This window comes from Papaver somniferum, chromosome 9 (genome assembly GCF_003573695.1).
Source record: "Papaver somniferum cultivar HN1 chromosome 9, ASM357369v1, whole genome shotgun sequence".
Classification (NCBI taxonomy): Eukaryota; Viridiplantae; Streptophyta; class Magnoliopsida; order Ranunculales; family Papaveraceae; genus Papaver; species Papaver somniferum.
In genome coordinates this window covers 27,526,517-27,598,605 of record NC_039366.1, presented here as the reverse complement: position 1 = coordinate 27,598,605, position 72,089 = coordinate 27,526,517, and the positions used below count along the sequence as shown (strand labels likewise).

Below are 72,089 nucleotides of genomic sequence, written 5' to 3'. Positions count from 1 at the left end.
TAGGTTGAGAATGTAAGCCTTTTCTTCCTTGAATTACCATTATACCAACATTTGTGTATATCACGAGAGGAAATAATATTTGTCATTGCATCCTCAGAGCTGGCCATGGCTACTCGTTTAAGACGTGTAATACAAAATGGTGCATACATATAGATCCAAGACTTCTTGGAATTCTCTAGTCATGTCGAAATACAAATGTTTGATCATTCTTCCACATGTTGGCCTTAAGTTGACATGGGGGTTGCCGGATTTGATTGATTAGTTGATTTTCCAACGGAATATTTTTCATCTAGCATTGAATTTTATTAATTGTGTACAACAACGTTTGCAGATTGTTGGGTCCATTTGTCACCTACCTGTCTTAAAGAGGAACATATCCATAACACAAATCTGATCCATACTTGGCTTTTCGGACAATTTCTTTTGGATTTGGTATGCTCACGCAATTACAGTCATCTACTAGATCCGTAAAATGGTTGAAGGAAAAGTTATTAGGGTGCAAATATGCAATGGTGATGGGGACGAGATGACTATTAGGACATCAAAAGGGCAACAACTGTTTTAAATTTTTCCTAAGAATTGTGTTTTCAAGATTACTCAATTTCTATCATCAAAAATTGTATGAGACGGAACTCAATAGGAGTTTTCTTAATTTCGGATCATTCTTGTTCTTGTCAGTTGTCATTTTCAAATAACCAATAACTTGCTTGTTTATTGCAAAAAAAAACACAACTTTGTTGTACTAATAGTAATAGGGTGACTATGATTGACATTGGTAATTATATTTTAATTTATGTACGTGTATGTATATGATTTATAATGATAAACTATAATTTCTCTTTTGGTTCATGTAAACTAACAGGAAGGTAATTAATTGAGATTTCAAATGGTTTCCGGAGAGATTCCAAATCTATTGTTAGTCCATTGAGAATTTTGGAGAGTCTCCTAATGTCTCTTGTTATTGGTTATAGACTTTTTTTTAAGTCATTTAAATTCTCTGGAACTCCATGTTATTGGATTAGGATTTCGTAAGAGTCACTGCAACAGCCCTATTATTCGAAGGAGAATTAAAAGTCATTGATTAAAAATTTCAGAGATTTGGGGAGACTTTTTTTTATGAAAATAGGCATGGTAGAAATCTCTCGTCAAGAGGTGATATTTTGGGAGACTTGGAAATTTAGGAAATATTTGTTTTTGAGAGTAGGACCAAATTTTTTTCTCTTTTTTTTGTTTTGTTTTAGGTGATGACCAATGGACGAGCCATTTGCGCAGTAATACAACCGACCTCATCTGAATATATTGGACATCTCCTACCTCTTATTCTTTTCCCTCGTGTATACCGACCGAGCTTTCTCTTTGCCACTTCAAAGGATATCTTCTCTGATGAAACAACAAAAAGATGCTAACCAATGATCACATAATATAGCAAATAAAAAGACGTGGGATGACTGAGAACTTAGCCATGGGACAATAGTGAGATTTATTCGGATAATGAAAAATATTTTAATAGGTGTTCCTTGTACTTTTATTAACATTGTAACGTGCATAATAAAATAAAAAGTCGGTAGATGTTTTAAATTTTTAGTTATATATTATACATTTCTTGTCTTCATCGAGTTTTTGTCTCTCCATGTCATAAAGACTCTCTAAAATTTTCTTTGAGAATCATTAGAAATCTCCATATTTTCAGAGAATTTCCGAGAATTACTCAAATTAAAAGTCTATGAAAGTTTATAGAAATTTCATTTGACTTCCCCCTTATAAATAGTTGGATTACGATAAAAGTGTCATTTAAATTATATAGTCGGATTACAATAAAAGTATAAGTATAGATAAAATGGCATCCAACCTTCTCTTCGTAATATTTAAATTTGAATTTATTTGAAGGAAGACTAACTTCAGAAAGCCTCTTAGACCACTTTTTCAAATGTCTTATGAAATACAAGAAGGACAGGAAATAGTATTTTACCATCTTGATATATTTTTTTTATTTGATGGGATGCTTGATAAGTGGTAAAAAAAAAAGAAATGCTAAAAGGAAAAGGAAAAAAAAATAACAAAATAAACTAGCTTTTGTTTATAAAGAAAGAAAAAGTAAAGCAGTTACGGACTTGGGGAGATATCCAATTGTTTTTTGGATATTATACTGAAGAACATACTTAGCAATAGCATGCGCCGAACAATTGGAATTTATCTTAATGTAGTTGAAGGTTGCTGAAGAAAAGATTGATACATAACTTGATTGCTTTAAAAAGCATTGTGATTCTCCAATTGGTTCTGTAAGAGCCGGAAGAAAGAGCTTTAATTATATATTGGCAATCCCTTTAATAGTAACCACTAGGAATTGCATCTAGAGCTAGTTTAGTTGCAAGTAAAAATCACAGCCACAACTGCACAGAAAACCCTTTCATCTTTAACTGTAGCATCATCAACATTATCTATGATTATGGTCCTTGGGGGATGAGACCATTTAGGAGTAACGTGAGAAGGTAGTTGAGTTATAGAAGAACCAATAAACACAACATCATCTTCGATATCCATGTACTCCCTCTGTACCACATATATTGGTGGAGGATCAATTTTCTTAGATTAAGAAACTTTTATTGATTTTATACATTTATATGTTTTTTCCTGTTTTACCCTTAATTATATTCCCAATGTTAGAGACATATACTCAATTGTGATGATTCCCAAGCAAATAAATAAGGGTTAATATAAATACAAAATCGTTTTGAAATTTGGACTCCGCCTATATAGTGATACAAGGAAAAATGGAAGGGAGTAATAAAAAGTGTTCAACCAATAAAGACCAGCACAGAGGGTATCCTGAATAAGAGAGGACTTATTATCACACATCATTATGTACCTAATCTTCCAAAACTTCCCATAGTAGACTAGCACCTAGAAAACAAAGTTGTAATCATCATCCCTAGCCAATAACCAACTCTAAATGCAATTTTAATGGTAATATCAGAATTCTAAACTCTCCAACTGAGTGGAAAAGCAAATAGCACAGCCTTAGACATTGGACACTAAAGAAAAATGTGATCAATGGATTCCACTTCCAAATAATAGAACTGACATTCCATAGGAACACCCTTAACAAAATATGCTCAACTTGGATAAATCGCCAATCCCAAATAAAGTAACCTCCAAAGATATGTGCGAATTTTTGGAGATACATTTTTCTTTTTTCAGTATATCCACCTTGGGAAAAGAAGTATCATCAAAGGTATAATTTTTTCCCAGAATAAGCAGAAACCGATTTTAATAGGAGTTAGTAGTAGATGCATTATGATCCATAAAGGTCCAAATTAATTTATCAGTTGTTGAGTTCTTGTAAATAGGAATCTTGAGGATGTGTCCGGCTTCAAAAGGAGAGAATACTTAAAGAATAACTTGATCATTCCATCTGCATGCATCATGAATAATCTAGTCACTGACTTTATTAACCCCTATAGGAATCTGAGCTGGAGTAATTCTCTTAAACCCTGACAGACTATATATCCAATACTCCGTTAATGTGTTAATTATGTTAATAGAACCAATTAATAGATCGCAAGTTAATTGATCGCTATCGTATGCGTCAAAAACAATATTACTTTCTCACTGCTCAAAATGTATAATATAACAAGGGCAAGAAAGGATCATTCCCATATAGAGGTCTTGGGTTGTCAATATGTTTTCAGTTTCCTTTATAAAATAATGGGGGGATTTTATGATTTGTATGTAACTAAACTAATATAAAAGCAAAACAAGAAAGCAAGGCATGCAAATCAATAAAGTGAGAATATTGGATAAATGTTTCATCTTCAATTTTAAACAAGTATTGAATGTATGATTAACATTCATATTTTATCTCGCTATCATCAAGAGCCCTAGAGTATCAAGAGAGATAGTTACTTCGTTAATTTCCTAAAATCATCACACTTCCATGTAAAACGATGCAAGTATGAATACTACCCAAAGAATAACCCGACGCCTTGCGCTAATCAAGTTCAATTCCGGAAAGTGCATTAAGATTGATGAAATAGGCTAATCAGTGCAATTGAAATACATTGCGCAAACAATTCACACATACGTCAATTTCTATATATGAATCGTTAATATGTTATGACATGTGTCACCTATCATTGGAGGGTACATGGGGTACGTGGTGCTTATGCAACTTCTTTGGACACAACTCTTTTAACTACTCGATAAAAAATAGTCGTGATTGCAGTCAAAAAGAAAAGCAAGAAAGAGTGAGAAAAGTCATCAAAAATCAACTTTGATTGAACTGTAATTTGTTTCTTGTCCATTCAAGTAATAAAAATGTTATAAGAATGATTAGAGTTTATAACTTAACCAGGAACTCAAGTGGTTGCTTGACCTGTTCTGTCTGTGTTTCTCTCTTTATTTCTTTTTTTCCCATTGGATCCTCTCTTTATTTATCAAACAAGAATTCATGGATTCAGAAGAAATGTTTGATTACTATTTTAATATGATCTGTATAGAATTCAAGAAGATGAAAGGATTGTTGCTCAAATCCAACAACAAGTAAAAGAAGAAGAAGCGTGTTTACTTTGTGAGCCAATTTATATCAATCTGTATTATCTTCACTCATTTGCTATATTGTAGTTCATCTTGTTGTTATTTTTTGTTCTTACTCAATGTTTGTTTCTCTGGATACATATATACTCTGGTGTACATAAGTCTATTTATATTTAGATGTAGTGGTCTTTTTACCACTAATTAATGAGGACAACACCAGGGTTAGGAGCTCTTTGGTTTTCAACAATGGTTCTCAATCTCTGTAAAAAAACGAAGAGTGCAGCTTCATCAAGTAATACCATAATCAATAATATATTACGACTAGTACAGTTTAAAAAAATGAAAGAAAGAAAAAAAAAAAAAAAATAGACAAGAAAAATTCATTGTATCATATTTTGGTTTGTTTAGTTCATTATTAGTTTTGTATTCTTTCAATAAAGCCAGTGAAAGAAGAAATATCCATAATGAAGTTTCAAGCAACAAGGAATTAGAGGAAAGAATCATATTGTCAAGATTCTACGAAGTTCAAGAGTTATCATCAAGAGTTGAAGACCTAAGACGAAAACGAGGATGAAGACAAGGATTGAAGATCGAAGACGTTTCTATGGACACAATGAGAGTGGTGGTAACTGCACGTTGAACGGATAAGATGGTAAGTAAGCATATTCTCATCCTTGTTAAGTGGTTCATTTCCTTTCTTAGAGATTCGTCATAAAAAAAATAAGTTTTCAAAATTATAAAAGATGTGGTTTTCAAAACATTTCGGAGGGTTTTTTCCTTCCAACCATTCAATGTGTCGCAGGATTTCTCTGTTCTTTCCTACCTGGACAAATGTGTGACCCATAAAAAATTTGTTTATTACTGAGAGCAATTTCATAAAACCCTTTATGGTGAGGCAGAGTCGAGATTTTCGATCACTCTCGAACCTGAATTTCATCCATAGTGCATGGTTATTTCTCTCTCAATTTTTAAGATTGAGATTGTGTTCTTTGATATGTTTAACTTCTTATGACTAGTGTGCAGAATCTTTATGTCTTCTTAGCGCGTTGGATGCTATCATTTCAGAGAACTTGTAAGTTGGAAAAGTATGTTTTATGGGTATACCTCTTGTAAACTCTCACGAGACTAAAACTAGTCAACTAGGGACACCTAGGGGTTCAAAGGCTTGTTACACTCGCTACGTGTAATTGTAACCTCGACGAAAGGGAGTTTTATTTATTTTTGTTTAATTAGATTTGCTCGAGAACAAGCAAATTCTAAGTGTGGGGGAATTTTATAGGTGTCATAAATACCTTGATATTTATCTATTGTTTATGCTTTCTGTGCGAGTTTTCTCGTAAACTATGTATCATATGTTTGCTTTTGAGCTTAATAGGTGCAATAGATTCATATGGCGAAAAAGAAGAGAAATAAGAGGTAAATGCTTTACTTGGAGGCATCCGGCGTTGATGGAGGCGAATATAGCAAGCACACAAGTCTTAAATCACTAAGGGGATGCCATTTCTGGTAGCTCTAATCTATAACAGCGGGTGCCTAAGTCCTGGTGCCTTATAACCTAATAGTCTAGGACGAGTTCAGATTCAGAATAAAAAAATTTGTCTCAGACGCGACTAGCCCACTCTGCTGCAGCCAAGAGCTATACTCGCCAGCAAGCTCAAGTTCACAGATTCGAGTTCAAGAAGGAGGAATAGATGGTGGATGCTAGTGATAACAATGGGTTCGTGTCTGTGTAGGAATGATGAGTACTCGAGATTTGGTGAGTTACTGTTGAAACTAAATCTAGGGTTTGATGTTAAATATGGAATTGGGAAGTTGGTTTTGCTTGAGAAACAAATTTAATTACGACATAAGAAGGAATAAATGGTATGGATCTGTGGATGCCATGGATTTGCAAAAATAAAAGGAGGATATCGATGTGTGACTCAAGGAAAAAGAAGATGCAGAAACTGAGCTCATGGAATGAACGGCGGTTGTGTTGATTAGAAGATCGAAATGGAGGGTATTGCAGTTGAACTGAAGTGATGTGATTTGTAGCTGCATTTGCAAGCAGGTTATCCGGAAATTCAAGCTACAAAATGAGCTTAGCCGTATCCGTTGTTCCAATATGTTCCTTCCATAATAAGTACCTGAAACAAGAGTTCTCAAAACTATGTTAAGAACCAGAAAATAAGAAGAAAAAAAACAAAAACAAAACTAACAACAAAAATAAAAATCCAAAAACAAAAACAAAAACAAATAACAACCCGCTGCCTCCCTGGCAGCGGCGCCAAAATTTGATCGATGTCGTATGCGTTAAAAATAATATTACTTTCTCACTACTTCAAAATATATAATATAGCAAGGGCAAGAAAGGATCGTTCCCACATATAGGTCTTGGGTTGTCAATATGTTTCAGTTTCCTATATAAACCAATGGGGGAATTTTCTGATTTCTATGTAACTAAACTAATATAAATGCAAAATAAGAAACCAAGGCACGCAAATCAATAAGGTGAGAATATTGGATAAAGGTTTCATCTTCAATTGTAAACAAGTATTGGATGTATGATTAGAAATCATATTCAATCTCGCTATCATCAAGAGCCCTAGAGTATCAAGAGAGCAAGTTACCCCGTTAATTTCCTAAAACCATCACACTTCCATGTAAAACGATGCAAGTATGAATACTACCCAAAGAATAACCCGACGCCTTGCGCTAATCAAGTTCAATTACCCAAAGTGCATTAAGATTGGTGAAATAGGCTATTCAATGCAATTGAAATACATTGCACAAACAATTCGGACAAAGGTCAATCTCTACATATGATTACAAGAAAGTATCACTACAATCCGTAATCATATCATGCTACTTGTATTCAAGATTATCGCTCGATAATAAACTCTAAATTAATTAGCTATAGATATAGATGTGAGTACAATTAATTTTGGACTTAACTAAATAAGCATTCAATCATATTGCAACACATCAATGATGCAATTGTTACACGCAGTAGAAATCAAACGATAACATTAAGAGAAAACTAATTCATAAAATCAATAACTTGGTTGCAAAATTCAACTACATCTTTAACCAATAATAAAAACTTAGCTACCTTTGTTTCTGGAAATCATCATCATAATCAACAAAGAAGAAAACTATCATGTGAAACTGATAAGTGCATAGTTCATATGATTTTAGTGTCCATTCCATACTTGTTTTAGCTATTATTCTTACATATTTTCGTATTATTACTTTTGTTTTCTCTTATTTGTCTCAACTAGTTGAATCATCCAAAAAGGAGCTATAAAGTGCTGAAAAGAGCTAGGAAGAGAAGTATTCCAAGAATCCAAGCGCCCAAGTCCAAGAGAAGTGGAAGAAATGCGACGAAAAGGAGCAAAACGCTCAAAATATACCAAGCTTAACTCATTCAAAATAAGTATTTATCATCATCATCTTGAAGAAAATTGAAATATAGAAAGAATGCAAAAAGAATGAGGTTTTCGGATGAAGAAGTTGTGGCCAAAACAATTTTTATTGAATACCGAAGACAGTGAAGTCCGCGAACTGGGTTTGCGAACTGAGTTCGCAGACTTAATTCCGAAAACTTCTGCTAGATTTTGAAGTTTGCGGACTGGGTACGCGGACGTATCAAATGGGAAACGTGTATTCACACCTTGGAAGGCCTAAGGACACGTTTGGGAACGTTAATTCGTTATTTTGGGTCGAGTTCTTGAACCGAACCCAATACGTGAACGCCAAGCAATGTAAAACATATAAAAGGTATTAGGTTATGTGAAATAATATCATATCATTATGTCACGAAATTGTTAGGGTTTGGAGAGAAGAAACATCACACGGAACGATTATCAATCGTAACGTTATCTCTTTACTTTTCTCATATGTATATCATGGATGTTTCTACATCCATGAGTAGATAAACACCTATTGATTGAAGATGAATTCTAAGATGTAAACAAGATTTGAGTTATTATATTAATCTACTTTGAAGTTCTCCATATGATTATCGTTTGTTTATACTAATTAATATTTATGATTGATTGATAGATTGTTTAGGTGGTCAACTAAATTGATTTGTTGATTCAATCTATTGCTAGTATTGAGTTAGGAGATAAGTAATGGTCGAATAACTTGTACACAAGTAGAGAACACAAAACCTTGCAGAGGGATTCTGTGGAGCGATTGTGTGTATAAACAACACTAAAAAGTGGACCTTGATCTAAGAGTCTAACTATTAGGATCAACCTATAAATTCACAAAATATCAAGCATTCGATTGGATTACACCTTGAGTGATCTACTACTTGGTGGTTCGTTGAATAGAATCTGGTAGGTGAGAACTTCCCTATCTAGTGATATAAGGAGTTTAGGGGATAGCATTGATCTAGCTGTTATTCTACGGTTGGTGATAATCTATGATTAACGACGACTAGGAAATTATAATAACTCATTGACGCTTTATATACGAAGAAGGATTCCTCAATCATATCTCTCTTTATTGATTACAATACAATTTTTTTTGCTTTGATTATTTATTTTGTTCACAATCTAAAACAAAACCCCCCTTATGACACTTTGACAACTAAAATTCACTGTTTTTCGTGGGAATGATCCTTACTTCCATTATATTACCATTTAATTGTGTGAAAATAAGATTATTAATTTGTTGAGCCTACGACAGCCATCAAATTTTGGCGTCGCTGCCGGGGAGCAGTCGGTAGCTTTAGTTGTTATTTTTATTAGTTTTAATCTTGTTTTTAGAATTTCTTTTTAGTTTTTAATTTCGTTTTTCTGGATTTTTATTTTCAGGTACTTAATCTCTGGCACCTAAAGACTGGGAATACCAGAGGTGCGGAATCCAAACTCGTAGGGGAACGGTGTTACAAGCACATCCACAGTTGCAAGAAGAACCTTCTACTTCAACAATGGTAGGAAGTACAAATAATCCACCACCTCCACCTGCGGAGAGGAAGTTAGGAGAGTTGACATCTCCATGCTTAGATTCGCAACTACTGTGCATTACAATCACTAACCCAGTGGAGCTGAAGTTGAGCTTACTTCATCATCTGCCAAAGTTCAAGGGACTTCCAGGTGAAGATCAGAATCGTCATCTTCGAAAATTTCAACAGAATATGACAAGTCTTAGGCAAAGTACCGAAGACAATGATACGGCATTACTGCAAGCCTTCCAATTCTCTTTAATAGATTCAGCGGAACAATGGTTGTATTACCTTCCTCCAGGGAGTGTTACAACATGGGCCAAGATGAAAAAGCTATTTTTAGAGAAGTATTTTCCTGTTTTTAAGGCAGCATCCGTTCATAAAGAGATTAATGGTGTTCTCCAGATTACTGGGGAGTCTCTCTATGAATACTGGGATAGGTACAAAAAGTTAGTGGCAAGTTGTCCCCATCACAACATATCTCCAACACTCATCATTCAATACTTCTATGAATGATTACTTCCAGAGCAACGAAATTTGATTGATTTAGCCGTTGGTGGTTCACTTACTGAGAAGACAATCTTGCAGGCGACTAGTTTGATCGAGAGTATGGCTTCGAATACTCAATAATTTTACACCAGACATGACTCAAATGTCAGGAGAGTGAGCGAGATTGGAGATTCAAATACAGAGCATCGCTTGAGTACTATTGAAACGACAATTCATCGTATAGCCTCTGTAGTTGCTCCACCATACGAAGACGAGGCCGAGGTAAATGCTATATTTTCTAATCATAGGCAAAGGTATGACCCCTACTCGAATACTTATAACCCTGGTTGGAAAAATCATCCTAATTTTAGCTATGCTAACAAGCAAGCTACAACTCCCAATCCATATGTGAGGCAAAGTGGTTTTCAACAACAACAACCTCAGAATGAGGAATCCAAGTTTGAAGCACTCATATCCATAATCAAACAGGGTCAGCAGAAAACTGATCAGTTCATACAAGATACCAAACAGAATCAGCTAAAAACTGATAATGCTATTAAAGATTTGGAAAGTCAAATGGGGCATTTGGCTACAACAATGAGTAAGTTGGAAGCACAAGCATCAACAAAGTTACCATATCAACCGTTCGTGAATCCAAGAGAGCATGTTAATGCGGTTACGTTAAGGAGTGGAAGACAAACTGAAGAGCCACATCAATAAAAAGAGGTTAGTAACGACATCGAAAAGGAAGTAGAAGAGGAAACCGTCCCAAAGGAAAAACCAACCTCAAACGGACAACCTAAGGACACGGTTCCCACTTTTACCATACCACCTCCTTTTCCTAGTCGTTTTCCCAAATCCAAGAAAGAATCTCAAGACAAGGAGATCATGGATATTTTTAGCAAGATACACATCAACATTCCATTTATTGAGGCCATCAAAACCGTACCCAGATATGCTAAGGTTTTGAAGGATTTGTGTACAAGGAAGGATAGGTTTATTGCTTATCTGATTACTCAAGTGGACGAAAGTGCTACAACTATGTTGCTAAATAAGATGCCTACAAAGTGTGAAGATCCTGGCGGTTTTACGGTACCAGTTACCATTGGTAACCGACGATTTGAGTGTGCTTTGCTTGATTTGGGAGCATCCATAAGTGTTATGTCAACCGATGTTTATGATTCTTTGAATCTCGGACCTTTAAAAGAGGCAAAGATCACTATTCAATTGGCTAACAAGTCCAATATATATCCTAAGGGAGTCGTGGAGGACGTGTTAGTTAAAGTGAATCAGTTGATCTTTCTGGTTGATTTCTACATTGTGGATATGCACAATGGAGATAATTTCTCATCTACTTCGTTACTTCTTGGGAGACCGTTCATGAAGACTGCAAAGACGAAGATTGATGTTGATAGTAGTGCACTCACTATGGAATTTGTTAAGGAGATCATACGGTTCAATATTTTTGAAACCATGCGCTATCCTAGTGATGTTCACTCAGCCTTATCCATTGATGTTACTGATTCATTAGCACAAAAAATGTTTGATTTGAATGTTGAAGATGAACTTGGAGTTGTGATACGGAATAGCATTGATTTGGACGTTCATGGACATCCGAACATGGACATTGAGATATCCAAAGAATTGGTGGAGATGTGTGGTGCTTTAACAGCATTACAAGAAGCAAAAACAGGTAATATTTCTTATATTTCGTTACCCATAACTAATGAGGTTCATTTACATTCTATCGTGCAGGCACCGAAACTTGAATTGAAGCCGCTTCCAGACCACCTAAAGTACGCATACTTGGGTGATAAAGAAGAACTTCCGGTGATTATTGCAAAGAACCTCACACCAATACAAGAAGAACATCTACTTAGGGTTCTGAAAGAGCACAAAACGGCTATTGGTTGGACAATTGCTGACATCAAGGGCATTAGTCCATCCATGTGCATGCATAGAATCCTAATGAAAGATGATTTTAAGCCCGTACGTGATTCTCAGCATAGGCTTAACCCCCCATGATGGAGGTCATGAAGAAAGAAATTCTCAAATTACTAAGTGTGGGGGTGATTTACCCAATTTCTGACAGCAAATGGGTTAGCCCGGTTCAAGTGGTGCCTAAGAAATAAAGTGTCATTGTTGTTAGAAATCAAGATGGTGAACTTGTTCCTACAAGAGTTCAAACAGGATGGAGAGTATGCATAGACTACAGAAAGCTTAATACAGCAACCCGAAAGGATCACTTTCCTTTGCCTTTCATTTATCAGATGTTAGAGAGGTTAGCTGGATACTCACATTATTGCTTTTTAGACGGTTATTCGGGCTACAATCAGATTGTTATTGCGCCGGAGCATCAGGAGAAGACTACTTTTACTTGTCTTTTTGGTACGTTTGCCTATAAACGAATGTTGTTTGGTCTTTGCAATGCACCTGCAACTTTTCAGAGGTGTATGGTCAGTATATTTTCTGACTATGTGGAGCGCATTATTGAGGTATTTATGGATGATTTTAGTGTTTATGGTAATTCATTTGATTTTTGTTTACAAAATCTTGAACTTGTGCTTAAAAGATGCATAGACACTAATCTTGTTCTTAAGTGGGAGAAATGTCACTTTATGGTAAACCATGGCATAGTGCTTGGTCACATTGTGTCCTATCGAAGGCTTGAAGTTGACAAAGCAAAGATGGACTTAATAATAAACTTACAATATCCCAATTCGGTGAGGCAAATTCGTTCTTTTCTTGGTCATGCAGGTTTTTACAGGCGGTTTATCAAGGATTTCTCCAAAATCTCAATGTCGATGTGCAGATTATTGCAAAAAGAGGTTATTTTTGACTCCAACAAGGAGTGCAAGGATGCCTTTGATAAATTGAAAGAATTGTTGACAATTGAACCAATTATCAAGTCACCAGATTGGAGTTTACCATTTGAATTAATGTGTGATGCAAGTGACTATGCAGTTGGAGCCCTTTTGGGTCAAAGAGTAGACAAGTTGTCTCATATGATTTATTATGCATCTAGGACCCTAAACGATGCACAAATCAACTATTCTACCACCGAGAAAGAATTTTTGGCTATAGTGTTTGCACTTGAAAAATTTAGATCCTATTTGGTTGGTTCAAAAGTGTTTGTGTATTCCGATCACGCAACACTTAGGTACCTACTAAAGAAGAAAGAAGCTAAGCCAAGACTTATACGGTGGATACTGCTACTGCAAGAATTTGATTATGAAATCAAGGATAAAAGAGGTGTTGAAAATACTGTCGGATCATCTCAGCAGACTTGTTGTTTCCTAAGAAGAACTTCCTTTACAAGATCGTTTTCCAGACGAACAACTTTTCTCAATTGAAGATTCAACACCTTGGTACGCGTATATAGTGAACTACTTGGTTACAAGACAAGTACCTAGTACAGTGTCTAATTTTAAAAAGCTTAAGCTTAAGAAAATAGCCAAGCAGTATGTGTGGGATGAGCCCTACTTGTGGAAATACGGTTCTGATCAAATCATCCGCAGGTGCGTACCTAATTCTGAATGTCAATCTATTCTTACTTTTTGTCATACTTATGCATGTGGCGGTCACTTTGGTTCTAAACGTACCGCTTTCAAAGTACTTGAAAGTGGATTTTATTGGCCTACCTTATTTGAGGATGCATATATTTTTTGCAAATCTTGTGATAGATGTCAAAGAACGGGAAATCTAGGTGCTCGAAATCAAATGCCACTCACACCAATTCTTGTTGTTGAAGTATCTGATGTGTGGGGAATTGATTTTATGGGTCCTTTTGTCAATTCTAATGGAAAATTTTATATACTTCTTGTTGTGGATTATGTTTCGAAATGGGTGAAAGCTAAAGCCACCCCTACTAATGATTCTCAAGTTGTTTGTGAGTTTTTGAAGGAATATATTTTCTCTAGACATGATACACCAAGAGTGGTTATCAGTGACGGAGGTTCGCATTTTCAGAAATCCTTCCATGCTCTACTCAAGAAGTACAACATAACACACAAGGTTGGTACGTCATACCACCCACAGACTAGTGGGCAAGCCGAAATCTCAAACCGTGAGATTAAATCCATTCTTGAGAAAACTGTAAACACTACACGGAAATATTGGAGTTATAGGCTTAACGATACATTATGGGCATACAGAACGGCGTACAAAACACTGATTGGTATGTCTCCATATCGGTTGGTTTATGGAAAAGCTTGTCATCTTCCGGTTGAACTTGAACATACGGCATATTGGGCGATAAAGATGTGCAACATGGATTATGACAATGCGGGGAAACAAAGGAAGTTAAAACTCAATGAGGTAGAGGAGATACGTAATGATGCGTACGAGAGTTCTCGTATATACAAGGAAAAGACGAAACTTTTCCATGACAAGATGATTTCTCGAAAGAATTTTTTTGTGGGGCAAAAAGTTCTTTTATTTTATTCTCGTCTTAAATTATTTCCTGGTAAGCTAAGGTCCAGATGGATTGGACCATATGTTGTTACTAATGTTTATTCTCATGGAGCAGTTGAAATTTCTAGTCTTAGAGATTGAACGAATTTAAAGGTGAACGACCATAGATTGAAGCCATATTATGAAAGCATTGCTTATGTGGATATGGATGTGCAAGAATTTCATGATTATCTCCCTCTGGAGGAGTAATTGACGGAATGCCAAGTCGGGCTGAGGACATTAAACTAAGCGCTAAATGGGAGGCAACCCATCGGTTTTGTATCTCTATCCCTTTTGTTTTTAATTTTCTTAGTTTTTCATATCATATCTTGCATTCCCATCTTAGATTTTACAAGTCCTATATCTATAATGAAAGTTTTGACGAATTCTCGTCAGAAAATTCTGACTGCGCACTTGTTACGAAAATAGCTCTCGAGACTTCATACGGAGTCCGATTTGAGTGGTTGACCCCAACTTTTAAAGAGGACAGAAATACCTTTCTTTTCAAAAAAGAAAATCTGAATTCAGAGTCTTTTAAATTGGAGATATAGGCCTGGACAATTGAGTTTCGGTATTTTTACAGAACTTTTTCAGATTGCATGTCAGTCAGTTCGGGGCCCATAAAAGTCAGACCATTTATCAAAACACTGTGCCCTTTTGACACATGATAGAAAATACGAAGGCAAACAACTTTTGTTTAGGATGTTTTTCCTAGTTCCCTACCCATTTGTACAGTTTTTGAGTTTTTCGGGGATGTTATGTCAGAAATCAAAATTTTCGGTTTTGAATATTGAGGACAATGTTGAGTTTAAGTGTGAGGGAGTAGTTAAGCATGTTTGGTTTTCATATAAAATAAAAAAATAATAATACTTTTTGATTTCTTGCATTCTTGAGACTTCATCTTTTGGAGTTAATTATGAGCTAATTAGGATGACGCTCTTAACCTTTAAGGTTGAAACAGTTCTTCCAGCTATAGATTAAGTTCCATTTATTTCAATCCTTAATTATATACGTTCATAATTGAGTGCGAAACTAAGTTATGGTATTCGTTTGAAAGAGTCATCCTCGAAATTAATCATTACTGAATCACTTTCTTTTTATTTTTGCAGTTATATGTTTCTCTAAAGTGATTTGGTGGGATCCTGATATTGCCATGAATGTTGTAGCAAGGTAATCATTGGTTGAGTTTATATAAAAGCCCCATAAGGAAATTTTCTTACACTCGTAAAGAGTAAAGAGTAAGCCGGAAAAAAAATAGAAAAAGAAAAGAAAATAAATAAATAAATAAATAAATAAGGCTCCTCTTCATTTATCGACACTAATAAATGATAGGTCCGGAATTGCGGATTAATCATAGTCGATGAAAAAAAACCATATCATCATTATATAGAAAGTCAAAAAGACTATTGATGAGGTTCTTGACACTTGGATAGCAGTATGTGTGAAACGTTGTCCCAGTCTCCGTCGCCTAAGCAAGCATGGAGCACAAGTGATTATGATTTTTGATGTGGTTGTAGTAAATAGGATTCGTTTCAGACTTGTGAAGGAATGGAATTTTTATATTTAATAAAAATATATATACAAAAATATTAACAATGGTGAGAGGAACTAGGACTAATGATTTGGCCAATCTTCATAAAATAGGGCTCAATGAATTATTCTCGACAATAATCGCTCAAAACATAAGTTATATGGACTCTTATTTTGACAAAGTAGATTCTCAAAAAATTGATTGTAAATGTTAAGCATGGAACATCAAATCACCTAAGCTAAGCATGACCCATCTAATCAAATAACACCCAATTTAATCAAATCATATTTCAATTAATTTTTAATGCAAAAGTCTTAAAAAGAATTAATTAAATTACCCATGTATGAAGCTCGGCCTCCTCCGTCATCCCAGTGTTGGGGTTTAACTCATCATAGTAAAAATGCTCTCAAAATAATTATTTATGGCTCAAAAATGGTCCACAGTGATGAAATAAAGAGAAAATGATGAAAATCGGGTGTTTGCAACATTTATAATTGTTACAAACACCGTTACAAAGAACGATAAAAGAATACTGTTGTTGTCTGCGTAGCTGACTACGACCCACAGAACTGGTCGTTGTCACTGTTGAAGAACGACGGTTTTTGGCTTCTGTTCTTCGTGTTCTTCATCTTCATCAATGGCAGCAGCAGCAACAGAGAAAAATGGTGGATTCTTCCTCTGCAACGCTCTCCTCTCAACTCCCAACTCTCGACCTCCAACTCTCCACACCCTTATAGGATACACTAGAACTCTATTTATACTCCACAGCTCCAGAAAAATCCTTGTAATAACTCCATATATTATTTGTTTACTTCGCTGCATGTGGACGAGATTTTATTTCCATTCTTTTCTTTCTTCTCTTTTCACACGTCTCTGCAGTTGTAAATATATTTCCAAAACAACAGTATACATGAATCCCTGGAGAATATCTTCTTTTAAATCTTACGTATCTTCCAAATATCACAAAATATTCTGTAACTTTTTATTCCCTGTTTTATAGAACAACCATTGTGAGAAGATTTGGTTCCTTGTTTTCCTTCCAAAACACATCCTCTCGACCTATCAGTTGGATGTCAACATAATGACAACATGATACTTACGAAAATCACCCAAATATTTCTCCCAATTCTCATGCAGTTGTGAACAAAAAATTCCCGCCAGTTTTCAAAATTCAAAAGGTAGGGGATGACCTACCCTAATCCATTCCTGGGGTCCCTTTAGCAATTCGGGATGAAATAGTAATTTTTGGGGCTGAAACAGTAATTTTCTGGGGTTCCTCCGGTGCATTTCTGGGGTGCCTTTAGTACTTTATCCTGAGGTGTAAAACACTACTTTTTCGAGCCCATTTCGCCGCAAAAGCTTATTTCTCTAAAAACATCTACAAGAACACAAAATAACACAATAAGTATTTGATCGAGTCTAACAATACAGAAAATTGAGAACAAAATAGACACATAAATGTATCTATCAAATACCCCCAAACTTATTATTTTCTAGTCCTCGAGCAAATTTATTCTAGAAAGGAAAATCATTTGAACCCCTAGGTGGCCCTAGTGGCGGAGTGTTGTCTCCGGAGGGTTTACCAGAGGTGTACCCACAAAACCTTTACTCCAGACCCTAGCTTATTTATGCAGAACCTTGGAAGGCACTAAAGAATCTCCTTGGTTGGCATACTTATTGACTATAAGAGGAAGTACCCTGATGCGAAATTCTGATTGTTGTACACGAGTTTGCACTCAAGCATACTAAAATTCATATATAAGTGACAGAGCTCTACTCAGATAGTCGCACTATGGACATCAATATCCGGAGTCAAAACTAATCACATGGATAGATCAAGAAGATGGATATAGAAAAACATAGATGGTTTTGATGTTTACTAAGTGAACGGCGTTTCCCATATCTGTCTGAAGGTCACTGCCAGAATGAACCTATCCTAATGTACTGAGATACCGGTCTGACTCATATCAACACAACTGGCATATACAAGGGAACCAGTGGTCAATAACTTAAATCTAGATCAACAAACTGGCAAATACAAGGGAACCAGCATTTGACTACACAGAACAATAACCATTTTTTTTAACTTAACGGCATGAATAGATCTTTTTGATCCAAGCGCATGCTTCTTGTCAGCAGATTACACGATAGTTCCCACGGGTCCTGCATTCCACGCTTGCTTAGGCGACGAAAACAGGGAGAACACACGCATATTGCTATCCAAGTGTTAATACTTATTCCGATTGGTCTAACTGGTCCGGTCTCTTTTTTTTTTTTTTAGTAACTCAGTCACTCTAATTCACCCTAGCAGTGGTAACAACTTGAATCGTGTGCCCCACCTAATCACTTAGAGAAACATAGTTTAAAATGAAAAAATAAAATGAAAAAAAGAAATGAAAAGGACTCAACGAGATATGGTGCAACTATCATGTTATTTCTAACACCTGAGCTCTGTGTTTTTATGAATAGACTCTATAGATGTTTCCATCTAATCAGATTGGTTCCTCAACTCCTACAACCAAGATGCTTCCATCCACTTAGATTAGTTAGTGCCATCCTGAATACGCATAAATTTCTAGGCTCTGGAGTTTATTAATTGCAACTAAAAAGTTTCTCCCATACCCCCAAACTTAAATCTAACATTGTCCTCAATGTTCTAAAGATGAAACTAAAAGCATGAACAAGGAGAAACTGTTACCATTTGAAGCGAAAGAGTTAAGGAAAGATATTATCGTGTTGCATGAGCATGGGATACCTCCCAAGAAGTGCTAAGTTTAAAGTCTTCAGCCAGACTTAGGAAAGGGTTAGTCAACTCGAACCATAAAGTAACAGTCGAAATAATTGTGGGTCTTCAAAAATAAATAGAGCTGACCAAAGGAAACTGCAATGAACCAAGAAAGTGAACAAGACTACCATGCCCTTACTTAGTTTCCTGATTAAGAAATTTATATTTAATTGTGGTTCAGGTTCAGGTTCTAAGGAAGGGTCTAAATAAAATATTTTCATTGGTTGTGTTTCTTCATAGGTGGGATCCGAATCATTAGGTCCTAGAGTCTGGAAAAACTCAAATATGATCTTAGAAGCGCACAATAATAACCTAAATAACTGAGGATCCTCTAAGTCAATAAGATTTGACTTACAAAATTGACCACAATGAGAGTAGTGGTCACTCTTAAGAAAATGTGTCGATTCTATCAACCTAAAGTACTTAAGCTTAGTCTCAGAGCTTAATAAGTGACACATTTGAAATTTATACGTTCCCACAATTGGAAGAAAACTATTTGGTGGGAAAAAAAATTCAATCTTGGTATTATTGCCTGGGCAAACCACATCAACCAGAGGATGGGTTTCTAATGACTGAACTTCTTCCTGGACATCATTAGGTTCGGGAAAACGAGTATGAAGGTAATCTTGTAAAATGGTCGAGGCAGAGATATCAAGTCCAAAATGAGGGATCTTTGAAAGAGCTAAAGGTATGGCACAAGGAGAATGATAATTACCCCCAAACTTAGATTTTTGGGTATCTCTAGATAGACTAGCTACAATTTCCTTAATTTCTAGATCATTGGAATCCTGAAAATAGTCAATTGCTCCTTCGAGGTTATACTCAAGCGACGCATCCTTACTCATATTTAATATCTCTACGAGTTCATTTTCTTCGTCTAAGACTATTGTTTCTAAGTCGCTAGACTCTAAAATAGCATTTTCAGAATAAACCCGTTCCTCTAAACCACTATCGGCTTCGTAATCAAAAGGAAAAACTACATCGTCTAAAACGGTGGTATCCCTAATCAAATACTCGTCCTTTTGAATAGGTGAATAATCATAAAAATTATTTGGATTTGAACTAGAAATAATATAATCATTATAAAGCTCAATTGGATTAATAGATTCCTGATCACTATGCCTACATATTACTATCCTCATCATCATAATAGTACAAAAATGATTGAACCTTATCTAAATAAGTAGTGTCTTTTATTCTAGCCTCGTCCTCTAAATTAGGCAAATATTCACTATTGATATCAAGGGTAGAATTTGAAACCCTATTTTGGAAATTTAGATTATTTCGAGCCGCATTAGACAACTGTTCATTTTCTGCCTCTAGACGTGCCTGAATTTCACTGAGCATAACACTTATACGTTTACCACTCTCGTTTATCATCTCAGAATATCGTGTACACTCTTCTTTTGAAATATTCATTGCAACTAAACGTTTATACGTCCTTTCAATCCGTTGTTGGGTCTCTTCTAGAGATGGAACAGGTTCAGAAATATCATAATCAGGACTAGTTTCCAAAAACGAGTAACCAGTACTACAGTGTTCCTGATTTTCTTGCTCGTAAGACCAATTCGCGTGTGGATAGTAATTGGGCTCACCATGGTATGAACCATAACCTTGAAAAGGTTGTCGTTCCCAACTACTATTCCCAACATGGTCATAAAAATGATGATGTCCATATTCAAATTCAGATCGATACTCATTGTATTGGCTTCTATCATACCAGTTCGACATTCTTAATTGCAAGGGAATTCTACACAATCACAAACAAGGCTGACTCGACCAAATCAAACCTATAAAATCTAGCAAACAACAAGCATGATGGCTCCACTTAGATTTTTTCTAGACCAGCTTCTAATCCTTCGAAAGGGAATCCGTTACAATTTAAGCAAACCCCTCTGGAATCAATCCGAGTCAAAGTAAGTTGAATTGAGGCGAGGGAAGCTCAGTGGAGCTTTGATACCCAAGTCCTCACCGCTATCACAAGGCGGTGCAGTCACGCATTCAACTCACAGAAACCATCATGAACTTCGAAGTGTGCTTAAGAAAGTAACCAATATCCTTCGAAATTTTTTCCTAATAAGCGCGTTACCCTATCGGTCTCGTTCTAGTCAAGTTTTAAGCTTGGGTTCTGTTAGGTTTCATTTTCCTAAGGCGGGAAAGAAGGGAGCGGTGATGAAATCCGAACCCTTATCTTGTATTGGCCAGGCCTTGCCCTTTACTAGGAATTTAAAAACAGTCCAAATCCGTCCTCAATCAATGAATCACCTTAAGGAATACAGTAACTCGCTTACTGGAGATTCGCGAGTGTTTCGATGGACTTACCTCCCGTACCAGACGGGGGATGAACCGTTGAAGTCGGCTCGGGCCACGACTCCTATGTCATGTACGAACCCGAGGGGCCGAGACGATATTGTAATCGTCGTCCTTCCCTGCAAACAGTTTATATTTAATTTAATTTTATTTTTTTTATATATATAACCCTTCCGTAGGGTTTAAAATTAAAATAAATTGTCCAAAGTCCAGTCCAATGAAAAGAAATACAAAAAATAATAATAATAATTATAAAAAATAAATAAAATGGAAAGTCTCTTAAAAAAAATAAAAAATAAAAATAAATCTCTCTCTTTTTTTTTCTCTCTTTTTTCTTTATTTTTTTGCTTTGTCTTTTTTCCTTCTCTTTTAGCTTTAAGCTTTGATTCCAAGGTCTTTAGTATCCAACTTCAAACCTGTAATACAAAGACACAACCAAAGAGACGTAAAAAGAACAAATGGAATAATAAAAAATAATAAAAACCTAAAAATTCTACCTAAGCACAAATCCGCGTCGGCGGCGCCGAAATGATTATGATTTTTGATGTGGTTGTAGTAAATAGGATTCGTTTCAGACTTGTGAAGGAAATGGAATTTTTAGATTTAATAAAAATATATGTACAAAAATATTAACAATGGTGAGAGGAACTGGGACTAATGATTCGGCCAATCTTCATAAAATAGGGCTCAATGAATTATTCTCGACAATAATCGCTCAAAACATAAGTTATATGGACTCTTATTTTGCCAAAGTAGATTCTCAAAAAATTGATTGTAAATGTTAAGCATGGAACATCAAATCACCTAAGCTAAGCAGGACCCATCTAATCAAATAACACCCAATTTAATCAAATCATATTTCAATTAATTTTTAATGCATAAGTCTTAAAAAGAATTAATTAAATTACCCATGTATGAAGCTCGGCCTCCTCCGTCGTCCCAGTGTTGGGGTTTAACTCATCATAGTAAAAATGCTCTCAAAATAATTATTTATGGCTCAAAAATGGTTCACAGTGATGAAATAAAGAGAAAATGATGAAAATCGGGTGTTTGCAACGTTTATAATTGTTGCAAACACCGTTATAAAGAACGATAAAAGAATACTGCTGTTGTCTGCGTAGCTGACTACGACCCACAGAACTGGTCGTTGTCACTGTTGAAGAAAGACGGTTTTTGGATGTCTGTTCTTCGTGTTCTTCATCTTCATCAATGGCAGCAGCAGCAACAACAGAGAAAAATGGTGGATTCTTCCTCTGCATCGCTCTCCTCTCTACTCCCAACTCTCGACCTCCAACTCTCCACACCCTTATAGGATACATCAGAACTCTATTTATACTCCACAGCTCCATAAAAATCCTTGTAATAACTCCATATATTATTTGTTTACTTCGCTGCATGTGGACGAGATTTTATTTCCATTCTTTTCTTTCTTCTCTTTTCACACGTCTCTGCAGTTGTAAATATATTTCCAAAACAACAGTATACATGAATCCCTGGAGAATATCTTCTTTTAAATCTTACGTATCTTCCAAATATCACAAAATATTCTGTAACTTTTTATTCCATGTTTTATAGAACAACCATTGTGAGAAGATTTGGTTCCTTGTTTTCCTTCCAAAACACGTCCTGTCGACCTATCAGTTGGATGCCAACATAATGACAACATGATACTCACGAAAATCACCCAAATATTTCTCCCAATTCTCATGCAGTTGTGAACAAAAAATTCTCGCCAGTTTTCAAAATTCAAAAGGTAGGGGATGACCTACCCTAATCCATTCCTGGGGTCCCTTTAGCAATTCGGGCTGAAATAGTAATTTTTGGGGCTGAAACAGTAATTTTTCTGGGGTTCCTCCGATGCATTTCTGGGGTGCCTTTAGTACTTTATCCTGAGGTGTAAAACACTACTTTTTCGAGCCCATTTCGCCGCAAGAGCTTATTTCTCTAAAAACATCTACAAGAACACAAAATAACACAATAAGTATTTGATCGAGTCTAACAATACAGAAAATTGAGAACAAAATAGACACATAAATGCGTCTATCAACAGGATCCAAGGCAACTATCACATACTTGCTGAAAAGGAACATGCGCTTAGAATATCTAATCATGATGTCGAGTTAAATGGGTGCTTCTCTCAACTAGTGCGCTATAAATATATATCCTTTGACGACATTCATACAAGTATTGTGGGTAACATCTTTCACTTAAGTCAACATTTGCACACTTCACTTTTCTATTTTCATTTTCTTATCTATCCATGTGATTTCAGTATGCGAGTGTTGTGATAAACGTTGCAACAAGTACGATGACTATCTTAGTAGAGTTTTGCAAGCAGGTTGAATGTCACACGCAAGTAATTGCTTATGTGTGATGATTGGAATGTATGTGGGATGTTTGTAGATAAAGAGCATATGCAAGCTAATTATTTGGCTTTCTACTTTGTGTCTATCCTTAGTGGTTCTTCCAAGGAGAGAAATTGGAGTAGGTTTTGTGGGTATACCTCTTGTAAGCCCTCACGAGACTATAATTCGTCCACTAGGGACACCTAGGGGTTTAAAGGCCTGTTATTCATGCTAAGAGTAACTGTATCCTCACAACATGGAGTTGTTGTATTTAGGATTAGTTTTATTTAGTTTGCTCGAGGACTAGCAAAAGCTAAGTGTGGGGGAATTTGATAAGTGCATAATTCATATGATTTTAGTGTCCATTCCATACTTGTTTTAGCTATTATTTTTGCATATTTTCATATTATTACTTTTGTTTTCTCTTATTTGTCTCAATTAGGTGAATCATCCAAAAAGGAGCTATAAAGTGCTGAAAAGAGATATGAAGAGAAGTATTCCAAGAATCCAAGCGCCCAAGTCCAAGAGAAGTGGAAGAAGTGCGATGAAAAGGAGCAAAACGCTCAAAATCAAGACTCAGGACAAATACCAAGCTTAACTCATTCAAATTAAGGATTTCTCATCATCATCTTGAAGAGAATTGAAAGATAGAAAGAATTCAAAAAGAATGAGGTCATTCCGAGTTCAGATGAAGAAGTGGTGGCCAAAACAGTTTTTATTGAATACCGAAGAAAATGAAGTCCGCGAACTGGGTTTGCGAACTGAGTTCGCAGACTTAATTCCGAAAACTTCTGCTGGATTTTGAAGTTTGCGGACTGGGTACGCGGACTTATCAAACGGGAAACGTGTATTCACACCTTGGAAGGCCTAAGGGCACGTTTGGGAACGTTAATTCGTTATTTTGGGTCGGGTTCTTGAACCGAACCCAATACGTGAACGCCAAGCAATGTAAAACATATAAAAAGGTATTAGGTTATGTGAAATAACATCATATCATTAGGTCACGAAATTGTTGGGGTTTGGAGAGAAGAAACATCACACGGAGCGATTATCAATCGTAACGTTATCTCTTTACTTTTCTCATATGTATATCATGGATGTTTCTACATCCATGAGTAGCTAAACACCTATTGATTGAGGATGAATTCTAAGTTGTAAACAAGATTTGAGTTATTATATTAATCTACTTGAAGTTCTTCATATGATTATCGTTTGTATATATTAATTAATATTTATGATTGATTGATAGATTGTTTAGGTGGCCAACTAAATTGATTTGTTGATTCAATCTATTGCTAGTATTGAGTTAGGAGATAAGTGATCGTCGAATAACTTGTACACAAGTAGATAACACAAAACCTTGCAGAGGGATTCTGTGGAGTTATTCTGTGTATAAACAGCACTAAAAAGTGGACCTTGATCTAAGAGTATAACTATTAGTATCAACCTATAAATTCACAAAAGATAAAGCATTCGATTGGACTACACCTTGAGTGATCTACTACTTGGTGGTTCGTTGAATAGAATCTGGTAGGCGAGAACTTCCGTATCCAGTGATATAAGGAGTTTAGGGGATAACACTGATCTAGCTGTTATTCTACGGTTGGTGATAATCTATGATTAACGACGAGTAGGCAATTATAATAACTCATTGACGGTTTATATACGAAGAAGGATTCCTCGATCATATCTCTTTTTATTGATTACAATACAATTTTATTTACTTTGATTATTTATTTTGTTCACAATCTAAAACAAAACCCCCCTTGTGACACTTTGACAACTAAAACTCACTGCTCTTCGTGGGAACGATCCTTACTTCCATTATATTACCAGTTAATTGTGTGGAAATAAGATTATTAATTTTTTGAGCCTACGACAGCTATCAGAAACCCTAGAAAGCAAGTATAAGTCTCCCTAATGAAGATGTATTGAGCAGGAGGTCCATAGATATACAACAAGTCTCATCTAGGAAAATTTAACTTACTTCCAATTCAATAGTGAATTAAATTTTTGTTGGAGGAAACCACTGTGATGTCAAGCTTATCCTTCCTTAGAACTTATAATCCTCCGCTAAAACCAATCAAATGAACATAGTGATAGTTCTTAAAATCAAGAGAATTACATACACACAGGCTTTTCCTTTCATTCAATCTAGTTTCAAATTAAAAAAAAAATTGCAGGGTTGAAAGCTCTGATGAATGAAGTAAGGGTTTGAACTGTCGCACCATTCCCGAGTCTATATCAGTTTCCCGAAAAGACTAGCGTTTATCTTGCATCTGATTAGGGTTAGCTACGATAACCCATTCAGTTGGTCTATACATTTTCTCGAATATTTCACTTAGTCGAGTTAGACTTGAATCTTGCATCTTCAAACTAAAATCCTCATCATTGGCAGAATTAACATTTTCCAAGACGTTAGAAAGGATAAGAAACTGCTTCTGAAAAGGAGAGGGTAGCAACTACACCATCAACTTTTTCGTTTGACAACATGTATGAAAAAACATAATACAATCACAAGTAGGTCAACAAACACCCCCGAACAAGATTATATATAAAGTTTTTTTCTTTTTCTTCCAGAATTAATATGTATAGACCAAAGGGTCCATGAACCTGATTGTGTATAAGAGTTCTTGGACGATCTCAAAAATCAATATCCAAGATCAATCTTGTCATATCCAAATTTTAACAAGTATAAAACTTGCAATCTATCTTTCAAGATATGAGTTCAACAAGAACGGGTCTTGTTTTTATCTCAATTAATAAGAACTTAAACTATATAGAATGATTGTTTACTATTTTCTTATTCCTATTATAAAGACAAAATAATATAATGAAGAAAAAGAAAAACACAAGACCCTAGAAGTTTTGTTAACGAGGAAAACAACAACTGCAGGAAAAACCTTGGGTCCTCATCCAACTTTGAAACATCATATTGTATTAAACTTGTACAAGCGCTAGCCTACTATCGGACTTCAGAATGGAATGTACTTGAGACTGAATTAACCCTTCAAGAAACTCAGCTGCAGTTGTGTTCCTAAGCCACTTGAACCTCTCATGATTGTGCGCACTAGATTCCCTTAGCTGACGTCCTTTACAACCTAAGATTTGCTTCAACCTCAGTGAATACTTTCGATACCAATTTGTGTCTAACATATTTGATTTCCTTTTTGATATGTTTTAATCTAGGTTTGGAAATTTTATTGTAATTGACAAAGTACAACAAACCTCACGAATCTGGAACACTTACACTCAGTTAGATGAGAAGCCTGGATTACTAACCATCTCTCAAGAACAACCCAAACAAATCAAAGAAGAGTTTAAATATCTATATATCTTGAGGAATCAAAAAGTTTAAGACAAAAAGATTTGTGATTTTTATCTATATCGTTCCTGATATGAAATTACAAAAACCTTAAAGATCAATAAGAATGAGATCCGGATACACGAACTATCAGGTAAAGGATAGTCTGACCGGGCTTCACGAATCCCTAAGTTCAAAGTCGTAACCTAATTATATTTCTCAGAGAAAACCTAGGTTATAGAATATGACTCTAGCTTAGCGACTAGGACACAAGCATGCCAGGGATGAAGAAATCTTATTGCAAGAGTCTCTCTATTTATAGATTTTCAAGGCTCTAGATAGCTTCGAATTCAAGCTAAGATAGCTTGAGATCCAAGCAAACACTTTCTCAGTTTAGATAAAATTCCTATTAGGAATTTATGTAAGCATGTGAGAATCCTTCCTTAAAATTACACATAAGGATATGCATTCTGGTCCAGGGTTTTGGAACTTCCCACAAGGATGATTCATAGCGGCTAAGTAGCATTTGAACTCACAAGAACATAGCGGTGTTCAGTAACACTCAAGACTAATCAATGATCCACAAACACAAAGTGATTTGGTGAATAAAGTTGTCGTAGAATTTTCTATAAGAGTATTTAGCAAAGTCGAACACACATGTATGTTTGTGAGATTTTTCTAATACTAAACTGGGTAAGTTTGCAAACCTCGGAAAGTTCACGAAACTGAATAAAAGGGTTCGTAAACCTTAGCAGTTCGTGAACAACAAAACCGAAGAGTTTGCAAACCTAATCAGTTCTTGACTGATAGACCCGAGGGGTTTGAAAACTTTGGAAATTCACAAAGTCAATAGATGGTGGTTTACAAACCTATCTAATCCCTGAACTCAGTAGAAAAGGATACGCAAACTGGGTTCGCAAACCTCCATAGTTCTTAGAATTCAGACTGGCTTTTAGTAACACAAACAAGTGTCTACCTTGTGCCTATTAGTTTTCGTAGCTCTCATAATTGGTTTGAAACTTTCTTAATTAATAGCCATAGACGGTGTGCACAGTTGCCTGAGCAATTTCCAGATGATCAACTTGAAACACAAAAAAAAAAGTGAATAATAAACTGTTCTAACTGAGATTGCTAAGGATTTATGAACATTCATTGCTTGAGTCATATTTCGAGAGCTTAACCAATACAAGCTTGTAATCGAAATTTCTTCTTTGGAATATTAAATCTACTAAAATCATACGACATAGTTTCATAAGATCGAATGGTAAATAAATTGAGTCATATTTCGAGAGTTTAACTAAGACAAGCTTGAAATCGAAATTTCTTCTTTGGAATATTAAATTTTCTAAAATCATACGACATAGTCTCATAAGATCAAATGGTAAATGACATGAGTGAATATGATAGCAAAATCTTCACATATCGTTTTGTTGATGAAGTTCTCACAAATATCTTCTTTTGTTCTTCAGTCTTCGATCTTCGAGGGTTATTTAGTGATGTCTAATACTCAACTACCATACTCTATCCTACTCCGAGACTTGAGTTTAGTAGACTAGAAATCAAGATTTAGTCTTGTACATCTAATACTGACAACAAGCTTGAGATATTAAAACTTGCAAGTTCCACCGAGCGAGGCTCTAACACCTTCATTAGATGACCAAAATGAAATACTAGTAGCATACTCTGGGGAGCTTGTCATAATTTAGTTTACCCGGGAAGATATTTTTCGGATGAAGAGTGATTTTTATCTCTTTAGGAACATGTTTGGAAAAACAAGCTTAATACGGATTCGAGCATTTTGGGAGAGCTTTTATATGTAATCCATGAACTTGAATATTGAATTAAAATATTGGAACATATATATATTTAGAGGATAGTTTTCCAGGATCGAACTGTTCTATATATTGGAAGCAAATCAATATTGATATTCAAATGAGAACCTTTAGAGAAGATGAGTCACAATTCAAAATGGATCACATACATAGCCATGCTAGGATTGCAGATGGTGAATAAACCAGAAGGTTTTTAACTCTTTTTTAAAAAACCATAGAGAATACTAAAACCATATTATCTGTTGTTGAAAGTTTTAATAGTGAAATGATACTTTAGGTCTTCTACATCATCGCTGAAATCTTTTGGGATATCGACTAATAAGGTTTCTTCTTCGTATAGGAGATTGATATTTTGTTAATCAAATTTTCAAATTGTGAGGGGTTTGAAAAAGAAGAAGGGCCTTTTATGGGAATAAATCAGTATAATGTTGAAAAAATTCAAAGAAGCCAAATCTTAAAAAATAAGAAAAAAGCAAAGCAAATCATAAATATAAAATAGACTTAGAGTTCATACTGACATAAAATATCATTGCGAAATGAAGAAAGAATCGTTTGAAAATGAAGGAAGAATTATCTTATGATGAAGAGAAAATCTTCATAAATGACGAAGAGAGAAACCATATGAATGCAATGAATATTCACTCAGTTCTGGCAATCATCACGAGGACTTCCTAAGAGGTCACCCATCTTAGTGCTACTCACGCCACTGATACATTATCATGCGTGACAAAACGACATAAACTGTATGTGAATGCATTTAAATGTTCAAAATATATCCAAATTTAACATCCATAAAAGTGCCAGAAGCTTCTTTAATTTCCAACAACAACGCATTTATGCTCCACGTAACATCCCTGGAATCATCTAGAACCACTTTAGTTACATTTGCAGCATCATCTTCTACAATAAGATGTAACATATTCAGACGATGATCAAATAATGACTAATTAAACAGCTTTGTTTCTGCCATGAGAGGAGAAGTAGCATCAAAGGTAATGATGCCACATCCAACATCTTTCCCTAAATAATCTTGAGCAATAGCCCCTGCAACGTCTATGTTTAGAATGAAAATTACATCAACGTTGATCTTTCTATATGGATAGTCTAGAGTCATTGTCGCAGACTTAAACCTGAATAGCTTGTAGAATTGACAGCACTGGCTTCAGGATTATATGCATGAAAATCTAGTCTTACTTTTTTTCTTTCTGAATTTGTCCCATTAAAAAAAGCATTTGAGAATATCTTTAACAAATTCTATAATATGCATAATTTAACCCAATTTCGCACCCGGACCAGCCGACTCGCAAGCTCAATTTTACTTAATTTAACCTAATTTCACCGATTTTTACACATTTTGCATCTAGATAACTTACCCACCCATCCTGCAAAACCTGGCTCCGCCCCTGGTAGCCAAGATCGTTTTTACAACTCCATAAAAATTGACAACATCGTCAAACTTTGGCTTTATTATTACTAACTTGGCTTGGATATCCGAAAAAAGTCATCACTATATTTTCATAATTGTAGAAGTCCTTCTCCCATGGGTAGGAGTAGGACTGGCAAGGAGGACCCCTTGACGCTTGAGGGCACTTTGATGAAATAGACTATGAAAACAGGTACAGTGAGGTAGGTCGCCTCAACGGGGCAAGGCAAATCATACGTGCCTATCCAATTTTAAGAAGATATTATAAAAATTTATTACATCACATCAACGTTATTAGTATTGTATTTGGTATATCTAATCCAATATACTAATCCCACCAACATCATCAAATACAAATAAACAAACAGAACATTAATCTCCAAAGTAATCCTCAAGTAAACTCCATACGAACCAATTAATTTTGCTTCCAATTTCCAGAAGACAATTCCCAATTCCAATAGTATCTTCTTTGTTATCTCCGTCATTGTCCTTACAACTTCCCAAGTGTCCCTCCATCCTACGTGGCTCCGCTTCAGCTACTCTCGCCTCATTATCCAAAAATAAATAACTAAATAAAAAGATAAAAACATTTTTATTTTATTTTTACAAGATTCGAGAAAATCCTCTTTTGGTCCTTCATCATCTTCTTCTTCTTCTTCTTCTTCTGTTTTCTGCTTCTCACCCCCCATTTTATCCAAACTCACACAAGCCCCAACAATTTTATCATATCATACCCTTACTTATTCTCACCTGATTGATTGGGAAATGGAGGAGTGGAAAAAGAGGAAATCCAATTCATTCTGAGGTTAATTCTGTCACTTACTACTCTCCAAGTACCAACTTAATTTGTTTATTTTAATCAAAATGATATAATTTTGATTGATTAGGGTTCGTGAATGGATACATTGGATATCAATTGTCGATGTTGATTACAGATTTTATATATTTGTTTTGTTAATCTGGTTGATTGTGTTATAGTAATGGTGTCTAGGAATGAACAAGTTGAATCCTTCTTTAATTCGCTTAACGCGGTTAAAGATGTATTCTCACCAGTTGAATCTGGTTTTAAGAAGGTTGCTAAAGATCTTGAATTGTGTTGGTTAAGTCAGAAGAATGGAGTTAAGTATTTAGAAATTTTTCCACAATTTAATCTTGTTGTTGTTGAGACTAATGGAAAGGTTGTTGAGAGTAGTGAGAAGAAGAAGAAGAAGAAACAGTTTGGGGATGTGGTTATGGTAGATGGGAGAAAGAAAGGATCATCAACTAAGGTTACGAATAAAACATTTTTAGCGAATTTGTTTCAGAATAATGGGAGTAGTAATAAGAGCAAAACAACTAGTGAGTTATCGAACAAAGGGTCGTTGAAAGAAAAGGAAAAGGAGGATGGATCTTGTGTGAATTGTTTGCAGTTTGCAATGACATGGTCTGTGTTGGTTAATAGTTTTGTTCAAGCTATTCCGACACCTTTTAAACCTGGGAAAAAGCGGTTACAGAAACAATCTGGTAAAGAAAATGCTTCTCAAGATTCATGCAAACAACCATCTTTGGTCTTCCCTTTTAAAAGGAAGCAAAAGAAATCCGATGCTCAATTTGATTCGGTGTTCCAAGAGGAGGAGGGTGATAATACTAGAATGTACAAGGGAGGAGAAATTTTGTCGCTAGAGCTCCTTGTAGGTTTCTTATGTGATCAAATCATTCAAAATATTTCCAAGTTTGACGAGGGAATTCAGAGAAGTTGTAATAAGAGTAATGATAAGAGTAATATGACAGATGATTCTTCAAATTCCGTGGAAATTGATCATCTCAGGCTTCTCAAGAGCATGTTCAAAGGAAGAAAAGCAGATGTCAATAGCTTTTTAGGGAATCTGAGTTTTGCAAGAGTAGGAGGAGTACCATCCAGTATGGTGGGAGTACCTTCTGTTAAGGAGGAGGATGAGGACATTGAAACCAATGCAAACAAGGAAGAACCTGAGGGTAATACACCTCAAAAGATTGCAACTGGATTGCTGAATATCCCGTTGTCCAATGTTGAGCGCTTAAGGTCCACATTATCCACTGTTTCATTGTCAGAGTTGATTGAGCTCGTACCTCAAATAGGACGTCCCTCTAAAGACGAACATCCTGACAAGAAAAAGTTATTCTCGGTGCAAGATTTCTTCAGGTACACAGAGTCTGAAGGTACGTTACTGTCTACTTCTCAAGTTCTCTCAAACATCACTTCAATTAAATCTTTTCTGTGGTTGGGCGTAGATTTGTGACTTATAAGGGGGGCTATTGGTTAAACATCAGTTTCAAAATGGTTTGAGTCTCATATTTTGCATTTCTTTATACCAACTAGGTGTAATATTTGTAGTTTATAGTGTAAAGATTAAAAGTGTTCCAATAAATCTTCTAGCATTACTAAAGAAGGATTAATGTGTTTTCCCGTCTAAGTACAATTTTTTAAAGCAAAATTGATTCCAGTAGTGAAGATGCAAGGGGTGATCTTTAAATCCTGTCAGATATTCTTTCTTGAATTCTCAAAGGGGGCACTACTTATATTAAACCAATTGCATCTGCTTGCAGGAAAGCGTTTTTTTGAGGAACTGGATAGAGATGGTGATGGGCAGGTCACTCTAGAAGATCTTGAAATAGAAATGAAAAGGAGAAGGTTACCAAGGAAATATGCTCGAGACTTCATGAGACGCACCAGAAATCATTTTTTTTCAAAATCAGTTGGGTGGAAACAATTCTTGTCATTCATGGAGCAAAAGGAACCAACCATTCTTAGAGCCTATACCACTCTCTGTTTGAGCAAGTCTGGTACGCTGCAGAAAGGGCAAATCTTAACATCCCTTAAAAATGCTGGGCTTCCGGCCAATGAAGATAACGCTGTTGCCATGATGCGCTTTCTGAATGCGGATACTGGAGGATCTATATCTTATGGCCATTTCCGGAACTTTATGCTTCTTCTTCCTTCTGATCGACTCACAGATGATCCACGGTAAGTGTTTTCAGGGTTCGGTTTTCACTATAAATATGTTGGACTCTACTTGGATGTTGATGCCAACTTCTCAGCGACCACTATGTTAGTGATTAGTTCTTTCGAATAAATATTTACCATCTGTGACGTTTAGTATTTCTTTTTCCTTTTTTTTCTTTATGTCTTGGAATTTGGTCGGTTCACTTTTGAGGTTTCTGGTAAAACATTGAATATATTCCCATTGTGTTAATGTTGAATGAAATCTTGTAGGTATGTGGTACTTAGGGAACTGAGTGGTATCATTGCAAAAATATAATTAATTTAAGAGCACAGTCAGTAATATAGTAGGAGAGCATAGACATTCAGGGTCAAACTGTCAGATACACAGGTACATCGTGTTTTAGTTTATCTTCGTTGATGATAACTTGAATTTGTAAAGTTAGCATCGAGTAATTGGTCATACTATACTTAATGGTTGAACTTGAGCACTAATGATTTAAAAAAAAGATGTGTTACTGGCTTGCATACTTTGTGCTTTTGCCATCACTTTTCTGGTGTCATATCTCCCTCCAGTTTCAATTTAACTTCTGATTAGTGATTACTGCTTTGGGTGCATTGAGTACCTCTTTTCTTCAAATCTAAGATTGAGTCTATATTTACCTTGTATTTCTTTCACATCTATCTGACAACTGTATTTTCTTATTCTGCAAATGACAGATGGACATACTTTATGTATATGGCCATGTACCAGCTATGCAATCTGTTATACGGCCCTACTAATTGAGATTAACATCCTAGAATGTTGTGTGCAGGAGTATTTGGTTTGAAGCTGCCACCGTTGTTGCTGTTCCACCTCCTGTAGAGATCCCTGCTGGAAGTGTTCTGAAAGCAGCTTTGGCTGGGGGCCTTGCTTGTGCACTTTCTACTTCTCTCCTTCATCCTGTTGACACCATAAAAGTTAGTTCCCTTGCTATTGCTCTATATGCAGTTGCATTATTACCGCAATTGATGTCAACTTTAATGGTAAAGCAGATGTAAAAAGTTCGAAATTGAAAATTATCGTGCCACAGGATGGCATTCTAGGATCCAGGTTACTGTTAGAAATGTTGATGAGATCATTTAGAAATTCCTGAGAGGATAGAGGACGAACATATGAGCTGAAAAGTCAATAAATATCTTGTTGACGAACTGAGGTATATGATCCGAAAGCTAATGGCATACTCTAGAAACATACAATGCAAATTTAAAGTCAGGACACGCTAGTTATGACGAACTTGCTCCTAGTAAAAATAAGTTTAGTACCATGTTAACTAGGTCGAGACTAAGATTAAAGCTAGGGAGCCAATAGTTTGTTGCAACTCCTACAGAGCTTTCTAATCTGGATAATGCATCTGATAAGCTTCCGTCGTAGAGAGTCAAAATTCACTCTTTATTATGCTGAACCATAGAGAATTTTGGAGATTATTATTCCCATGTTGTGTTCGTACAATAACTCAATTATTCAGTTCCTTGGGAATGTGCTAAATAATTAATGTTGTCGCAGACCCGAGTACAAGCGTCCACATTATCGTTCCCCCAAATTATTGCAAAGCTTCCACAAATTGGAGTTCAGGGATTATACAGGGGTTCTATACCAGCTATACTCGGTCAATTTTCAAGGTTGGATCCTCATCTTTGTGTTACATCTCACGGGACAGCTTAAGTTTTTTGCTCACTCTTTTTTTTTCCCCTTCAACAGCCATGGACTAAGGACAGGAATCTTTGAGGCAAGCAAGCTTGTATTGATAAATTTTGCCCCCACACTTGCAGAGCTTCAGGTAATAAGCGCAATTGTAATGCTACATCCAGTTAAATAGAAGCATTACTCTTTTCTTCTGTTTCCATGCCTATCATGCTATTGGCACTTAAATAGAAGCGTTACAAAGCTTTCTTATTCTTGATTTCATGGATAATTTTAGTAGACTCACGAAGAAATGTTATAGGTTTCACAATGATATACTGAAACTTCTCAGGTTCCACTCTTCTACTTCTATAAATTTTTATTGAAGTATAAAACTTAAAACACACTTGTCAATATAGGTGCAATCTATAGCATCATTCTGCAGTACAATCCTGGGTACAGCAGTGCGGATACCATGTGAGGTGTTGAAGCAGAGGTGTCAGGCTGGTATCTTTGACAATGTGGGAGAAGCACTTGTGGGTACTCTGCGTCAAGATGGTATCAAGGGTTTCTTTCGTGGGACTGGTGCCACACTGTGCAGGGAGGTTCCTTTCTATGTTGCTGGAATGGGACTCTATGCCGAGTCCAAAAAGGTTTGTACTTAAATGAATATGACAGCTAACTCTGTGCTTAATTCTCACATTTAAATGGCATGCCTTGCTCTGTGCATTAAGTATCCCAAATTTTAGTTAATATGACTTTTTTTTCCCTGTAATTGTTATTGAAGGGTGTTCAGCATTACCTGAGACGAGAACTGGAGCCATGGGAGACAATACTTGTAGGTGCATTGTCAGGTGGACTTGCTGCAGTCGTCACAACTCCTTTTGATGTGTTGAAGACAAGAACGATGACTGCCCCTCAGGGTCTTCCCGTTTCAATGTCAATGATAGCCTTCTCCATCCTCCGCCAGGAAGGACCCCTCGGTCTATTTAAGGGAGCACTTCCAAGGTTCTTCTGGATCGCGCCACTGGGTGCCATGAACTTTGCAGGCTACGAGCTCGCACGGAAGGCAATGGACAAAAAGAACGAAGAGCAATTAGCAAATGATCAGCTACCCGAAAAGAAGCTCGCAAATGCTGGGTGATGCTCCTCGAGATCACCCTGCATCTTTATCTGTCGACCAAACAAACAACTGTAACATTTCTTGGAACTTTATTTTGTTTTGTTCTTTTTGCATATATATTTCAGGAGATTTTGTTTTGTACATTTGAGGTGGGCCGAAGTTTTGATATGTTTGGTACATAAACAGATTAGCAAGAGAATTTGTTAGTTAACGAGCCGCCCTTACTTTTCTATCCTCTTATGTACATTTAAACTATGCAGTTCTCACTTTTCTCCATATTTTGTGGCAGTGAAACCAGGGTTGAAATTGAATGCAGTAGTTGTATGAACTGAAGTTACCAGCGTCTACTTACAAACTTTAAGTGATGAGTTCATATAGTTTTGCAATGCACATTCATTATTTTGTTAATCACATATAAATTAAACTTAGTACCACTACACGAAAGCCATAAAAAGAAAAATGGAGATAATACTATATTGAAAATCAAATATAATTACTGAAGTTGTAATATTTACCGAGTACTAAACTGAAAAGAGAAAATTTGCCAACTCAAAAAATAAAAAATCGCCTATGAAATAATACTAATTCAGGCTAAACCAAATATTAAAATAACTACTCCACTGCATCCTGCGTCTCTGTTCTTGATCAAGTATTCAAAGTTTTGCGCTTGTTCTCCAACTCGATATCTTGAGTAATAAATCTTCCCCAGTACCAGTGATTTTTCAATACTTGGGACACCTCTTCGATTGGGATTCCTTTGGTCTCAGGTACAAAGAAGTAGATAAAAACAGTCATGATGGCCACCATACCACCAAAAAAGAAGAATAGTCCAAACTTCATATGGCATAACATGATCAAGAAGATCTGAGCAATTAAGAACGTGCAGAGCATATTCACCACAACAACGATACTTTGAGCTGCTGATCTGATCTCAAGTGGGAATATCTCACTAGGTACTAACCATGCTAGAGGAGCCCAGGACCACGCAAATCCTGCCACAAACAGACAAATGCAGACGACAACGAGAATTCCATAGCCGGAAGATATAGTTGCAATACCGGTAGTTCCGAATTTAACCCATATCAAAACACCTATAAGAACCTGAAAGAATGACATATAGGTTCCGTCAATACATAAAAATAAAAAAATAGGCGTGTTCACAAATAAATACGTGCGGAGAAAAAAATGACGGAGTAGATAGAGTTGTAAGTACCTGAAAGATAAACATTTGGCAACCACCCTCAAGGAACAATTTCCTTCTTCCCACTTTATCCACAAGTGCGATTGCAACAAATGTAGCAAAGAGATTAACCCCACCGGTAACCATAGCAGACAAGAGCGAGGCACTGCTTCCGAAACCGAGAGTTGTAAAGAGAACTGGCGCGTAAAACATAACCACATTGATACCAGTAAATTGTTGGAAGAATGGGATAAGTATGGCCAAACATAGATGAGGTCTGAATCTTCTCTGCATCAAATTGTTCCACTGGCCTTCATACTTTTGAGATTCGCGACTAGCAGCAACTAAATCAGTGAATTCTTCGTCAATGTTAACAGGACCACGAATGCGTTGAAGCTGTTTCTTTGCTTCTTCTGGTTTGTTTCGACTGATGATGGAGTTGGGAGTGTCGGGCAAGAAAAATCCACCAACTGTCATTATGAGTGCAGGCACAACTGCTAACCCCAAACTAACTCTCCACCCCTGGACTGGACCATCTGTCATCTTGTTTGTAAAGAAATTTACTAAATTGGCCAGGAAAATTCCAACCGTTATCATCAGCTGAAAGCAACTGTTGAGTGCTCCTCTGTACTTAGATGGTGCCATCTCCGAAAGGTATAGCGGTACAGACTGTAAACAAAAATATGCAACAAACTCATGTTAAGACTACGTCATGCCAGTTGTTACATGTATAACTTAAATAAAGCGACAGAGGGAAAAAATATTACCTGATTAGCACAACCAACACCGATACCGAGCAGAATACGTCCGGTAATAAGCATCCAAAGATTCTGGGCAAAACCATTGAGGACAGCACCAAGAAGAAAAACTAAACCTCCAACAAACATAGTGACTTTACGTCCAAACTTCTTGGTTGCTTCGGAGGCCAAAACTGATGCTACCAAAGCTGCTAAGTATAAAGACGATGTAAAAAAAGTTAACGGTACGCTGTTAAATTTGCAGTATTGATTAGCTGAATCAACACCGATTTCCTGTCGATAAACCTTTGGGAAAAACTTCTGCAGGAACGGTGTCATAGCAGTAACTCCACCTATATAGACACGTAAAAACAAAGTTAAAAACGGCCATATATATCATAGAACATTCTGTGGATGCATGCAGTTGTAAAACATGTATTAAAAAGAAAATAAAATCAAAACCAGAAAAAAGAGAATCAAAGATAAAAACGGCCATATCATAGATCAGAGTTGTAAAACAAATCATAGATCATCCAGTGCATGAAATTGTAAAAAAAGAGAACCAAAGATAAAAACGGCCATATCGTAGAACATAGATCATTCACTGCATGGATGCGTGCAGTTATAAAACATATATGGAAAAAAATCAAAAGCAAAAAAAAAAAAAGAGAATCAAAGATAAAAACGGCCATATCATTCAGTGCATGCAGTTATAAAACATATCCCAGAGAATCAAAGAACAGACAGCAGATGGAAAAAAACTTACCAGAGATACCGATATCCTATCCGAATATAAGACCACCACATGCAGCAATAAGACAAGTAAAAAGAAGAAAACCAGTAAGCTCTCCAGGGTATTCCTTCTTCCCTTTTGCTCCTCCTACAGAAGACTCAAAAGCACCTCCCGCCATTGTTGATGATGAAGAAAGTTACTTTAGATAATAACTTTCTGGTTCTTCTCTAGCTAGAAGTATTGTTTGTAGGTTGAGAATGTGAATATGAGTAGGTATTTATAGATAATTGATTATCCAAGAGCAGTCTTTTAACAGTTTCAGGATTTCTTTGACACTAGTCCTAAAATTACACAACTTCTATTAGTTCGGTGGAATATAAACTCTTTATCATGTCTCCGGATATACATCACTATTGCTCAAAGGTAATCTAAACTGGATAATATAAAAAGGATAAAACAGATAATATAAACTCGTTATGTCTCCGTACAACTATCAAACACACAACTTGTAAGAGTTTTACGTCAGTGGGAGTTCCTTTACAGTCCTAATATTACACAAATTGTAAGAGTTTTACGTCGATCGGTGGGATATAAGTAGTACACTCGTTAAGTTCTAACAGTTTTAGGATTGCTTTTCCGAACATATCATTATCCCTTTTTTGCAGGATGATATTGCTTACTAGGAAGATTCTGGAAGAATGTAGGATAATGCGAAGCTATTCGGAGTGAACCTGATCTTATTTTGGAGGATATTTTAGTCATTCTTGTATTACGGTTGCATTATCCAATATGCAGTCGATTACGGTTGTATCCTAGCTGGGACGGATACTCAGTATCCGCCAAATAATTTAAGGCGCCTCCTAGGCGGTTGCTTGGCTAGGCCAGAAATGCGGCCAACGTTGGCTATCATAGTGTTTGCTCTAACCCACGTAAACTCTCGAAATCCTGAAGATTAGGGATTACTCATCGCACTAAACCCAACTCTAAAAAAAGATAAACACAAACTCCTGATATTTCTAAGATCATGTTCTTTTAGGTTGAATATTTTTTTTTTTTTTGAAAAGCATGTTATGAACCCTGAATTATACGAACAAGCTTCTCCAGAGTCAGACTGTGCAATCCACCTATCTTAGACAATGGGCCTGAAGGTGGGGAGTGAAGATGATATTCTCTTGATTAGTATTCTTGCTCATAGGATATTGAGAAGGTTACATGATGGTAAGTTTAACGAACAACAACCACAACTTGGGAAGAAACTGGAGCGGATGCTCTATGTTGTCCTAGATGTTGTGGATAATGAGATATCACTGGAGAAGAGACTGATTCACTACCTGAATTTTGAGCGGGATGCTTATCATCACCTCAAAGTTCCCTACAACATGTTGGGAAGTGTAGATGAAACTATGGCAATTAGGATGTGGTTTACAACGTTACATTAGACGATATGAATGATGCTGCTGCTGGTTATGATCATTCAACACCATCCATGGAAGACAAAGAAGAAGGTATAAACAATCATTTCTCAAAATTTTTTAAGGATGCTAATATTAATTCGTTAGTAGGCAAATTGGAAGATATTATTGTTCATAGGCTTGCACATCCTGACACAAAAACAATGAAAATATTTGAGGATCTTAAAGAAAATGATAGCCTTGTTGTTCGGAGGTTTAACGATGAGAAATGTCTTGTAAAGTTATTGTTAACAGAAGAAGAATCGAAATCATGTTCGGAAACACTTTGTGTTATTCCAGTTCTGGGTGATGCTGGCCTTGGTAAGACCACACTGCTCAGACATGTCTTCAAAAATGACAGGGTGCAAGACCATTTTGACATCAAAATTTGGGTTTCACTCTCTGATTGCTACCCTGACGGATTGAAGTTTACGCAAAATTTGATCGAATGTGCAATTCAAAGTTTGAAAGATAACGAGCAAAGGAAGTGGAAACAGAAACTAAGGTCAATGGAAGAAGGTAATCTGGATTATCTCCAGTTGAAGCTTAGTGAATTGCTTCTGACGAAGAAATTTTTGCTCATTCTAGATGGCGTGTCTAATGAAATTTGCTGCGACTGGAATTTATTAAGAACCCCTTTAACTAAAGGTGCATATGGTAGTAAGGTTCTGCTTACGACTCGCACGCAGTGCTATTGTATCTTCTTTGTTGGGGACAGTTCTTCCTTACTCTTTAGAACCTTTAAGTTACAAAAACTCTTTGTCTTTGTTTATGCATATAGCATTCGGAAACAACCAAAGCGGTACTGTTAATGTTGACACTCCTTCGAAAACAACAATGTCTGATCGTTGTTTGGAGATGGTGAAGAAGTTATTTCAGTGGCTTTCCAGTGTTACAAGGACAATTGCATTTCACTTAAGATTCATCGAACAGGTGGACGGGTTTGCTTCTCTTGTACCTCCTTCAGAATTATCACAACTTGGTGAAATTGTAAAGTTGTGCCGAGGGCTCCCTTCTGTTATTGTAGCATGTGGGGTTTTAAGACGCTCTTCTTCGACGTATAAAATGAAGTCAAAGTTCTTGAAACTATTTGCGTCTTATGATAAAAAATTTCCAATTTCGTCATCTCTGTTGTGGACGTATCATGGTTTTTCATCCATACAATTGAAGCAATGCTTTGTTTATTGTGCATTGTTCCCCAAAGGCTACAGGTTTGAGAAACACAAGCTAGTGTTACTATGGATGGCTGAAGATTTCCTTCAACCTGAATGTGGGATGGGTATGGAAGACTTGGGGTTTGCTTACTTCGACGAGCTTTTATAGAGATCATTCTTGCATGTCGTGTATGGGAGATTTTACCAAATGCCGGATCATGTTCATGATTTGGCAGAATTTATATCTTCCTCTGGTGATGTATATTTAAGAAGGGAGGGTGAAAAAGAAAGGAGACTATCATCATCTCGCAAGACCTCTGAACATGCACGCCATTCTTTGCTGTATTGTGCTACTGTGGATGAGCGGAGTTTTGAAGACCTTCACAAGTCCAAGGGCTTGCGCACACTTCTAGTTTGTATCAGAGATGTTACTCAGCGCATTAGCATTCCAGCAGATTTATTTTTTAAGTTATGGCAGATACGTGTTTTGGACCTTTCTCGAGCTGGATTACGGGAATTTCCCGATTCAATCTGCCACTTGTCGCAGTTGAGGTTCCTTGATCTCTCTTTCAATTCTATGCGATATTTACCTGAGGGGATAACTATGCTTCAGAGCCTCCAGACATTGAGAACTAAGAGTAAGGTTACAGAGTTGGAATTTCCAAGAGGCATGTGGAAACTAGTTAACCTGCGGCATCTTGATCTGGGGATAGATTATACACCATTTGTCATGCCCCAAATTGGAGAAATAACCAACCTTGAAGCACTCAGTGCGTTTGCTGTGGATGAAATGTATGGGAAGATTGAAGTGTTGAGGGGATTGGTGAATCTTCGAGGATCACTGGCTATTCTGAAGCTTGAGAATCTGCAGAACTGTAAAGTAGAGAATATCAAAGACTGTCTGATTGATAAGAAAGGGATTGACAAACTGGAGCTGGTATGGAATTCCGGGATTGGTGCTACAGCTGCAGAAAATACACTCGCTAGGCTGGAACCTCACACAAACCTTAAACATCTGGTGGTTGAAAGGTACGCAGGAGTCAGATTTCCGACTTGGGTGGGTGACCCATCCTTCTCTAATATTGAGACTATTCAGCTGTGTGGGTGCGTAAACTGTGAGTTGCTTCCTCCTCTTGGACAACTTCCAATGCTCAAGTCTCTCCATATATATGGACCAATGTCAGAACTATGGGATATTGACAGTGACTTTTGCGGCAACAACATAGGTAAGATGAAGAGATTTCCTTCACTTAGGACCCTATACCTTCGGTCATTGTATTGCTTAGAGATATGGACTGGTCTAGAGAGAGGTGACATGCCTCTTCTCCAGAAACTGCACATTCGTAGCTGTGGAGAACTTTTCGCACTCCCAACTCTCAGATTCCTTGGCTCTCTTCAGGAATTGTATATTGAAAGCTGCCCAAAGCTCCAGAAGTTGCCAGACAGAAGGTTACCCGGTTCAGTTAGTTCTCTGATTATTGTGGATTGCCCCGTCCTTTTAGAATCGTGCAAGAAGTAGTGGGGCTGGTCAAAGATTATTAAGACGGAGCCTCCGCCTTTAGACAGATTCGATTGAACTCTGGAAAAAGTAGTTGCAGAAAGTCCAGGAGCTAAAGATAGAGAGGGAGACAAATATCTATTGTTGTAATCAGATTCCAAGCCAGGCATCATCATTTTTGGTGGATGCAAAAACAACACATTATTAGGCTTTTCACTCCTAGCATACTTTGCCATAGCGTCAGCAGGAGAGTTTGCTTCCCTTCTAACTGAAGTGCAGAGTGCACAGCAACACAACTATATTTTTTCTGGCGCAAAATTTACTTCTACACAACTACACACAATTATCCTTGGAAAAATTACGTTCCATAAAATGAGAGAACTAGGTATTTACTTAAGATGCAAACAAAATCCAAAACGTATTAGAAACCGCTTAACAATTTAAAAGAGTGTACAAGTTGGAGGGCTTCTACGTTTAGATCCTTGAATTGAAAATTTTGAGATCAAAATACGAGAGGTCCAAACATATTACTGTTAAAAAGACCACTCTATTTTATTGGTAAAAAAAGGAAGAACACCAAACAATCATTCCTGACATTCTTGATTTTCGTCATGATCAATCAGTAGCCCCAATAATCGTTTCTGATTTCCTCGTCAAACTTCTTCTTCAACTCAGGATGCTTCTCAAAGTACTCATTGGCAGTCATGGTGCTGATCTTTCTCTGTCGAAATGGAAGAAGATTTCAGGGAACTATGGAAAACACTGGCAAGAAAAAAGAAAAAGAAAAAGAAGAGAGAGAGAGAGAGAGAGAGAGAGAGAGAGAGAGAGAGAGAGAGAGAGAGATGAGATCTGTTTTCTAACCTTCAATTCTTGAACTTCAGCAATTTCCTTGTCCAATCTCTCAGTCTCCTTCAGTGAATTTTGTTCTGCCTCTTTTAGTTCTACCAGCTGTTTCACATGACATGTGCTTGAGTTAGATGTGAGAATACAAGTCAAATCTATGTTCGGAACTGAAGATCCAAACTTGCCCAAACATCATTCTATCAGAATGAACAAAGAAAGAGACATATTGGTTCTCACCAATGCATCAAACTTTGGTTTGAACTGAGGAGTAACAGTATCTACATACTTGGGAACCTGAATATCTGCCAAGACAGAAAAAGTTAGCATATGAATCACAAGAATAAGAAGAAAAGCTGCATGAACACCAAAGCATATGGAATCAAATATAGATGTGTGATTTAATAAACAGTTAGTAGTTTTTGTGGCGTATCGAGACAAGGAGATGAAATAGCAAAGTCTGGTAAGGACATCACCCCTTTTACACCATATGTACCCTTAGTGTGTTCTACTATGCAGAGAAATTCATATAATTATAAACAGAATACAGAGAACACTGGCTTAAAATTTTCTGAAACAAGCTAGAAATTCATGTATTTATGAAATGATTGGAATTGACATGAAACATACATCAAAACTGCAGTTGCGCGTATATACAGGTGAAATTAACAGGATGAACAGCAAAATGAATTCAATGAATGGTGAGGGTACGAACATAATCTATAGACGGTTCACTCAAAATCTATGAACCAGTAGATGTAAATAAAAAACTTATGTCAATGAGTCTCAAATTCTCAATCTTTTACATGTTACTGAGTATTCATTGCACAGAATACATCTACAGGGGAAGAAGTTCGATTTAGAAGCAGTGTAACTCTTTCATTACGTTTAAATAGAATGCCTACACATATAAAGTCGTAACGCAGATTTCAGCATAGAGGATCACCTACGTGTTATCCTTGAGAAGTAAGTGCATACAGTAGTCATATTAAAAAACGAAGATGAGAAAAAAGAAGCAACATTTTCACAATACAAAAACAGGTAAAACATACTGTCATAAGCTTCCTTGTACATGTCCACCACACGTGGCCCAATTCCTTTCCTGTAGTATTCCCAATCAATGGGTTCAGGTTCCTACGAGAAAGGTGAAACAAGTTGTAAGCATTGGATAGATATTAAGCTGAAACAACATATAATGGACTATATCTCACGCCAAATTTAAACTCCACAATAAGTAAGTAAAGGAAATAAGATCTTCAGATGGGTCAATCTTATTATCTAGTACACATATGAGATATGACATGCATACAGGTGAATGACATACAAGGTGAATCAGCAGGTCGTCTCAGCATTCCAACCTACTACACAATTCTGAACCGCCTATCGAATGGAGGAATATACATTTAAGATTGGAAGAAAAGATACATAAGTTGATCATAACTTCCCAACAGCAGCCAAACCAAACACTGAAAGCTTGGTCGGCCAAGCTAAATTATGGAACTAATCAGGTTAGTCATGATAGATGGAAGGGTCAAGAAAAATCTACGGGGAAGCAAGGGATGTCCAGTAATTCATAAAAGAATCAAATATGTCTCATAAACTTAAATCAAACCATGCTGAATGAACACAGTGACCAAATGGCAAAGAATCATTTTGATTCACCCTACTGACGCAAGTTAAATTATGGAAAATGGGGATGCTTCAACAAGAGCAAATAGGTTTTGAAAGAGGTCTGCAGACAAGCGGTCTCTGTTCCTACTTTCATACTATCAATTTTCCTTCCTCAATTCCTCAAATAACTCGAAAACTAGCTCCTACATCATAGATCTACATTCAAAGACTAATTACCATAAGTAATTACTTGGATTCTATAACGTAAAACATGTTTAGTGAACCATATATCATCTAATAAACAAGCCATATTACAAAAACCCTCGAACACCATCATACACAATCACAGTAATCCATTCAAAATCCCTAATCATTTACTCAATAAATCTAAATATTCGAACAACTCTAAAATCTAATCTAGATCAGTTTTACTAAACCAATCATACAAAAGGCCTAAATCCAAGATTACAAAGGATCCAAATTTAACAAAACCCATCAAAATACCCAAATAGAAAACCCCAACAAAAACACATTTCCTTACCAAATGAAAACCCTAAATTCAAAATTTCAAATAGGGGACGGATTTAATAACATAAATCTATACAAAAAAAAACCAATACGGATCTAAATAAAGGGGTGATAGAGAAATGAATACCATACTGAACTTGGTCTGAAGAGTGGAGTTGACCTCATCAAAAGCTCTACGAAGAGAAGAAAACTCTTTACGAGCTTCTTCAGAGACTAGAAGTTTAGCCATACCATCCCAATCGATACCTTTTGATGCTTTTTTTGCAACATCTACAATCTTCTTTCCAGCCCCACTCATTTTCTCTTCTCTTCGTTTTTCTCACTGATTATCTTCTTGAATCAACCCTTGTTTCTAAGATTGTGATTATTTTCGGTTCGCTTCAGGTCATATACTATGGAAAATGGTTCGGATTTATGTTGGGGCGTTACCTGTTTAGCTGGGAGAAATCTGGGTCGGAAATAAGTTTTGGCCTGGGCTTCTGGTGGCGAACCAACCTTTTAAAACAGGAACGATTTTTGAGGGACCATGGTTTTTTTGAGGGGACCATGATTTTATTAGGTCATCTTTCCTATAATAAGGGGTGTCCTAAAGCATTGAAATGACTAACCTATCCTTAACCTAATTTAATTTAAAACCAACTTAATAACCACCTATATATATATATATATTAGGTAGGCCGGGACTCAACCTCTCCATCGATTTTCTTATGTTGACTAGTCGGTCTGTTTGTATCCTTGCATAATATTTTAGGCATCATGTGTTGGTCCAGGTTATAATGTCGTGTTTAATTAGCTGGGTCGTTATAACCGGGACCTACGACCCAGTGCTTAGCTGGGCTTGTTGTCTTGGTATTTTGTTGGTCGGGTCAAATTGGCCTCAGCCGTAGATTAGAAAATTTACGGTCCAATGTAGTCTTCGTATTAGAATTTATTGTGAGTTTTTGGCTGGAATCTACCGTTTAGCCTATAAATTAGTGCATGTATTTTATTGGTCCGGTCACATTAGTTTTGGCCACCTGACAAGTTCTCAATGTTTTGTTGGTCCGGTTAAATTAACTGGGGTTGTTGCCACTTGAGCAGTTCCCAGCTTTTGTTGGCCCGATTAAATTAGTCGGGGCCTAAGGCCCCGTTCATGGCCACTTATGCAGTTCCAGTGCTTTGTAGGTCGTGTTAAATTAGCCGGGGCCTACGGCCCCGGCCGTGACCACTTAAACAATTACAGTGTTTTGTTGATCGAGTCAAAATAATCGGGCCTAAGGCCGATTAATATATATTAGGGAATTTAGCCAGCGCTTAGGATTAGCTTTGTCCTTAACCACAACATAATTCCAGACGACCAAAATAATAAATTTCAGAAGTATACACGACGGATGGGAGAATATATATTTAGAAGAACGTCCAAAAAAACGTCCACCGTGTAGTAATTTTTGAATGGCAATTGAAGTGGAAGTGTTTTTGTTAATGAAATTTTATTCAAAATTCTTGAGATTGAGCTTAGTATATGGGTTGGTCAAAGGATAGCACAGATCATGCTCCAAATGGTTGTCCCTTATTCCAGTTTATAACATGTAGGTTTGTTGAACATTTTTTTTTCTTGTTTTGGCTTGTACGTAACCAAAATCATAGGACCTGATCGGATGGTCATGGGACCTAGAGATAATATAGATTAGCATATGTATGCCGTTATTGCGGGATTGTCTTTGCTAACTCTGTTTAGTTCCATTTTGTAGGGTTTCGTCCTATAAATACATTTTCTAAGGGTTAGAAATAGGAAATACAACTATTTACGAAGCATAGTCGAATCAGGAAACCAGAGATCCGACGCACGAAAATATCACTCACCCAATTCACGATCCCCGCCGTCGGATAACGAAATCGATGATCGTATTTATCAGTTTAGACAGACATCACTTCTTTCAACTTTTGTTTCTTATTTAGTCCCATAATATTTTAGTTGGGGCCTTCGACCCTGATGTTTAGTTAGCCAGATCATATGTTTTGTTAGTCAGGTCGTAGCAACCGGTGTTTGTATCCCCCCGATGCTTAGGTAGTGGTGTCATAGTTTCGCCTTTAGTCAGTCAAGTCATCAAAACCACGATTTATAAAGGGGATACCAGTCCTACTAAGTGCTGATACTATTTCATGGATCCAACGGTCAGGATCGTTGGGATCTTTTTATCCTATATGAAACGGTATCAGCACTTAGTAGAACTGGTATCCTCCTTATAAATCATGATCAAAATATGTTTATCTAGCCGGACCATAATAGCTAGGAACGCATCATGCATGGAGGTCCTACTCTATAAAATAATAAAGGAAATTCAATTCCTAATTGTAGTTCACATTTTTTTTATACGCGAAAGCCGGACCCAGTTTTCTACATGAACCCAGCCAGTTAGACTGGTCTCACTGTCAAACCCAACACCGCTTAACCCACTATACAACTAACCTACTACAAATCTTCATGACGGCGGGGATTGAATTCCTGACTTTCTTACTGAACGTTGATGGAATACCACTGAGCTATACTCTTGGACCCAGTCATAGTTCACATTGCGTGTATAATTTCGTTGGTGCATGGCTGTCGTGGTGGATCAGTGCCCTTAAATTCTTTTGGAGCAACGATTATAGTGGCCCATGCTGATCGGTGCCGCTTTATCAACAATTAATCGTTTTCGGACACCTTTTCAACAATTAATTCTTCTTTACTCATTAATTATACTTTGATCGGAGTTTTCTCGCTCGTTGGCTTGAGTACATCTTTTCAACCATAACTGTAAATTTCATACTTGATCAGTTAAAAAATAAGTTAGCCAAATTCATATAGCTTGGATTAGGAAATTAAGATGGACTAATTATATTATAAGATGTAGCACCTACACAATATAAGATGGACTACTCATTATGCTTTTAGTTCGCTATATTGGACAATATTGCCATCGCTTATAGGTAAAAGTGGAACATTATGGTTAGATGCTTACTTATTCACTTTTTTCTTTATATATCCCTTTTATGCCTACTTGCTAACCCTGTCTGACCATTCGCTCCTGGCACAATTCCAAGGGGTTTGGACTGTCCACGTACTTACATTGGGCCATTATCTGAGCTGCATCTTCGTTCTCCCGATTGAGTCATAACGTTCCTATGATTGCGATCGTAAACACCATAATTTGGGTAAGGCATCAATACAATGAATGGATGGACCTATCCGTTAATAATCGTTCGTCAAATTTAGCTAAGGAACTGGATTATTAACGTTTGTCAGATTCCCGTTAGAGTTTTGGAAATCTAGCTATATTCTACAGAGATGTAATGAGCGGTCTGATTTGTCCTCTGGCTAGGTCTTGGGCTTTCTAACTCCAATTGGTTACGTTGGTATGGGGTAGGAGACGGAGATTCGTAGGAGAACAGTAGTATGAAAAAGAAGGAGATTGAGATTTCGAGGAGTCATAGTGTATACCAACAAAGAGATTTATATGAGGAAACGCTCCATACGCAATTGTTATAAACAAAATACTCATAGAAGAGATGTCACGAATTCTTTTAATATATTTTTTGGTGTGTACACATATATCTCACTATCGGACACGTGTATACAGAAAGGTACGTGGAAAGCATGCAAGTCAAGACATCAAAACACGATGCGTCGCGAAGCACCAAATAAACCCCTAGGAGTTGCTTTATCTCATCCCCAGAAGAGGAGCTAAGATCAACGGTGGAGAGAAAGTCAGCTGAGACGGACTGACAGGGGCAGAAGACACTTGTCTGACACGAGCAGACCCCTCAACCACCCGCATTAAACACTCTGCTCAGTGCACGTGTCGACCGACCTATGGAACGAGCGAAGATGCCTCCGCGGGATCGAGGGGAAACGCAGACCTCTGCGTGATGGACACAAGACACTAGAAGATAAGGTTCCAACGGTCTTCAGAGATGGGTCCCACGTTCCTACCTTATAAATACCCAATCTCCACAAAGGGGGAGGGGGATCGAAAAAACATCAGGAGAGAGAGAGAGAATAGCAAAGGTAAGGAATCCCATAGTGGAGAGAAATATGTAAACCCCAAGTCATTCAACTATTCGTGTAACCGTGAATAATATAGTAGAACAACAAACCCCGTGGATGTAGGCCTTAGTGCTGAACCACGTAAACCTTGGTCTTATTTACATTTCAGCACTTTACATTCATCTAGTTCCGCATGCATTTGCTTATATATGTTGCTTTCCTTTTATATTTGTACCCCATGCATAATCGCTACGCACGGGGAAGTTGGAGGAGGCCATGATAAACCCGTGGGTTTTGAGCTAATGAACCCACATCAGGGTATCACCATCGTAATCTCTTTATACTTTAACAATTGATTGCGGGCATTCGGACCCCGCGTAGTTCGTGTGTCCACAATTTGGCGCTAGAAACAGGGACTTCGTCCCGGTAAAAGATTTATCTTGTCCTGTGATTTCATTCTAATTTGGCATACGATTGCTCCGATTTTATCAGCTCTGACTGTATAGATCATTCGTCAACAATATTATATTCAAAAACCCACTTTGTGCCTTCGATAAGAGTTAGTGTTCCAAGCATGGGTTATTGTCCTAATCCGTCGGATTTACAATTTTCATAGTTTTTTTTTTATATACTAAAGACCGCCTTTAATAAACCCGCTTTTGAAAAATTGTATTTCGACAACTAACCCGCTTCACGCGGATATTCCCGTTTCTGTTTGAATAAATTTATACAGAGAGAACGTGTTGTGAGTAAAGAAGGCGAGTTTACGCTAGATTTCGTCAACAAAAAGGCACGTGATGGAGAAGACGCAGGAAGCAGGAAAATCCAAAGCTTTGTCAAAAGAAACACCCCGGACAACCCCGATCATCACCCGAAGCAAGCAGAAAGGAGATAAAACTAAAATGACCAATCGAAGGCAGGATACCACTGAAATCACTTCACCCATGAACGCTAATTCTGTTGCAATGGCGGCTCTCAGAGCAGCAACGATAAAATACGGGGAAGCCGCGGTAGTCCCGAAGGCTGCGGAGGCTAGCAATACCTTCGCCATGAGTCAACTTAACCAACCAAGGGAAAGGGTGGATGAATCCAGAACATTCCAACCCGCGCATCTGCTAACCTTTGGAATGCCGCTAACAAATAACCAGAATCAAACCATACCGGCGGCTCGGCACCGCAGAGGGGCGCTCACTCCAATTTGGAAACACCAGCAACAGAAGTTGAACCCCTGCCACCTTTAGTACAGACCATGGAGGAGGGCGGCGCCACGGCTGTAGCGGCACGTGCGGGGACTCCCAATCAGGGGTCCAACCAATCACACCAACTAATGGCTGAGCTCGAGGAACTGAGAAGGAACCAACAGGTTTACGCAGAAGCTGTAGCACTTTTGGCCAGAGAAAATCAAGATTTAAAGGAGCGGATTGCTCTAAGCACAAAGACCAACCAACAACTTGATGAAGCAAGCTCCAAAGCACCAGAGCCAAACCAAGACTGCAGAGTCGTCCTAGCGACTAATGAAGACGCGACAAGGAGACATAGCGTATCCGACCCGGATTATGACGATGGAGAATCAAACGGAAATGATCTGAAGAATTTAGAACACCAACGCGCAATGGAGGAACTGCGAGATGAGATGATGGCAGAGATCAGGCAATTGAAAAATAAACAAGGAGGGGGAAGGTTAGAAGAGGTTATGAGAGAAGCTAACTCCACGCCCCTGACGCATCGCTTGGCCAACACCCCTATTCCCCTGAAATGCCCTGTCCCGACGTTCGAATGCTATGATGGGTCCAGCGACCCTGCTGCACATGTTCGGTACTACAACCGCGTCCTAGCGAATGGGGACAGAACGACGCCGTACTCTGTAGATACTTCCCGTCAAGTTTGAAGGGATCGGCGTTATCATGGTTTGATAATCTGCCACCAAACTCCATACACTCATACGACCAACTGCAGAGAAATTCTTAAGAACATACATGTACAACAAGACTGTAAACACGGGATGGATAAGCTTTTTCACTAGCAATCGGCTACAAGGAAACCACGAGGGAATACACAAACAGATGGCATAGGATCTGCCAAGCCATAGGAAGCGTGGACCCAGTGGTAAGCATCAATTGCTATAAGTGGGGCTTGGACCGAATGAGTCCCCTATTTGTTGAAATTCACGGGAGCGTGCCCAAGACAGAAGGCGATCTCCGAATAATTATCGAGAAGCACGCTCGACTTGAAGAAATTCAACGGGAAAACCCGAGGGCATATCCGCAGAGGTCTCACCGCACCAATTCAGCAGAACAAACCAATGGGGCCAAAAGGGGTTCCTCAGATGAGAGACCTCACGAAGATAGAAAGGAACGGAGGGATGAACGAAGAACAGGCGACCGAAAATTCGAAGACCAAGTTTACACGAAACTCAACGCTAGCTATGCTCGTATCCTGCGGAGATCAAAGGGAGGGAAAACTTAGAATGGCCATGGTCTAAGGGAAAGCAGCCCCCAGATCCGAGAAGTCTAAAGATTACTGTGAGTATCACTGTTTCAACGGACACCAGACCGAAAAATGCAAGAACCTTAAAATAATGATCCAAAAATTAATTGATGCGGGAGAGCTCAAACATTACATACGGAAGGAGGTTACCGAGGACAGATCCAAACGAACCAAACCAGTCCAACTTCCGGAAGAAAACCGAACAATCAACACCATCTCGTGTTCCGAAGCCACAGGACCCTCGCTCACAGCACAGATTGGAAAAAGGTTACGGAAGCAATTCGAAGATCGCTGCGAGTTATATAAGGTCGATGGGATAACAGTGGACGAACATGAAAAATGGATGGAATTACCTGTCATCTTCGATGCCGAGGATATCGAAGAAGATATGGAAGACCATAACGATCCCTTGGTCCTGACATTACCAATAGCGGGATGTAACCTCAAAAAGATCCTCATAGACGGGGGAAGCTCTGTGAATGTCCTATTCTATGACGCATTCAAGCGGATGAAGCTCCATGATGAACAGTTGATGACCTCTTATCACACCATCTACGGATTCAATGGAGCGGCCACGAAGCCCTTGGGAGACATTGTGTTACAGGTTAACGCAGGGCCCATGAAACTGGATACCCGATTCAGTGTGGTGGATACCCCTTCCCCCTACAACGCCATTATTGGACGACAATGGGTACACAAGCTCAAAGGAGTTGCGGCAACATACCACCTACCTCAGATTTCCAACACCTGAGGGAATTATGGAGATCAAGGGAGATCGAATCGCTACACGAGAATGCCAGGCCACTCAGGATCATATCAACAACGAGCAAGAAGAACAGCGAAAAATCCGAAGAGTAAGAAATCAAGAAACCACGCAAGAGAAAGCCGTAGAACTATTCCTTAAGGAAACCACAGGAAAAGGCTTGACGAAAGAGGGTAATGTCCGAGGCTCGGAAACAAGTACCTCAACAATCAACAAAGAGCAGAAACACGCCAAATAGCAATTAAAGAGCGCCCCAGTCCTCGGAAACCCAAGCCTATGTTCACACCAGTGGAACCCACTAAGGAAATCAACATAGGAACGGAAGAAGACCCGAAGAGGTCAAAATCGGGACCATCATGGGCGAAGGGAGAGAACATTCCTTAACCAAATTACTTAAGGAATATGCGGATGTGTTCGCCTGGAAGTTAGGAGATATGCCAGGGATCGACCCAAAAGTAATCCAACATGAACTACGCATCAAACAGGGCACACCCCCCGTTCAGGCAGAAAATACGAAAAGTGGCTCCAGAATATCATGAGGCGGTAGAAACAGAACTTCGGAAGCTACTAGACGCAGGATTTATCAAGGAAGTCAAGTATCCTACCTGGATATCCAACATGGTCATTGTTCCTAAGAAAAATGGAGGGGTTAGAATATGCATCGACTTTACCAATCTCAACAAGGCGTGTCCAAAGGACAGCTATCCCCTGCCGAGCATAGATCAGCTGGTTGAAGCAGTTGAAGGGTACGAGGAGCTGTCGTTTATGGACGGATACTCTGGTTACAACCAAGTAGCCCTGGCAGAAGAAGATCAGCAACACACATCATTCTATACACCACATGGCCTTTATTGCTATACCAGAAACGCAGGGGCAACATACCAAAGGATGGTCGATGCTATCTTCAAACCATGGATTGGAGGAACCCTAGAAGTCTACGTGGACGACATGCTCGTCAAAAGCAAGCTGCGTAAAAATCACCACCAGGACCTGAGGAATATTTTCAATGCAATGAGACAGCATCACATGAAAGTAAATCCGGAGAAATGTACTTTCGGTGTCACCTCAGGGAAGTTCCTCGGTTATCTGGTGACGAAAAGGGGCATCGAGGTAGACCCAGCTAAGATTCAAGCCATAGTAGAGATGCCATCACCAAAGAATCTAAAGGAAGTGCAGAAGCTCAATGGGTCCATAGCAGCGTTAGGCAGATTTATTGCACGGTCTTCGGACAAGTGCAAACATTTCTTCAATATTCTTAAGAAAGGGAGCAGGTTCGAATGGACCGCCGATTGCGAGGAAGCATTCCAAAAGATCAAAGAACATCTAGCTTCGATCCCTATCCTGCAGAAACCTGACCCTGACGAAGTTTTGGCACTGTACATAGCAGCAACGGAGGACGCAGTCAGCGCGGTATTAGTCAAAACCAATACAAAGATAGAACAGCCTATCTATTACGTCAGCAAGACACTCAATCCCGCGGAAAGAAATTATACTAAGATTGAACAACTCATCCTCGCACTGGTATGGGCTACCCAAAAACTGAGAACCTACTTCCTAACTCACTTCGTCAGGGTACCATGCAGAGCACCATTGGAAGCAGTCCTCAAAAGCACAGGAAAAGTGGGCCGAATAGCCAAATGGAACACCCATCTGGACCAATTCAACATCATTCATGAAATTCAACATTCTCAGAAGTCCCAAGTTCTGGAAGATTTCTTAGCAGACCTCCCTCTAGACAACGACGAAGAGATCAAGGGAATACCAGAAGCCGAGGAAGCAATCAAGGATCCAATGGATATCCTCGAACCTACGAGTCATAGACAATGGGAAGTCTTCGTCGACGGATCTAAAAATAAGGAAGGGGCAGGAATAGGCATTGTCATCATCACCCCAACTGGAGAAAGGATCATACAGGCACTTAGATTGGAATTCAAAGAGCATACCAATAACATTGTTGAATACGAAGCTGTCATACATGCCCTACGTATAATAATAGAGATGGGGGTAACCGATGTAAGGCTGACAAGTGATTCGCAGCTGGTCATACGGCAAATCGCGCTCGAATATAATGTGTACGATGACACCCTTTCAGCTTACATGGCATTGGTCCAAACATTGGCTTCACAAATCCCGAACATTAAGTTCCGGCACTTATGCAGAAGGGACCTCAGGCATGCGGATGCCCTAGCATACATATCATCCATGTTGAGGGATAAAAATGTCGAAGGTATTAAAATAGCAAGGGTATACGAGCCTTCGATTGCATCTCAATTCTCCTTCGCTACCAATCAAGATACGATGGAAGAATATATTGAAGACCAAGTAGGAGAAGACATCCATAACGACTTTGATGAAGAAATCTTGTCAAAAGCAAATCAAGACGAAGATTTCAGTAATGAAGATGACTGGAGGGTGACAATACATGCATTCCTCGACAAAGGAAGCCTACCTGCGGATCGGAAGCAAGCTAGAAAGACGCTCTCCAAAGTGGGAAGATACGATCTTCGGGACGGGGTCCTGTATAGAAAATCTTTCCTCGGACCATTACTACGCTGCTTATCCCGAAAAGAAGGGCATCGAATTCTAACGGATATCCATTATGGTGACGCAGGGAATCATAGCGGTATGAGATCACTAGCTGACAAGGCAAATAAACCCCTAGGAGTTGCTTTATCTCATCCCCAGAAGAGGAGCTAAGATCAACGGTGGAGAGAAAGTCAGCTGACACGGACTGACAGGGGCAGAAGACACTTGTCTGACACGAGCAGACCCCTCAACCACCCGCATTAAACACTCTGCTCAGTGCACGTGTCGACCGACCTATGGAACGAGCGAAGATGCCTCCGCGGGATCGAGGGGAAACGCAGACCTCTGCGTGATGGACACAAGACACTAGAAGATAAGGTTCCAACGGTCTTCAGAGATGGGTCCCATGTTCCTACCTTATAAATACCCAATCTCCACAAAGGGGGAGGGGGATCGAAAAAACATCAGGAGAGAGAGAGAATAGCAAAGGTAAGGAATCCCATAGTGGAGAGAAATATGTAAACCCCAAGTCATTCAACTATTCGTGTAACCGTGAATAATATAGTAGAACAACAAACCCCGTGGATGTAGGCCTTAGTGCTGAACCACGTAAACCTTGGTCTTATTTACATTTCAGCACTTTACATTCATCTAGTTCCGCATGCATTTGCTTATATATGTTGCTTTCCTTTTATATTTGTACCCCATGCATAATCGCTACGCACGGGGAAGTTGGAGGAGGCCATGATAAACCCGTGGGTTTTGAGCCAATGAACCCACATCAGGGTATCACCATCGTAATCTCTTTAGACTTTAACAATTGATTGCGGGCATTCGGACCCCGCGTAGTTCGTGTGTCCACACTTGGTATTGGAATTAGGAGACAACTACCTTATGGAACAAATTTATACGAGGAAAATGCTTCATACGCAATTAGTGTCCGCAAAGGGACCGTATCAATATCAGGAAACTATGGGGATCCTGCGCTCAAAAATATAGCTCGCCCAACTATCGATCCCCTGCCGCCGGCAGCAAATAACCGACGGACGGACGATCAAATTCGGGAATCGCATTACATCTTATGGAAACACATTCAAATTCGGAAATCGCACAATCCGACGGACGCCTATATACAACATATAACGAACCGATCCGCGTCGTGGGATTACGAAATCGATGGTCGGATTTGTAAGGCTACACACACACCACTTCTTTTCATAATATATATAACCACCACCTCCTCCTACCATCGCCGATTACCACCACCACCAACCACCGATTACCACCACCACCACCGCCCACCACCGCTGATTACCACCAGCACCACCTCCGATTATCACCACCACCAACCACCAATTACCACCACCACCTCCGATTACCACCACCACCAACCACCACCACCACTATATATATAGCTTAATTTAAAACATTAAAAAAGATATTCTCACAAACCCATTACTTGTCATTCGTTTTTGGTTGAATAAATGAGAAGTAATCATTAAAATGAGTTGAAAATGGAAGTTGCAGAGAGGTTTAATCGAAGTTTTTTTTTCAGAGAAAAGTTCGATTATCACGAATTAATTTTTTCTTAACCGAACTCAGAGTTCGGTTGATTCGCAAAAAAATACTTTTAACCGAACTCCTTGTATTAGAACAACACAGGTCCATAAGTTCGGTTCCTTCGCAAAATAAGGATATCACCGAACTTTAGTTTACGAAAATAATGAGAAGTCCACAAGTTCGGTTCGTTCGCAAAAATGTTAAGTTTTCTTTGTAACCGAACTCTATCTTTGAAACTTCGTAACCGAACTCTACCTAATTCGCCAAGAAATAAATTTCGCAGTAACCGAACGTTTGCCTAATTGCATATATGCATATATAAGTCCAGTTCGGTTGATTCGCAAAATATGTTGAAGTTTGCGAACCAACCGAACTTCTAACACTAGGTTACTTTTAACCTGCAGTTCCGTTGGAAACTTGGTTGCATTGAAGTTTGCGAACTAACCGAACACACAAGATGTACCCAAATAAATTGTTAAGTTCATTGTTCGGTTACTTACCATTTTATCCTAGGTAACCGAACATTACGTTGTACGACCAAAACCTCCATTAACGAGCGAGTTCGGTAACCTGCGTGTTTGGAAAACGTAACCGAACTACACTTTCAGGTGTGTTTGGTTACATGTTCTTGACATATGGTAACCGAACTGGCCCAAATCTACATAAAAAAAAATCATTTTTTTTTTGAAAGTTTGGAGCAATTCAACCAACATTATCTAAGTTTGAAGCATACCTGGGTACCCAAATACGCTTCCTCCGGTTGTGGTTGGTAAAATCCATCGTTTTTCATGCTTTTCTTCTTCATTTTCTCTAACTTTACTCTCTCAATAATTCTACTTCTTTAAAAATAAAAACCATCTGATTTTTTAATCTCACTAATTATCTTTAACTTAATCATCTTACTAATCATTACACTAACTAATCATCACCCAAAATTAATCAGGAGGGTAATTTAGGTATTAATATAAATATCTAGATTAAGGGGTGACTTAGATTTACTTCTAATGTCTTTACCCAAAATAAAACCATGGTCCCCCAAAAAAATCATGGTCCCCAAAAAATCGTTTATTTGTAAACCCTTACAATGTTGTCGAGTACATCACCAATTTGGTTCATAAAGCCCAAGATGTTGCAACAGATACATGTAGTCTGTTGACTGATGACTTTCTACATATGATTCGCAAGGATATGCCAAAGCTTCACAGATGTCATGAATTGTTGTCTATGAACGAGGAGCTAAAGCAAGCTAGGAAAGCTTTCGAGGTTGACGAAGTTTTTTCTAATCTGATTCTTCATCTCCATCCTCTCCTAGAATATTTGTTAATCTTCAAAATGATCCGGATTTGAACTGGATTTTGAACAGTTCGGTTACTTTATATGAAGAACAAGTAACAGAACTCATCTGAAGCTGTAGTTCTGTTGCCCCGTGAGATGAACAAGTAACCTAACTCGTCTGAAAGTGTAGTTCGGTTACTTGTTCCAAACACGCAGGTTACCGAACTCTCAAATAATAGAACTTCTAGGAGTTACAGCGTTATGTTCTGTTGGTTCTCAACTAACCGAACTTTGGTGTACAAAGTTCGGTTGGTTCGCAAACTTCATGCACTTTTGATCTAACTGAACTTTACGTAATATAAGAGTATATAAGTTTACAAAGTTCGGTTCTTTCGCAAACTTGAACCTAACAGCTAACCAACCGAACTCTGAGTTCGGTTTCTGCGATAAAATTGTGAAGTTACCGAACTTAACAAACAAAAAAAATGTGAAGTTCCAACGTCTATTGGCTAAGTTCGGTTACTTTGTAGTTTTAAAAGTTTTTGCGAAAAAACCAAACTCTATTGGCTAAGTTCTGTTATTTTGGAACTCAACATAGTGGCCACAACAACACAGTTAGGTTCGACTGGATTTGTTTTTTTTCGATTCTAAGGGTGGAGTTCGGTTACTTTGTAGTTTTAAATTTTTTTGCGAAACAACCGAACAAAGAGTTCGGTGACTTAGTTTTAAATCCAATAGGACCGAACTATTCTTCGTGTTCTTCATTTTCAAGAAGTTCGGTTAGTAAACTAGGGTTTTTTGGAAAATCGGCCTAACCGAACATGGCTCTGTAACTCCTATTAAAACCCTATTTTGATGATTTCTATTCGATTGAAGCAATCAAAATCAAATTAAAGTGAAGGGTTTGTTGGAAAATACCTCCGGAGTGGTCCCATGGCAGAATCAGGTTGTGGTTGGCGTCTTTTATACTCGATAAAATTATTATGTAACCGAACTTAATTGTGATTGCATTGATGTTGTTACATTCTTAAATAGGCGGTGGTGGTGGTGGTGGAAGGAGGTGGTGGTGGTAATCGGTGGTTGGTGGTGGTGATAATCGGAGATGGTGGTGGTGGTAATCGGCGATGGTGGGCGGTGGTGGTGGTGGTGGTAATCGGTGGTTGGTGGTGGTGATAATCGGAGGTGGTGGTGGTGGTAATCGGCGGTGGTGGGAGATGGTGGTGGTGGTGGTAATCGGTGGTGATAATCGGAGGTGGTGGTGGTGGTAATCTGCGATTGTAGGTAGTGGTGGTGGGAGGAGGTAGTGGTTATATATATAGGTGGTTATTAGGTTGGTTTTAAATTAAATTAGGTTAAGGATAGGTTAGTCATTTCAACGTTTTAGGACACCCCTTATTACTATAGGGAAGGTAGCCTAATAAAATCATGGTCCCCTCAAAAAAACCATGGTCCCTAAAAAATCATTCTAAAAAATGAGGCATATCCAATAAATACCATCTAGGATATGTTTATAAAGGGTATCTTAGCCGTAATGAATTACTAGGTTACGTTTTAATTAGTTTAAATATTTAACCTAAACTAAAATCAAAAATAAAGAATCAGCTTTAAACTAATATCTTCTCTTTTTCTACAGCTTTAAAATCAAAAATAAAAATCAACATTTTTTTCATTGTCATAATTAATCACCGATTCATGAAATTTGATCTAGCTATAAAATAACTCGTACAAATAACAGGCACTAGGTAGGCGTTTAAATTCTTCTTTTTATCCGTTAACTGAAAGAAACAAGAAGAAGTTGAGGTGCTGAAACTAAAATTCAATCAGAAATTCAACCGAGTGAAGAACCGACTCCTGAAATGAGGATTCGAAGATAATTTTTACAAACCCATTTATTATTTAGTTGTTTTTGATTGATTGAATAGGATTTAAAAAAAAACCTAGTTTTTTGCGATTACTGTGTGAAGTTCGACTAACTGAGACGAATTACCAACCGAATTTCACTCTGTTCGTCACCCTGAAGGTGCTTAAGAACAGTTCGGATGATATGTTTATCTCAATGATCAAGCGAAACTAGTTTGATTTATTTAGCAAACTGCAAGTTCGACAGATTAGATAATACGAAGATGGAGCCGAATGATGTAGTTTTTCAAGTGATAAGTAAAAGTTCGTTCAAAGAATTGTGAAGATTGATTTCAGATTAAAATTCTAAATTAAACTAGAAAATATAGAAAAGGTTGTAACAATATTGAGAGATTACTGAGATTCATGATTCCACCATAAAACTCATTCATGCGGTTCAAATATTAATTATAGACAATTATAGCTCAAATATTAAAAATATGGACTGCGATTCTTTGCCAAAAGTAGTTTTTTAAAAGATTGAATGTAATAACAAACATGCGTCGAAAGTACTTAGATCAAGCATACATCATCAAACGAAATCACAGTCAATTAAGAAAAATTATAAAACGATTAATAACTAATGAAAAAAGTCATAAAAGAATTAATAGAATTACCATACGCATGAAATATGGCTTCCTCCGCCATCCCAGTGTTGGGGTTTAATATACCATGTTGGAAACACGCTCAAAAAAAATTTCCATTGCTCAAAACGTGTTTGCAAAGGTGAAAAAGAATGAAAAAGAATAAACTGTAGTTGCAGAAAGCCTTGAAAAAAAATGACAAAACAAATAGTTGTTAGACATATAAGAATATAATGGGGGAAAAGAGAATGAACAAAAGAAAACATTGTCTTTAACATAATGTTGCTTCGTCATACTTCATAAGATTTCATGACCCTAGAACTTGTTTCAAGGATAAAATTATCTAATACAATCTATGAATAGCATAACACAACTTACCTACTCAAGAACTTCGTAGCAAGATGAAGAAATAAAAACAATCAAGTGCGTATTACAAGAGGTGAAGAAAGAAAATCAAGATGAGTGCGGAGGATAATAAGTCGAACTGAGGTGAGAAAAACATTTGTTGAAGGATTTTTTAGATAGGATAGCTAAAGACGGGGGATGCAATTAATTTTGAATCAAAGGTATTGAAGATAGTAAAAAATGCAAGCCAAACAAGCAGAAACAGTCACAATCACCAACACACGTTATGATTGATGAGAAAATCTTTGACGCCTGTCAGATGTTCTCCCATATAATAATTCATAAGACAATAAATCTAGTTATTTATTTATTTATTTTTAAAAAATTCCAAATAAAGTTCGGTAGGAAAAATGTTGAATGTGATTGGCCACTAAAATATATTATCGGGCAAAAATATCCTCTCTAAACTTTATTGGTCGAGACTGAAATCGATGTGTCAAAATTATCCGCAAGCTCTGGTTGACTATATTAATTGCTTAAGAAAAACTCTATTTTGATATATATATATATATATATATACTACCTCCTTTTCCAAAAAAAAAATACTTTCACTTTTTCATTGTAGCCTAAAATTGGGCGAAATTGAAAAAGTGAAAGCATCTCTTCTTTTAGAAACGGATGAAGTATATATAAAGGTAGAAAGGTAAAAATAATTCTTTGGATATTTTTATGATAATTCAAATTTGTTCATATTTGTCTAAAAAGTGTCAATTTAACAGTCAAAATTGATTGATTAAGTAGTTAACGGATAATCTCATTACCATGTGTGTTTAGAATCTCATCCCTCGCTACATAATTTCCAAAATTAGATTAAATGATCAAAATCAAATGAAACATGGACACTCGGAAAAGAGTATGTACAATATCATACTCATTTCATCAAGCATATTAATCTCTATTTATATTTAATCAAAAAAAAGGATCTCCATTTTTTATTATCTGTACAAAACTCCAAAAGATCATTTAATGTTATATAGGTAGAGTAGTAATAATTATTTTCCTAAAATAAGCCTTATTGATTGTACCCTAACGGATATTCCTTTGAAAAAATAATATTCTAATGCATGGATATTAATCCAATCTGGTATTGCTAATTACTTCACACTGTCATATATTATATAAACTAGTAATTAGCCATCCTTTATACTCCAAATTAAAGATGGTTTATCTTAGGTAAAGTTTAGTAGAGATTTTAATGATACTTGTTCTATGTTTGAGTGTGTTGTCCAAATATGGAGCAGGAGAAAACTATACTAATGTATCAGATGAAAAAATTATAGAGATTGAAAAAAAACTCAAGATTCTCAATAAACCACCAATGAAGATGATAATCGTAAGATATATTGCTCTCCATCTCCATCGAGTAATTTTATTTACATAATGCGAGTCTAAATATCATCAGAGAAAATTGTGTTTCATGTAACAACGGTGTATACGTATTGTTTTTTTTCGATTTTTCATTTCTAACTATTTCATTTTTCTATATATATTTCAGAATAAAATGGGTGATACTATAGATTGCATCGACATCTATAAACAACCTTCTTTTGATCATCCATTACTTAAAAATCATAAGATTCAGGTACCACACATATATTTAATAATATAAGCTATATCTCACTGCATGTTTTTGCGATTGTGCAAATCTTTGTAGGTACATGGAAGAATATCACCACCATTCACATACTTCCTAATGGCATCTGATTTGCAATCTTTTGTAGCGAAATAAAATAATTTGAATATACATCTAGAGCCTCGCTTTGGGCATTAATATTAATACTATAACTAATTATAATCATTGGTAAATACAGATGAAACCAAGTTATTCTATTCGAAAAGAAAACATGAGTAATATGGATTCATCAGTCACAAAAGCTTCATCGGAACATATTAATGAGCTTGGCAAAGAAATTATGTGTCCGATTGGAACAGTCCCTATTCGAAGGACCACAAAGCGGGAACTAATCTTTTCAAATCTTTTAAGAAAGAGTAAACAAAATCATACAAATGATGAGACCCTCCGGCGCATGTATCATCACGTAAGTAATAATTCCTTGAATCTTTTAAGATAAATTTTTTGCAAAACAAGAACTAGTTAGTAGTCTTCTAGAAAAAACAAAAATTAATAGCTTATCTTCTTTACCTTGGTCTAGTATGTATCTGTAGAAACACCACTGAACACATGTACGATATATCATGGAGTTATAGATAGCTTTGGAATTCATACTCCATCTATAAATCCGGATCAATATAGTACATCTCAAATGTGGATTCAAAATGGGGAGGCAGAAGAAACAAATAGCATTGAAGGAGGATGGGTTGTAAGTCATTAGCTATCAATATTGATATATTACCATTTATAATCCTAATATAGACTTATGTCATGTAAATATAGATACACAGTCCCCATAGATTTGTCGGATGTACAACCTGTTTGAGGTGAATGTCCAGGCATTAATAGTTGATAGCCTGTGTGCACAACGAGCATGAAAAATCGTGTTCTACAACTCATTGTGCATGTATTAATTGATATGTTGTAACTTTTAGATACTAAGTTTGATTTTTAATATTGATTTTTTTTGTAGGTATACCCGGAACTTTTTGGTGATCATGCTACCAGATTTTTTACCCATTGGACAGTAAGATTGTGCCTGATCTCGTTTAGTTGTAAGCATTATTCCAACCAGTGAAAACACACTGTCTGAATCTTATTATTCATGTGTATGCCGCAGGCTGATGGATATAGAAACACAGGTTAGCTTCAATACTCTTTTCCCAGGTTTCGTGTAGATAGGTTCTCAAATTCTATTTGGTGCAGTTTTTAATTCCCAAACAGCCTATGGAACAAAAGTATTGTTAACTGTGAATATGGTAATTAATTATCAGGACTAGATTGTTTTTGCGAAAGATGAAAAATAACTTTCATAAAAAATATTTGTTGCAATGTTTTTATAACATGATTTCCCTTATTTTATTACATCTTGTGTCCACGGTAAATATATTTTTTTAATTTGATAAGATTATAACATTATACCGATTGAATCCATTACCATAATAATGGTCTCTAAAATGGAGGGGATTCATAACATTCTTTATATATGGTGACAGGATGAAGATACTCGTTATTGGTGGATTTATATTGGTGATGACCAAAGAGAGCCCATTGGGTACTGGCCAAGTGAAATATTCACTTATCTTCGAGCTGCCTCATTAATCAGATTTGGTGGAATAGCGGGTGCAAGGACAAATACACCAAGCCCGCCTATGGGAACCGGAAATTTACCAACAAAAGATTATAAAATGGAATCAACTGGTTTTACGCGATTTTTACAAGTCGTTATAAACGGAGACACAAGTTACTTTGGTAATTTTGAAGTAACACAGAAAGATACAAGTGCTAAGTGTTATGACATTATCTTTCGCAAATATGGTTTTTGGGAAAGACGTAAATATGGGTATAATTCAATGATATATGGGGGTCCTGGTGGTAATTGTATCTGATTACAGCTAATTTTCAACATCATAAATATGACATATGCTAATTTATATATGATGTAACTGAAAATGTTATCTTTTCGCAAATAAAGATTGTGGTATGAATAATGTTTAATGTTTGTTTACTAAGATTAACAGAAATAAGGTCCGTAGTCGAGTTATGATATCAAAATTATTCCTACACCCATGTGACTACTCCCTCTGTTTCAAAATAATAGGCTAACTTTATGTGTAAATTTATTTTGAAACAGAGGGAGTATTAATCATTTTATTTTATTTTTAAAAAATTAAAATAAAATTTGTACAAAAAGATAGGTTCTTAGTAAAAGAAGAGGGTACTATGTACACCAACAAGTTTTTTTGTTTGGAAACATGTATGGACAAACCTTAATACAAGCGCAAGTAGATCCTTGAATCAGATTGTACATAGAGCTTTTCCTCTTTCTCTTACACAATTAATATGTATAGACCAAAGGTACGTGTATCTGATTGTATAAAAGAATTCTTGGATAATCTCAAAAACCAATATCCAAAATCAATCCAATTTGTATCTGAATTGTACAAGATCTGAATTTCAACAAGTATGAATCTTGTAATTTATCTTTCGAGATATGAAATCAGCAAGAACAAGTATTGGTTTGATCTCAATCAATAAAGACTTAAACTATCTAGAATATTGATTAGGTACTTTGTGTTATTCCTATTACATAGATAAATAATATAATGCGGCAAATGAAAACAAAGTAGACACCAGAATTTTGTTAATGAGGAAAAATACACTGACAGAAAAACCTGGGACCTCGTCTAGATTTAAACACCATAATGTAATAAACCGCTACAAACACTAGCCTACTATCATACTTTGGACTGGAATGTAGTTGAGACCAAATTAACCCTCCAAGAAATCCAGCTACAGTCGCGTTCTTACGTAACTTAAACCTTGAAATATTTTACACACTTGATTCCCTTAGATGACGCCCTTTACAACCTAAGAGTTGCTTCAACCTCAGTGAAGACTTTTGATACTTATATGCCTTTGATATACAAGCCTATTTGATTCTCTTTTGATATATGTCAATCTAGATTTGGAAATATATTTGAAGTAAACAAAGTCTAGAAAACCTTACGAATAAGGAACACTTACACTCTTATCAAAGAGAATCCTAGATCACTAACCAACTTGCTAGAAAAATCCAGATAAATCAAAGAAGAGTTTAGATATCTATGTTGAGGAATCACAAAGTCTGAGACGGAGAGAACTTTGTGATTTTTGTCTATATTTTTCCTGATCTAAAGTTCATGAACTTCAATAACCAGTAAAACAAGATCTGGATACAAGAACTATCAGGTAAAAAGATAGTATGACCAGGCTTCACGAATCTCTAAGTGAAGTCTTCAAAATCGTAACCTAGAATTGGTTTCGTAAGTAAACCTTGGTTATAGAGGTCGACTCTAGCTTTGCGATTAGGACACAAGAGTATCAGGGATTAATAAATCGTGTTGCAAGGGTCTCTCTATTTATATATTTTTGTGGCTACAGATAGCTTGAATTCAAGCTAAGGTTCGCTTAAGATTCAAGCGAACACTTTCTCAGTTCTGATAAAATTCCTAGTTAGGAATTCATGTAAGCATGTGAAAAGTACGCCTTGAAATTACATAAAAGAAAATGTATTGTGGTCTGGAGTTCTGGAACCGTGCACAATGATAGTTCATAACGTCTAAATAAGCCTCTGAATTCACAAAAAGTAACGGTGTTCACTAACACTCAAAACTAAACAGTAATCCATAAGCCCAAAGTGATTTTGTGGATAAAGTTATCTTAGAAGCGTCTATATGAGTTGTAGCAAAAGCAAACATAGTCATGTAAGACATTTCGTAAGCTTCTACTAAACTGGAACTGGATAGGTTTGCAAACCGGGATAACATTAAGGTGGTTGGTTTTCTTTCAAATACTAACCTAAGTTAAATATTAACTTGATGATTAGATAAAATATCTAAGAGCACGTATAATCTTGTCTAGTTAATAAAAATGTTAGATCAGTGCTCGATTGTATCAAAGTAGCGTTGGTATATCAAGTTTGGCTATCATATTTTAGTACCAAAACTCGAATGCTTGATTTGATTACTAGAGTCAACTTCGTTAGGTTAGACTAGGAACATAAAATGTTGAGACTTTCTCTTGTTACACTGAAGAATCTGAAGACGTATTGGCATCAACAAACACATTATCATTTTGTTCGAGGTTAGTAACACAAACTTGACTTGTTTCATTTCTATCTACGTTTTTTTCAAGTTGTTTTATATTGAAAACATAACATATGAAGTTTCTTAACATTTCTCTCGTATTGTGACTTGATCACTTTACTATGATCAAAGTGTCAAGGAATGGTATACAAGTTGTTTCATACAACTTTGGTATAAGGAGTTACGAAGTATAGTTTATCTATTTGACTTTGTATATTCGGTATATCACTATTTGGTAATTCGTTATTAGATAGTTTGTTAAACTTTAGGGTTGATTCCATACTGTTAGAGCATAGCTCGGTCGACCTCGCATGCATTGTTATATCAAGCATGTTTGTCAATGTTAGTGATTAAAATTATGAGTCTTGATTTCTAGTCTACATAGCTAAGTCTCGGACTAGGATAGAAAAGTGTAGTTGAGCTCAAGGACTTCACGGCGATTCATCATACAACGACGAAGATCTACTCAAGGAACCGTGGAACTTCATCAACAAAAAGGTATGTGGAGAATTGAACTTATATATCACTCAAAAGTCTATCTATTCTATCTCCTACTTCTTATGAGACAAAAAGTCGTATGCTATATAGACTGGATCATACACGTTTGACATTTCAAGCTGAGTATTCGCTACTTATCTTTTTCTCGAAATCATGTGTTGGTAAAGCGTTTCGCTTTGATCAAGTTTATCTTCACCTAGTGACGGAAGTCATAAAAAGTGTCAATTACTTTGAGAATCGCTCTGACGTGAAACGGTCTGTGAATAACGGCTATATAACGTCCTCTGAGAATGTCTCACTGATTGGAATGAGAGTTTAGATTACATAACCATGTATTCCTTAATCCGAAGTTTTCGAACTTTGTTGATTGAGATAAACCGGAGGAATTGGCTTTGCCAAGTCCGCGAACTCAGTCCGCGAACTTAATCCGCGAACTGACGGAAGTTCTCTTACCGAAAATTTCTGCTAGGATTTTCCAAAAACTCGTTTGCGTGTTTATTCCGCGAACGGGCGGAAGTCTCTTTGCCGAGATTTTCTATTGAGTTTGAAAAAATCTGACGGTTTCCTTAAGTCCGCGAACTTGTTTGTGAGATTAAGTGGTTATGATCTAAAGATGTGCTCTGAACATGAAACTTAAATTACTAAGGAATACTTTATGCAAACCGTGGCTATAAAGTTCATGAGACGATTCATCGAATCGAATCATCTTTGTTTCAATTGTGTCTTGTGTAGTTACATAAGATCTCATAGCAATTGAACAACTCTCTAACTAGTTCATTTGAGTCAGTTGAACTAGTTATGGTGAAGAATAACTAGGTTAATATGAAATGCTCATATGGTTAACATTTTGGGATACTATGTTGAACCAACATACACGTACACGTTTGGGCACGGTTTTCACAAACCCAGTAAACGTATACCCAAGTGTGTGTGACAAGCTAAGTTTTCGATCTAACGGTTGAGAAATATTAGCTTGAATCTAAATCAGGTTTTCATCTAACGGTGAATATGGATTGCTTTGTAACTAAGGCAAAACCCTGATTTGAAGGCTATATAAAGGAGACATCTAGCATTGGGAAAAATTAATCCCCACACGTCTGTGTGATACTAGTGCGCTCTCTAGATTCGATTCTCCTTTAACCTTTGGTTTTCTTCTCTAAAACCAGGTTAACGACTTAAAGACTTCATTGGGATTGTGAATCCAGACCGATACTACTTTTATCGTAGTTGTGTGATCTGATCTTGCATCTTCTATCGTACGAGTAAATTCTATTAATTGACTTGAGATCGTGAGAGTTCTCCGATAGGCAAGATAAAGAAGTCACAAACATCTTTGTCTCACTGTTTGTGATTCCTCGACAAACCGCTTGTGTAGTCAAGAAGGATTGTTGAGAGGTGATTGATTAATCTAGGTTGTTCTTCGGGAATATAAGACTGGATTATCAATTGGTTCATGTTCACCTCGATTTTATATCTTAAGACGGAACAATACCTAGGGTTTTTCTGTGGGAGACAGATTTATCCTTTGATAGACTTTTCTGTGTGAGACATATTTGTTTATTATCAAGTCTGCGATTTTGGGTTGCAACAACTCTTAGTTGTGGGTGAGATCATCTAAGAGAATCAAGTGTGAAGTATCCTGCTGGGATCATAGGCGTAGGAGTACAACTGTACCTTGAATTAGTGGGAGACTGATTGGGGTTCAACTATAGTCAAGTCCGAAGTTAGCTTGGATTAGGCTAGTGTCTGTAGGGATTAATACAGTGTGTATTCAATCTGGACTAGGTCTCGGGGTTTTTCTGCATTTGCGGTTTCCTCGTTAAAAAAACTTCTGGTGTCTGTGTTATTTCTTTTCCGCATTATATTTTTTATATAATTGAAATAATACAGGTTGTGCGTTAAATATCATCAATTGGAAATCCAACCTTTGGTTGTTGATTGATATTGAATGATCCTTGGATATTGGTCTTTGGTACCGTCCAAGTTATCTCTCTTTGATAAAGACTCGCAGATTTCCATTTGCTTGAGTAAAGATCAAATCAAGAGATTGAGATATAAACTCTTTGATATATCTTTTTATTGATTGAGTCTAACTGTCTAGTTGATTCTCATAAAAAGTATATTGGATTTTGTCCATACAGATTTCTAAGCGAAATATTGGTTGGTGTTGTTAGACCCCCGTTTTTTAATTGATATCAGAGCAGGCAAACACGTTTAAGACCTAACAAGTCCGTGTTTGTAGCGATCTGACTCTATGGACAGAGGTGATATCTCTATTAATGTACCACCAGTATTCGATGGCTCCAATTACTTATGGTGGAAAATTGCTATGCGAGCTTTTCTTCAATCGCGTGATTTTCAATCATGGGTACATGTGATTAGTGGCTATGATGCTCCCGTTGTGGCAGTTGGTGATGTAAACGTTCCCAAACCTATTGGTGAATACACCGTTGTTGAGATAACTGCTGCAAAACAAAATTCCGACGGTTTGAATGCTATCATACATGCCATTACCCCAAATCTTCAGCATCATGTGACAAACTGCACTAGATCTAAAGATGCTTGGGATATCTTAGAAACCATATTTGAAGGCAACTCCAGTGAAAAGGATGTTAGGCTTCAAAACCTTAATTCTGATTGGGAGAACCTTCGTATGGCAGATGAAGAAACATTTGATGAGTTTAATCACAAAGTGTCTGAAATTGTTAATGCATCTTTTGCATTGGGTAAGACTATTCCTGAAAAGGACACTGTGATGAAAATTCTCAGACCGCTGCCATCTAGATACGAGTCTAAGAAGCATGCCATCGTTGAGGGGAATAACCTCGATAATCTTTCCAGAAACACCTTGGTTGGAAAGCTTAAGATATTTGACCATGAGCATACATCCAAAGTCGGTAAGGATGTTTTCTTTAAAGCACAAAAGAACAGTAAATTACTTGTCAAAGGTAAGAGTGTTCATGTCTCTGAGGATGATCAGTCTGAGGATGATTTTTCGGATGAAGATCTTGAAAAATCAGTCTCCTTGATCACAAGACAGTTTAGGGATCTTCTGTTGAAGAGAAGTAAACGGTTTTCAAGAGACAAACCTAAGTCATCAGACAAACCTCACGGTCGCGTACCTCCTAAAAACAGGGATGCCGACGAGGCTGATGACGAGGACATGCCTCAGTGATTTAAGTGTAAGGGTTTTGGCCATTTTTTTAACGAATGCCCAAATCGTAGAAAATACACTGGGAACAAAGGTCTAGCTGTAACACTTGATGAAATGTCTGAAACCTATGATTCCGATGAAGATAGGAAATCAAGTGTAGGGCTTCTTTGTGAAAACATCGATTTTGATACTTGTAGCAATACATATATCAACCTCAATGGGTTCGGAGAAGAGGTAAACCCAATCAAGCTGGAAGATTCACTGAATCCGATAACTGGAAACCCTATCAGTGATATTTCAGGATCAACAATATGTCTATATGCTTGCACATCTCAGATGCCTGAATACTATCCAAGATTGACGTGCTCATTTTGTTCGATGAAGGGACACGAACTATCAAGGTGTTACAAATACAAGCACCAAATAAGGGACGCCAGCAAACTTCAACGAAGAGCAGATCGATTAGCAAGGAAGCTGAAACTTGCTCAGAAGACTGCCGAGGTATGTAGGATCTTATCTTCGTCTAAGAAGTTGGTTTCCAAGGATAGAATAAGACCATTTTAAAAGAAAATATGGTCAAATCGTTTTGATAGACAGAGATCAGAGGATTCCTCCCATTAGGAAAAAGATAGACAAGATTTTCCCAACAACACAACCGTCTTGATCACTAACATTGACAAACATGCTTTAGATAGCAACGCATGCGAGTTCGACCGAGCAGTGCTCTAACATATATGTTAGGGTTGAAAATTATATTCGCAGGCAGAGCGCCTTTCAGAGTTTTTCCAAACAAATAGTTGAATCCTTGCAGGTATATTTTGTTTCCGCACAGTTGTCCATAGGTCTGCATTAGAGGTATCGCCATTTACACTAAGAGCAGTATAAGCATTTTTTGCAGAAAAGTTTTTGTCTTTAGTTGGAGTCCAAATTCTTCTATCACTAGAAGATTCCAAACTTAAGGAGATTTTCTCGATCAACGCTTTTGATTGTTGATCAAACACAACACTCAAGTTAATTTTTTGTATCTCAAAATCTTGAGTCCTGGTTAATCAGGTATTTAACTTTTACATTCTTACCTGGCACGGTATTTCCCCTTGGTGTGGCTGTCCATTTACTACGGATCCAGTTGTCACTCCATCGGTCTATATAGTTTCCTTCGCCAACCACCCAAGCAATGAAGGGTTTTATCTTGTTCAGGGTTTGGTGGAGGCATTTCCATATATACCCAATAAGCAGTTCCAGGAGATTTACATTTAAGCTCATCCACATACTCAAAATACTTTGCATTTAACACTGTTGCTAAGAGATAATCTGGATTTTCAACAAGTCTCCATACACTCCTTGACAACATAGCGAAGTTATTTATTTTATTTTTTTGAAAGCCTAATATTCCTTCTTTTTTTGTTTTACAAATATAATCCAAAGCAATTAGGTACATCTTTCCCTTTTTTAGATCATGGAACTTCTCCCCACCAATATTTATTAAAGTGAGTATCAATCTTATGGCATACAATTTTTGGGATTAAGAATAAAGCTGTTTGATACAAATACATTGCATATCCAACATGCTTCACCAAAATGGTCCTCCCTACATGTAATAGGAATGAGTTAGCCTCCCATCAACTTTCTTTTCCAAAAAACTTGGGAGAGAAGTATAGGTTTGAGTGTTAGGCTTTAGTACAGCTATTGGAGCTCCCAAATACTTTTCTCGAAGACTCATAAGAGACATTCAAAAAAAATTTAGGATTCTCTTATGTTTGAGTAAACTTTGCCACT

At 37.1% G+C, this 72,089-nt stretch overlaps 6 protein-coding genes across 6 annotated transcripts; 4 read left to right on the top strand and 2 right to left on the bottom strand.

Moving 5' to 3' along the window:
* The first annotated feature begins 30,560 nt into the window (after positions 1–30,560).
* On the top strand, positions 30,561–36,000 carry LOC113308993 (mitochondrial substrate carrier family protein C-like). The gene is made up of 7 exons (XM_026557426.1): positions 30,561–32,118; positions 32,506–32,923; positions 33,715–33,859; positions 34,446–34,561; positions 34,641–34,719; positions 34,982–35,215; positions 35,350–36,000. Exons 1-7 carry the CDS (start codon positions 30,921–30,923, stop codon positions 35,704–35,706), a joined length of 2,547 nt encoding a protein of 848 aa, XP_026413211.1. The 5' UTR covers positions 30,561–30,920; the 3' UTR covers positions 35,707–36,000.
* A 320-nt stretch (positions 36,001–36,320) lies between these two features.
* On the bottom strand, positions 36,321–38,447 carry LOC113308995 (sugar transport protein MST8-like). Its single transcript, XM_026557427.1, has 4 exons — positions 38,369–38,447; positions 37,633–37,955; positions 36,899–37,534; positions 36,321–36,786 (listed from the first exon to the last, which is right to left on the bottom strand). The coding sequence occupies exons 2-4, from the start codon at positions 37,939–37,941 to the stop codon at positions 36,331–36,333; spliced, it is 1,401 nt and encodes a 466-aa protein (XP_026413212.1). The 5' UTR covers positions 37,942–37,955; positions 38,369–38,447; the 3' UTR covers positions 36,321–36,330.
* A 1,332-nt stretch (positions 38,448–39,779) lies between these two features.
* On the top strand, positions 39,780–41,109 carry LOC113311642 (putative disease resistance protein RGA3). The gene is made up of 2 exons (XM_026560454.1): positions 39,780–40,482; positions 40,568–41,109. The coding sequence occupies exons 1-2, from the start codon at positions 39,780–39,782 to the stop codon at positions 41,107–41,109; spliced, it is 1,245 nt and encodes a 414-aa protein (XP_026416239.1).
* A 39-nt stretch (positions 41,110–41,148) lies between these two features.
* LOC113311641 (putative disease resistance RPP13-like protein 1) lies at positions 41,149–42,459 on the top strand. Its single transcript, XM_026560453.1, has one exon. It carries the CDS (start codon positions 41,149–41,151, stop codon positions 42,457–42,459), a length of 1,311 nt encoding a protein of 436 aa, XP_026416238.1.
* Positions 42,460–42,784: 325 nt separating this feature from the next.
* Positions 42,785–45,800, bottom strand: LOC113313648 (ATP synthase subunit d, mitochondrial-like). The gene is made up of 5 exons (XM_026562440.1): positions 45,545–45,800; positions 44,331–44,412; positions 43,519–43,583; positions 43,300–43,386; positions 42,785–43,159 (listed from the first exon to the last, which is right to left on the bottom strand). The coding sequence occupies exons 1-5, from the start codon at positions 45,713–45,715 to the stop codon at positions 43,058–43,060; spliced, it is 507 nt and encodes a 168-aa protein (XP_026418225.1). The 5' UTR covers positions 45,716–45,800; the 3' UTR covers positions 42,785–43,057.
* A 16,623-nt stretch (positions 45,801–62,423) lies between these two features.
* Positions 62,424–64,423, top strand: LOC113311640. Its single transcript, XM_026560452.1, has 8 exons — positions 62,424–62,504; positions 62,577–62,639; positions 62,734–62,961; positions 63,076–63,243; positions 63,508–63,561; positions 63,655–63,676; positions 63,759–63,793; positions 64,031–64,423. Exons 1-8 carry the CDS (start codon positions 62,424–62,426, stop codon positions 64,421–64,423), a joined length of 1,044 nt encoding a protein of 347 aa, XP_026416237.1.
* The last annotated feature ends 7,666 nt before the right edge of the window (positions 64,424–72,089 follow it).

Coding starts and splice junctions, on each gene's coding strand:
- LOC113308993 (XM_026557426.1), top strand. CDS start 30,921: ATGGTGTCTAGGAATGAACAAGTTGAATCCTTCTTTAATTCGCTTAAC. Junction 32,924..33,714: donor CGACTCACAGATGATCCACG/GTAAGTGTTTTC, acceptor TGTTGTGTGCAG/GAGTATTTGGTTTGAAGCTG. Junction 34,720..34,981: donor CCACACTTGCAGAGCTTCAG/GTAATAAGCGCA, acceptor TTGTCAATATAG/GTGCAATCTATAGCATCATT.
- LOC113308995 (XM_026557427.1), bottom strand. CDS start 37,941: ATGACACCGTTCCTGCAGAAGTTTTTCCCAAAGGTTTATCGACAGGAA. Junction 37,535..37,632: donor GTGTTGGTTGTGCTAATCAG/GTAATATTTTTT, acceptor TTTTGTTTACAG/TCTGTACCGCTATACCTTTC. Junction 36,787..36,898: donor GCCAAATGTTTATCTTTCAG/GTACTTACAACT, acceptor TCATTCTTTCAG/GTTCTTATAGGTGTTTTGAT.
- LOC113311642 (XM_026560454.1), top strand. CDS start 39,780: ATGAATGATGCTGCTGCTGGTTATGATCATTCAACACCATCCATGGAA. Junction 40,483..40,567: donor GACTCGCACGCAGTGCTATT/GTATCTTCTTTG, acceptor TTATGCATATAG/CATTCGGAAACAACCAAAGC.
- LOC113311641 (XM_026560453.1), top strand. CDS start 41,149: ATGCCGGATCATGTTCATGATTTGGCAGAATTTATATCTTCCTCTGGT.
- LOC113313648 (XM_026562440.1), bottom strand. CDS start 45,715: ATGAGTGGGGCTGGAAAGAAGATTGTAGATGTTGCAAAAAAAGCATCA. Junction 44,413..45,544: donor TTCAGACCAAGTTCAGTATG/GTATTCATTTCT, acceptor CCTTTCTCGTAG/GAACCTGAACCCATTGATTG. Junction 43,387..43,518: donor AACCAAAGTTTGATGCATTG/GTGAGAACCAAT, acceptor CATGTGAAACAG/CTGGTAGAACTAAAAGAGGC.
- LOC113311640 (XM_026560452.1), top strand. CDS start 62,424: ATGGGTGATACTATAGATTGCATCGACATCTATAAACAACCTTCTTTT. Junction 62,640..62,733: donor CATCTGATTTGCAATCTTTT/GTAGCGAAATAA, acceptor TGGTAAATACAG/ATGAAACCAAGTTATTCTAT. Junction 63,794..64,030: donor TATTGTTAACTGTGAATATG/GTAATTAATTAT, acceptor ATATGGTGACAG/GATGAAGATACTCGTTATTG.